Below are 72089 nucleotides of genomic sequence, written 5' to 3' on the forward strand. Positions count from 1 at the left end.
ATTGATAGTTGCTTTGAGAGGTAGAATCAGTTTTCTATATGCATGAGTTTCCTGGCATTTGGACCACACTCTAGTGGGTGACCCTGTATCTATGAGATTCAGACAACACAAATTGGACTAGGTATGTTTTGAAAGAAAGAGAACATGGATTTGGGTGAGTAGTGAAGTGGTAGTGAATCTTGAAAGATTTGGGTAAGAAAAGTGAGTATGATAAAAATACATTGTATGAAGTCATCAAGTATTCAAAATATTATTTACAAAAGAACAATTTAAAAATTCTTGACATATATCAAATGCAACACTGTAGTACAGGATTAGGTATATAGTACAATGGTAGATACATGCTTGTTATTTGTTAAAACTTGGGTTTGAACCCTTCCTTACTCCCACTACAAAAATCAAATAAAAACAAAACAAAAACAACTATCATATCATATGACTTACCATATGCAGAAATACACAGGAAATTTTAGTATTTTTCTATAAAGATAGACATAAATGATATTTTGGATGAAGTGAATTAATATATTTTTTCTCATTCAGTTTTTTCCCTCTTTTGGAAAATATAAGGAATTTTCATTGAAAGTGTTATTTATTTTAAATGTAATGATAACTTTATAAAGTATCCCAGTTTTAGATATTTGGCACATAACAAAAAGCTTTTTGGTGTGTGACATAATTACATAATAATAATAATAATAATGATAATAATAATAATAAGCATACTTTTTTGGATTCTTTGGTAATTTCACATCATGCACCCTAATTCTGCTCATCTCGCAGTACCTCCATATTCACCTGCAGCATCTCCCCTTAAATAACTCCCCCTAAATTAATTAAAAACAAAACAAACAAAAATACTACCTTGCTCCTCCATCTTTTCAGTCTATCCAACACCTCTTCATTTGTGCTAGTGGCATTTGGAGCTATGATGTGTCACACAGTATCTCCTTTTGTCTAATCAGCCCTACCGGTAAATGTTCAGTGTAATGTGTCATTGGTTTGGTTCAAGGCCACTGGTTTGTGCTACACCATCACCACTGAACCCTCACCAAAACTCCTCTTGGATTTCTTGCTGTTTTCCAGAGTCATGGGGATCCTGAAGATCCTTCATGTGCTCCAGCATGTCATAGATTCATAGATAGGGTAGATGTTAAGCAGCCCAGCCTAAAGCCCAAGATGTGGTAGCTGAGATGGTAAGTCTGGGCCACTGAGACCACCTCCCTCAGGTGTGGGGAGGAGCCAGCTCTTTCACACCCCTGGTGAGTGGTGGGGCCATATCTCCCGACTGCAGAGGCTAGCTCTCTCATGAGAGGTAGGGCCAGATTTCCTGATGCAGTGTCCAGAGAGGCACAATGACAGTGAAGGGCTGGGCCAGCTCAGTATGGTCCTCGAATTTCAACATGCATGGTTCCTATATCCCCCTGTGGTAACATGGGTCATGGATATTAACACAGACTCCAGCTGCTTCAAACCTTAGACCCAGACATGGCCTTGGCAGCAGCTGAGGCCCCAGACTTCACCATGTCCCCAGGTAGCAGCACAAGTTACCCAGATCAGTATGGGCCAAGCAGCAGCATGTCTCTTGGATACCAACAGGGTCTCAGATGGCTAATCAGGCCCCAGGCATCTGCACAGCCCTCAGTGATAATAAGAGCCATGGATATCAAATTGGACCCTGGCTGTGGTAGGTCTACAGACTCAGACATAGCCCTTGGCAACTTCCTGGGCACAGACAACATCATGGCCTTGTGTGACAGCACAGGCCACTCAGATTGACATGGACCCAGACACCAAAATGGCCACAGGTTGTGGCCTAGACCCTGGGCATCCATGTGATCTTTGGTGACAACATGGGCCACAGACCATGGTAGAAATACAGACTCAGACATGGTCCTCAGTGATCCAGGCTAGGATTTCACTATTGCCCTAGGTGGCAGCTCAGATTCACATGGTCACAGTGGCAACATAACCTTCAAACACTAAGATGGCTTCAGGTGGTGTCCCAGACCCCTGACATTGTCATGGCCTTTGATGTGACATAATTTTTGAGTGTGAGAACTTTCAGTAAATGAACTTACTTTAGCAATCTAGAACTATTTCATATCATTCTATGCATATAGGAAAGGAGGAACAGATTATCTGAAGGAATGTCTACTTCTCTAAGATAGGGCTCTAACTACAGAACAAAAAGAGCAATTTTAATCATCGGTGAACCAACGAGTTTATTCTCTCTTTTGGAAGCATAAGTGAACCGTTACTTACAAAAATGAGCTTTTCCCATTATAATCTTGAACCTCCCCCCCTTGCTTATGTAATCCCTCTTTCCCTCTCTTCGACTGGAATCCCAACCAAGATCTGTCCCTAGCACATGACCTGCCATTTTGAACCTATTCTCTCTGGTGGAATGCCTCACTTAGCCTTGATTCAGGGGGAGGATCTTGGTCCTACCTCAACTTGATATGCCATGCCCTGTTGACTCTCATGGGTGGCCTTACCCTTTCTGAGAAGTGGATGGGGGTGGGTAGAAAGGAAGTAGGAGGAGGGAACAGGAGGAGAAGAAGGAGGGGAAACTGTGTATATAAAATGAATAAAAAAAGTTAATGATTGAAAAAATGAGGTTACCCTCAAAATATCTGCATCACAAAAACCTTCTCCCAGCATAGACAATAATTTTGCCTCAGCTGCATAGATGAAAATTTCCTTTCTCTTAAACTTCCATTCCCTATATACCACCTGAGTTCATGCACAGCTGTGGTAGGCTTATCCACATCTAATAGGGGCTGTAGAATATAGTACCTACAATGTCAAGTGAGGTCTAATCAATCTTTCCTAACCCTACTTTGATGAAGAAATATCAACAGGCCCCATCTTCTTGAGGATGATCACAAATGTTTTGATGAACATGAAAGTGTCTGTTACTTGTACAGGACAGCTGGTCCCCAAAGTAGCAATATATTTGCATTTAATAATTATTCTTGCAATTTGTTAATTTGTAGTATTTTTTTAAATTGTACTCAGAATGAAGAAAATAGATAAAACATAGCTACTTTTCAAATATGAAAATATTTATTATCATATTTTACAATGACTGATCTAAATAAAAAGAGAATCCTATAACCTCAACCCAGAGTGCCTTGTAGCAGGAAGTTTTCCTTTGTCCTACTTGGTCCCACAGCTGCTTGGTCCCAAGTAAAAACACAGAGGCTTATATTAATTACAAACAGTATGACCTATGACTCCAGCTTCTTGGAAGCTATTTCTTTAATCTCAAATTAACCATTTCCATTATGCTATATGTTGCCAAGTAGCTGTGGCATTATCAGTCTGCTAGCATCTTGCTGTTCCTTGGGCAGAAGGCTGGTGTCTCCTGCTTGTCTCTTTCCTGTATCTCTGCTTGGATTTCCTGCCTGCCTCTAAGCTGCCTTGCCATAGGCCAAAGCAGCTTATTTATTAACTAATGAGGATAACATATATTCATAGTGTATAGAAAGACATTCCATAGCAGAACAGTATTCATGAATTGTCCTTAAAGACATGTTGAAATGTCACATGTGTAATTTTGCTAATATTCACAAGTTTTAGGGAAAACTAATTTATGGTATTTCTTGTTAATAATAATTAACCATCAAGAATATCTAAAATATGTTTTTGATTTATTTATTTTTTATATGTTTCTGCCCAATGCAAAAGGCCAGGCCAGACAACATTAAAAAGCAGTTAAATGCAAGTTTATTGGGTGTGGGTTGCAGGCATGTTCATGGGTCCCAGAGAACCTGCAGAGAAGTTGTGCCACTGGGCAAAGAAGGGAGGTTTTATAGACATTAGGTGAGAGGTGATGAAGTGCCAGTCAGGAACTGGACTGTGCCCCAGTGTTGTCAAAAGCTATGCCCATGGGTGGGCATTTGGGTGAACAGGTCCTGTTGGGCAGGATGCATTGACTGACAAATACAGAAATGGACTTCTGATGCCATTCCTTTGTTCAGAGTTTTCTCAGTGCAAGTAGGTTGGAGAAAGTGGAGTAGACAGGGTTTCCCAGCTTGTTCAGGGGTGAGTAAAGGTTCCAATTGAACACTTTCAACCTTTCAGCCTGTGGTTTATCCTTTTTAAAAATATGTGACCTTCACAGAACTTACATTAAAGTTCAGAAATTATTGAAAGAATGATTTTTTCTTTCATTTTTAAAATTTATTTATTAAATTTAATTTTACACATCAGCCACAGATTCCCTTGTTCTCCCCCCTCCCACCCACCCCCACCTTCCCCCCAGCCCACCCCCCATTCCCATCTCCTCCAGGGCAAAGAATCCCCCAAGGATTGAGTTCAACCTGGTAGATTCAGTCCAGGCAGGTCCAGTCCCCTCCTCCCAGGCTGAGCCAAGTGTCTCTGTATAAGCCCCAGGTTCCAAACTGCCAGTTCATGCACTGAGAACAGGACCTGGTCCCACTGTTTGGATGCCTCCCAAGCAGATCAAGCTAATCAACTGTCTTATTTATCCGGAGGGCCTGATCCAGTTGGGGCCTCCTCAGCTATTGGTTCATAGTTCATGTGTTTCCTTTCATTTGTATATTTGTCCCTGTGCTTTTTCCAACCTTGGTCTCAACAATTCTCACTCATACAAACCCTCCTCTTTCTCACCAATTGGACTCCTGGAGCCCCACCTGAGGCCTGACCATGGATCTCTGCACCCGGTTCCCTCAGTTATTGGATGGGGTTTCTAGCATGATATTGGAGAAATTATTTTGGCCACTCCACGTAGTTAAAAGGATATTTATTTAATGGTGTAACTCACAAATTAAGTAATGGGTAGGTCGCAGGGTCTGGGGAAGGTGTAACGCAGTCCAGCGGTGTTCTCCGGATCTCTACACAGTCAATCTGCACCAGTCAGCGTCCCGGCACCAAGAGAGCGCCCAGAGAGAGCGCTGACCCATCCAGCTCTCCGGTCCCCCGGCGCCTCCCCTCGCCCTGCCTCGTAGGCGTGACAGTTGCCAGAGTCTCAATGGGGGTTGGAACTTCCAGAACCAAGCTGGAATGGCTACCCACTACACATGACAATTAGGATGTTTGGCCAGGTGGCATTAGAATATTTCAGAGATCTATTCAGATGACCTGATCCAGTTGGGGGCCCCTCAGCCTTTGGTTCATAGTTCATGTGTTTCCGTTCATTTGGCTATTTGTCCCTGTGCTTTATCCAACCTTGGTTTCAACAATTCTCACTCATATAAACCCTTCACTTTCTCGCTAATTGGACTCCCAGAGCTCCAACTGGGGCCTAGCCATGGATCTCTGCATCCAGATTTCTCAGTCCTTCTGGCATGACTATTAGGGTGTTTGGCCATCCCATCACCAGAGTAGGTCAGTTCCGGCTGTCTCTTGACCATTGCCAGAAGTCTATTGTGGGGTTATCTTTGTGGATGGATTTCTGTGGGCCTCTCTAGCACTTTGTTTCTTCCTTTTCTCATGTAGTTTTCATTTACCATGGTCTCCTATTCCTTGTTCTCCCTCCCTCTCTGTTCTTGATCCGGCTGGGATCTCCTGCTCCCACAGGCTCTCTTTCCCTGGACCCTTGCCCTTCATTACTCCCACTCATGTCCAGGTTGTTCGTGTAGATCTCAGCCATTTCTCCATCATTTGGCTATCCTCGTGTCTTTCTTGGGGTCCTGTTTTCAAGGTAGCCTCCCTGGTGATGTGAGTAGCAGTCCAGTCATCCTTGTTCCACCTCTAGCATCCCCCTATGAGTGAGTACATACCATATTTGTCTGTCTGAGTTACCTCACTCAGGATGATTTTTTTCTAGATTCATCCATTTGCCTGCAAACCTCATGATGTCATTGTTTTTCTCTGCTGAGTAGTATTCCATTGTGTATATGTGCCATAATTTATTTATCCATTCTTCAGTTGAAGGGCATCAAGGTTGTTTCCAGGTTTTGGCTATTACAAACAATGCTGATATGAACATAGCTGAGCAAGTGCTCTTGTGGTATGATTGAGCATTTCTTTGCTCTCCATCTTTACTTGCTCTCTCCTCCTGGCTCTGATCAACTCTACAAGAGTTCTACCTTACTGTCTACAAAACCTCTGTGTTCTTCCCTTTGCCGTGGTCATGCCTTTTTGTCTGCCTCTACAGAAAATGCCTGTTTCTTCTTCCCCTGGCCACATGGTTCTCTGCCTCCTCAAGAATATTGCTCTACACTACCTTCCACTTTGATATGTAACAACCTCTTTTGTTCTCAGTCAATTGCTCTGGAAAGCAACTAGGCCTCAAGGTAAGGGGATGATCCTCATTTGCACAAGAAACAAAGCTGTGCATCTACTGCCTGCTTGGCTTTGCCTATGTGACCTGATCCAAGTACTGGCCCAAGCAGGAAGTTCACACACACATTCTATGGGAATTGTGAGCACAAGAAATTCATAACAAGGCACAGCTGAATATTAAGTTGTGTAACACCAAAGAGTCCATGCTAGATGGCTTCCCACTTGACTGACCTTTGGCCTGGTCAAGGTGTAGCTTTAATACAAAACTGGACTCCTTATAACATATTCTTGTGGCTCGCCACTATTCTTCTTTCCTTGTATAGTGAAAAAGGATGTTTAATTCTCTCTAGGGCAATGAATGATGTGGATTAATATTGGGGTTGGAGATGACTGGAATAAATGATAAGTAACAGCCAGTAAATATTGATATATGATCAGTACTTGTATCAATAATATATACTTAAAATCTAGAAAATATATTTATAATTAATGATCTATGTAGATGGCAAGCTGAGAATTAATCATCTAATTGGTATATTTGTATATAAGTAGACTATTTTCCAAGAAGGGGAACAGAGGAAAAACAAAAATCTATCATTAGCTAGTATATCTAATATAGTCAAATGTGTCTAAATATTATGATTCTGACTTATCAAAAAGAAATGATTAGTTAGGAACATTGACTCTATTTATTAATCTCTGGTAGTAGTATAGATTTGGCTAAACTGTATTTTAAGGAAGTATAGTTACATAAAATTACCTGAATCATCTGTGGGACCAAGGCTGCAGCTGCAGCTTACCTAATTTAAATTGTAATCAATGCAATATTAAACCATAAGCTATGAGATTACAGTAATAACCTGTGTCAGGGTTTATATTAGCAAGATTTACATATAGAACAATTGTGAAAAGTACACAAGGGAATATCTATAGTATATGCATTTCAGGATCATGGGCAGAATTTATACAATTAATAATAGAACATTTTTTAAGGGCAGTCCAGTCTCTGGGCTGGAGAGCTCAGTCCAGAAAAAGGGGTATGTGACAAAGGGGCTATAGAAATCTCTCATGGTTACTGATAGATTCACAACACGCCCCCATGATTTGGCATGTTTGTGCATACCCGGACACTTCCACCTAGCCAGTTCCAGGTCAAAATAGCCATTTCTGGGTCAAGGTGTCTCATGTGACCAGGACCCTGTGGCTTTGCATGGTTGTGGGAGAGCATACAACACAACCATGTTATCTGTGCATGTGTGGAGTACATGCTACATCTACCTGTGTACATGTGTGCCACCCAGCCTTTATAAGCCTGCACCACAATCTTGGCTTCCTCTTTCCTCTCCTCCTTTTTCTCTACACACATGTCTCTCCGCAGGCCTGAGCACTCGTCTGTCTCTTTCATCTTAATAAAGCTCTTGTTAGTGGATTCTGTAGTGTTTTGTGACATTTCCTCGCAGGGTAAGAGTGCCGCAAAATAACTAACATCTGGTGCCAAGAACAAGCGGGTGCTTCCTGGCACCCTGTGCCTGGAAAGCCGTAAACCAGGGACCGCTGCACACAAACTGGGGATTCTGCTCCGTATGCGACAGACCGCTCTCCATTTCGCCTGGCCACACTAAACTACATCCAACACCACTTCTCTGATTGGTGAGTCCCCCACATTTTGGCCAGCATAAACAGTTTCCTTAATCTGTGAGAAATGTTGAGCATCCGGCGCCTCACTAAGTATTCTTGAAACGAGGGACCCCCCCCCCCGCTATAGTCTTTATCGGCTACAGTAGGCCCCTATGCCAGGCCTAAATTTCTAGCCATCTCCCATGTCTGCAGCCTGAGTTATTCCTCGCAGTGGGACCACCGCCATTGGGTGCATCCTGGGGGCTGTGTGAGGGCAACATGTTCTTCCAGCTTGATGAAACTGTAGATGCTGTCCTGATTCCCAGGGAATCCTTGCCTCACGTGGCAGGGCCCTGTTTCTCAGCTTACAAGCCAATTAGCGGCCTGTACCTGGTATCCATCCTTGGCCTTGGGGATGCCTGGGGCCTTGGCTTGGGATCACATTTGTTTTTTTATTTTTTTTTCTTTTTCTGCCTCTCTGTTGCAGACATGGGAAAGAAGGCTTCCAACCCTATTAGTCCTTCCTCTCCTTTACGCTGTCTTCTTGAAGCTTTAAAACCTCTCAGCTTAATGCCTTACATAAAGATTCCTAAGCTGATACATCTCTGCACTAAAAAAAATGGCCCAGATATGCTTTAGAAAATAACAAAAAAAAAAAAAAAATGGCCACCGAGCGGCTCCTTAGATCCTAATATTTTACAGGAGTTATCTAATTTCTGTCAGCAAGCAGGCAAATGGAAAGAGTTGCCCTATATCATAGCTTTCTTCTTTCTCGGTGCTAAACTGTCTCTTTTGGATTTCTTCTCTCCTGCTCATATGCTCCTAGTTATGCCTAAACCAGAGGATTCTCTGACTCTGGAATTTATGACTCTAAATCCTGCTAATGAACCTCCACCTATTTGACCTCTGGCTCCCACCCCTACTCCTAGGATGACTGTTCCTTCAGCTCCTCTTCCAGATTCTTCTCCCTCTAAAGCTGATCCTCCCTTGGCAGCGGCCATTTCCAAAGGCCTTGCATGGACTCCAACCTTCACCCTCCCTACCACCCATTCTCAAACTGCTAAATTGCCTGATTCCAGCCATCCAAACCCTTCCACTGTTCTCCTTTTGCGAGAGGTGGTTGGTGGGATGGATTGATTAAGGTTCATGTTCTACTCTCTCTCACAGAACTCTCTCAGATAGAAACTAAGCTGGGTTCTTTTTTTTTTTTTTGGTTTTTCGAGACAGGGTTTCTCTGTGTAGCTTTGCACCTTTCCTGGAACTCACTCTGTAGCCCAAGTTGGCCTCGAACTCACAGAGATCCACCTGGCTCTGCCTCCTGAGTGCTGGGATTAAAGGCATGCGCCACCACCGTCTGGCTCTAAGCTGGGTTCTTATACTTCTAATTCTGCTTTCTTTATTAAACAGTTTCAATATATAACTCAATCTTATAGTCTCATCTTTCATGATATATACATGATACATTCTAATAATTCTAATAATTCCTGAGGAGCTCAGATAGGTATGGGAACAGGCTAGGACCCATGCAGATGAAATTCATCAGACTAACCTTTCACACCCCCCACGAGCTGAGTCAGTTCCTGACCAAGAACCACACTGGGACTATAACACCCAGGGTGGCTGTCTAGCCAGAGACAGGTTTATTACCTGTCTCCTGACAAGCCTCCATAAGGCTGCCCTAAAACCAGTAAACTATAAAAAACTAAAAATAGTAATTCAGGATAAGGATGAAAATCTGCCTCTTAGAGTGGCTCACCAAGGCTCTACTTCAATTCACTAGCTTAGACCTGGAGAGCCCTGAGGGCAGGCAGCTCCTAATGACCCACTTTGTCTCACAGAGCTTCCCTGACATTAGGGATAAACTTAAACATTTGAAGAATGGCCCTCTGACTCCACAGGCAGATGTGCTGGTGATAGCATTTAAGGTGTACCATGGGAGAGATGAAAAGGCCCAGAAAAGGAACTGCCAGATGCTGGCAAGCACCATCCAACCCGCTCCCTGAAAGCTGTCTGGTCCCTGTTTCAAGTGCGGGAAAGAAGGCCATTGGGTCCAGGCTTGTACCACTGCCCCACAAAAGGCACCGACAAGGCCTTGCCCAAAATGTTGCCAAAAAGGTCACTGGTCAGCTGACTGTCCTAATGCCCCAAGTGACATAGGACCGCCAGATGAAGACCACCCTCCAGCTGACTTTCTAGGCTTGGCCTACAGGGACGACTGAGTCTGCCCGATTCCTGCCCCGGCCCCTCCCATCTCACACAGGGAACCAAGGGTAATAATAAAAGTAAATGGGCACCCCATCTCGTTCTTTTTGGACACCAGAGCTACCTACTCTGTCCTGAGAGAGTTTTGGGGGCCCACCTCTCCTTCTCGACTCCCTATTGTCGGGGTTGGAGGACAGTCTTACCTGCCTCATCAGACACCACCACTTAATTGCATTTTCAGAGGCATCCCTCTCACACACACATTCTTAGTGGTGCCAAGCTGTCCTGTACCTTTAATGTGGAGGGATCTTCTAGCTAAGGTAGGAGCATCCATTTCTTTTGCTCCACACATTCGCCTCATCCCAGATGCACCAGCAGCTCCCCTCCTCCTTCTCTTAGCCACTCACTCTACTGACTCTAACAATTCTTTTCCCTTGCCAGGCTCTCAGGTAGACACAAAAGTCTGCGATACCCAAAACCCTTCTATTGCTAGACACCATCAGCCTATAATTATCCAGCTACAAAATCCTGCCAGATATATCGCCAAGCTCAGTACCCTCTCTCACTCCAGAGCCTAATAGGACTTAAGCCTATCATTTCTGACCTTGTCAGGAAAAACCTGCTCCACCTAACCTCTTCACCTTTTAACACCCCCATATTTGCAGTTAAAATGTCTAATGGAACCTACCAACTGGTTCAAGACCTCCGGCTCATTAACTCTGAAGTGATTCCCCTTCATCCTCTAGTCTCCTGTCCACTATCCCTTTGGGAGCCTCTCACTTCACTGTTCTAGTACTCAAAGATGCATTCTTTTCTATTCCTCTCAGTCCTCAGTCTCAAAATATATTTGTTTTCACCTGTACTGACCCTGACACTCACTGTTCCACACAGCTGACCTGGACTGCCCTGCTGTAGGGATTCAGAGACAGTCCACACCTATTTGGTCAGGCTCTGGCCTCTGACCTGCTTTCTCTCTCTCTCCCTGGCTCTAAATTAATACTGTATGTAGATGATATTTTACTCTGTAGCCCATCCTTACAGGTTAGCCAAACTAACACCTCTGTATAGATGTAACCAACTGTTTTATTAAATAAGAAACACAGAAACAATGCAAAAGAGAAAGCCGAGAGGTCAGAGCTCAGAGCTGAAATCTCACCCTTCCGCCTGAGGTGTCCCAGCTTCCTGAATCAGGGCTCTATTTCCTGTCTGTTAGTCTATTTAAAGAGACAGAACAAGCCACAGCTATCTCACCTCACCAGTTCCTCAGCTGATCCTGTTTCCTCAGACTGGAAGCTTCTGTGTCCTCATCCCAATAGCTCTCAGCTGAACTGTGTTGCTCCAAAGCCTGAAAGCTTAACCAGCCAAATGCTTCTAGTTTCTGGTCCTCATGCCTTATATATCTTTTTGCTTTCTACCACCACTCCCTGGGATTAAAGGCTGGCTTTCTGGGATTAAAGGCGTGTGCCACCACCGCCACACTCTTGCTATGGCTCTAATAGCTCTGACCCCCGGGCAACTTTATTTATTAATATACAATCAAAATCACATTTCAGTATAATTAGATTACCACCACACCTCTGCTCTCCTAAATTTCTTATCCAGCCAAGGTTACTGGGTATCTCCTAAAGTTGAGCTGACAACTCCCCAGGTCACCTATTTGGGTCTATCCATTACTCCAATTCACAAGGCTATTACTGTAGACAGAAAGTGTCTGATCCAGTCTCTTATAGTCCCTTCTACTAAACAGGATTTTCTGTCTTTCCTAGGAATAGCTGGCTTCCTTCAGTCTTGGGTTCCACATTTTTCTCTCCTTGCTCACCCCTTATACAAGGCAACTCAGAGCTCACCACATGAGCCCCTCCTCCATTCTGTCACTAAACCTTTCCAAAAGCTCCAACAGGCCCTTCTTCAGGCCCCAGCACTTTATCTCACAGACATAACCTGTCCCATCTCCCTCTATGTAGCAGAGAAGGAGGGATTCACCCTGGGAACTCTAGCTCATCAGCTGGGACACTCTTTTGCACCTGTAGCCTATCTGTCAAAGAAGTTAGACCTTATCAGTCTGGGCTGGGCACCTTGCATCTGTGCATTAGCAGCTGCAGAGTTCCTTATTCGGGAATCAAAGAAGCTAAGCTTTGGGTCATCAATTACTATTTTCTCTCATCATAATCTGTCCCATCTTTTAACTTATAAAGGCTTACAAACTTTACCTCCTCCCTGGGTTCTTTCTCTCCAGGTGGCATTACTAGAGGATGCTACACTTACTTTCTGGACTTACCTACCTCTTAATATTTCAAGCCTCCTCCCTCAACCTAATTCTGACTCTTCTCCTTCTCATTCCTGTACTGAAACCTTAGGGGAACTGTTACTTCACCCTTCACACATACAGGAGCACACATTGCCTCAGGCTACTTATACCTGGTATACAGATGGCAGCTCCTTTTTATATGAAGGGACCCATAAAGCAGGTTATGCCATAGTGTCAGATACTGAGATAATAGAGGCACAGACATTACCCACACACACCACTAAGCAACAGGCTGAGCTGATAGCTCTCACACGTGCCTTCCAGTTGGCACAGGGACAATCTCTAAATATTTACACAGACTCCAAATAGGCTTTTCATATCCTCCTGTCTCACACTGCTACTTGGAGGGAGTGTGGCCTTCTCACAGAAAAAAAAGGGGGATCCATATCTAACTCAGGCCAAATAATGGCCATGCTGGAGGCTTCCCACCTCCCCAGGACTATAGGAATTGTCCACTACCAGTCTCATCAGACTGATAGCTCCATCATCTCTAGGGGAAACAACCAGACTGACCAGGCAGCCAAGACAGCAGCCCTCCAGGGCCATGTCTAACCTCACCCACCACAGGGAATCCATACAGTACAGCCTACACCCTCACAGGGAACTCCAGACACTATACAAATTCTTTCCTATCGTCACCAGTTCATTCATCCTAATAATCTTGCTGTCTCAATTCATAAAAGCTCACCTGCAGCCCACCTCTGAGGACTTATAGTTCTTAAGAACTATTACTGCCTCTTGTGTGATCTGCCAAAAAACAGATCCCAATACCAAGTACAGGAGTCAGCCTTTTCCCACACACCAGGCTAGAGATTCCCTTACAGGGACTGATTGGCAATTCAATTTTACCCATATGTCCACTGTCAGGAAAGTTGAATATCTGCTTGTGATGATAGATTCATTTTCAAAATAGGTAGAGGCATATCCGGTTTCTGATAAGCAGGCTCAGACAGTTGCAGACCTCCTTCTCTGAGAAATTATTCCTCAGTTTGGGGTTCCTGTTTCTCTTCAGTCTGACAATGGCCCATAGTTCACCTCTCAGATTTCTCAGACACTAGCTAAGGCTCTTAACATTCCTTGGCATTTTCATATCCCATACCATCCTCAATCCTCAGGAAAGGCGGAGTGTGGTGGTATTCTATTTGTACTGAAATGTGATTTTGATTGTATGTTAATAAATAAAGTTGCCTGGGGGTCAGAGCTATTAGAGCCATAGAAAGAGCGTGGCAGTGGTGGCGCATGCCTTTAATCCCACAGATCTCTGTGTGTTCAGGGATACAGCCAGCATTGGAGACATATGCCTTTAAGACCTGGAGGGCTGTACTTACAGGCAGTGGCAGTGACGAGGCAGTCATGTGCTTAGGTTTACAACCAATGAGAAGGCGGAACAGAAAGACTATATTAAAGACAAACACACAGGAAGTAGCTCACTTTTGGAGAGGTAGGAGCACCGCCAGGAGTAAGGGTAAGGTTTTAGATCTGAGCTCTGACCTCTTGGCTTTCTCTTCTACATTAGTTCTGTGTTTCTTATTTAATAAGATGGTTGGTTACATCTACAAATGGCGCCCAACGTGTTGGCAAGAGTTTCCACATAAAATCTGAGTAAAAAGATTCTAAAATGGAGCTAAAAAACAGTTCCTAGTTGTCTCTTTCAAGTTAGGGGCAGCATGCGTGTTTAAGCTACTAGCTACTATGGCAGGTTCCTGGTGTGTGCGCTCGAGCTGCAGTATGGCGTGAATGAGGCCTCTGCAAGTGACACATTAAGCTGCGAGGTGGATCTAGTCTTTTCTTGTACAAAACAAAAAGAGGTTTCTGGGCTACATGCTGCCTTGATAGAAGCATAGACCCACTATTTCTGAGAGTTAATGGCTCCCAGAGCTGGCGGAAAGCATACCACCGCCATGTTGGGAAGCTGAAGTGGGCAGAGCCAGCAGCCACAGTGCCATTTCAGGCTTAAAAGTCAGCAGTTTAAAGCAATTGGCTCAAGGTAATATAAAAAATAAGCCAAATAAAGATGGCTATCACACAGAGAATCTGGATTGTGTCCTCCTTGATATCCATAACTGAAGAAAAACATTTGATTGCAAAAGCTGTTGAGTTATGCCAAAATGTATCTTTTAAAGGTACCTTGACTTCAAAATTTGGAGGTAAGGATATGTTGCTTTGGAAAAGAGGCTCTGCTTTTGTTTCTACAGAAAGCTAGAGGCTATGGATTTGTTCCAGATTAAGATACACCAGGTTGGACCAGCCAAGACCCCCTGAAAGGTCTCTGATGACACCATGGCCCAGATGATACAACATCCAGAATCATTTTAAGGCAACTGGCTCAGACAATACAGCCTCACAGACTACTCCATGATCTTTAAAATTTCTATGTGTCCTCATAAGATACAGAGCCCCCCTCCAGCAGGAAGTAGAAAGAGAAGCTACACCCAAATTCCCAAATATACCAAGCTGGCTTTGGAGATGTGTAAAAGTTAAAACCTTCCATTTTGAAAAAAAATAGGGGAAGTGCTGTGGAATGGTCTGTATGTCAAATCTGTTGCTCTGGTTGGTCAATAAATAAAACACTGATTGGCCAGTGGCTAGGCAGGAAGTATAGGCAGGACAAACAGAGGAGTAAAGAAAGAACAGGAAGGCAGAAGTGTCACTGCCAGCCGCCACCATGACAAGCACCATGTGAAGATACCGGTAAGCAACAAGCCACGTGGCAAGGTATAGATTTATATAAATTTAAGCTGTAAGAACAGTTAGCAAGAAGCCTGCCGTGGCCATATACTTTGTAAGCAATATAAGTCTCTGTGTATACTTGGTTGGGTCTGAGCGGCTGTTGGATTGGTGGGTGGCAGAGATTTGTCCTGACTGTGAGCAAGGCAGGAAAACTCTAGCTACAGTGGAGCATACCAACTGGTCTTTAAAAACTATTCTTACTAAGATGTCACAGAAACTTCATCTTGACTGGGTAAGATTATTGCCTCTAGCTCTTCTCAGGCTCAGGGCTCTTCCTAAAAAGCCTCTTTCAATTTCTCTATTTGAAGTAATGTATGGAAGGCCAGCTCTAACACCAGGTCTTTTATCCAACACTCCAACTGTTCCAGATAGCCTGTTAACTCCTTTTCTGTCACCTAAGGTCTATTCTATGGAGCTACACAGACTGTTCATTACCTCAGCTGTGTGACAATTGTCCACCACCAATAAACATTGAGGATCAGGTTCTTCTCTTCCCTCCAGGCAAGTGCCCTTCACCCTTTTCCCCAAGTAGCAGGGACTCTTCAAAGTAATTCTTGTGACTCCTACAGCTGCTAAATTGGAGGGCTTTCCTCACTGGGTCCACCTGTCTCATCTAAAACCTTTTATCTCACCTCCATCCCAGAAAAATCTCTTCATATACAGTAAAACAAACAGGGCCTTGTACTCTCAAGCTCCATAGGACATCAGGATCCACTGCCTTGTCACCAATTCCAGAGGAATCATGTATCACCCCTTCCTTTCCCAACTGGGAATCAGGTATCACCCCTTCCTTTCCCAACTAGGGCCACACAGAGCCAGAGGTAAAAACGACCATCAAAAATATCCAGGCAGTAAGGAAAAATATAACACAAGAGTCTATCATTGTTCAATACTCAGTAACTGATCACCTGCATTTCCTAAATGCTAAACTAATAAAGGAAACAGGTACCTTAAACGAACTACCTCTAATAAGGCTTGTCTCAGATAAAAATTAAGCAGAGTACTAAAGCCAGATCTACCTCAGATAAATGCCAACTCCAAAAATTAAATAATAATGATTCTTTTTTCTCTAAGCTTTTTCTATGTCAACAGTATCTTGTCAAACAGAAGGTTCCTAGCCACAGCACAGATGGACAGCTGCAGAACAAGGGGAGAGCAGAACATCATTCCAGGACCCCCACCCACCATCATCCCAGGACTTCACAAGCTTCCCTCCCCATTTCCCCCAAGAGCCAACTGACACCCACTATTTAGCTGGAAGCAGTCTTTGAGAGAAACGTCACCCCATACCCACTCAACCACATTTTTTTTCTTTTTTAAAAAAGAAGAGACAGGGATGATGGATTCACAACATGCCCCCACAGCTGGGCATTTTTGCACATGCCCAGCAGACCTAGACACTTCTGCCTAGCCAGTTCCAGGTCAAAATAGCCATTTCTGGGTCAAGGCGTCTCATGTGACCAGGACTCTGTGGCTTTACATGGTTGTGTAAGAGGGCACAATGCAACCATGTCATCTGCGCATGTGTGGAGTAGCTATGTCGACCTGTGTTTGTGTGCGCCACCCAGTCTTTCTAAGTCTGCACCATATTCCTGGCTTCCTCTTTCTTCTCCTCCTCCTTATTCTCTACACACATGTCTCTCCGCAGGCCTGAGCACTCGTCTGTCTCTTTCATCTTAAAAAAAACTCCTGTCAGTGGATTCTGTCATGTTTCGTGACATTTCCTTGCAGGTAAAGAGTGCCTCAAAATAACTAACAGTTACTTCCTGCTGATATGTGGGCAGTCTTGAAGGATGGAATGCAATGGAAATCCAGGAAGTGCAGGTGTTTTTAGGCGCTGTGAGAGATGTATAGCAGGATTTCTTGTCTCATGTGCAAGAAGGTGGGGTGCACAGTTGAGCTGGACAGCACATCCATGTGGGCTGGAGGGTGGGATGCAGACTTGCAGCTAGACAACATGTCCATGATCCAGATGATAACAATCTGTAACTCTTTAGGTTATTAAACTTTCTTCTGGGGACAAACATATATATTAATGGTAAAACATGAAGTTGAGGAGTTTTAATGATGAGGAGTTTTAAAGATGAAACTTTTTCTCTTAGGTGTACCTATCAAATATTAAAGGTATAGTTAGCAGATGAGAGAAGGGGATTTTAGGCCAGAGAGAGAGAAGGATCCCCACCTCCCCAGAGAAGAAGAAGAAAATCTGTAATTGGGAGATATAAACTGTAGTCAGGTTATGTTCCTTACGGTCCATCTTGGCTTGTAAGTGGTCCTTCTTTTCTTGTGAGTGTTGATAAATTTTGATCTCCTGAAGCTTATAAGAACCTTCCTAAGGACAAAATCTTTAGACATACTAGCAACATAACTGTAGTAAATTATGTCAGAGTAAAATTATGAATCCTTGGGGCCTTAACAATACAGCAGGATAATCAGAGAAGGAAATCTGTAATGTTTCATTTATATATATATCAAATCTTGTTTATTTTTGCATCAGAATTAATAAAATACATTTGGAATGGAATTATTATTTACAATGATATCCCTCTAAGTTTTGATATCATTGATGAACATTTCTTCAGAAAGATCTGGAACTGTATCAATTTATTCATAAAGTCAAAGCTCAGTATTAAGAATCTATGAGTAATTAAAAGCCTGCAATTAAACTGGCAGCTTTAGAGCACCTCTGTCCTGCAGTAGCCCAGTATATGGTATGGCTAAGCAATCCAGGAATAATAAAGGCAGGTCAATGTCCTATGAAAACATGTAAGCACATCCACTATTTGATGTTATAGAACATCAGGACATTTAAAAATATCAGTGAGAAGGTCCTAGAGGCTTAAGTGTGATTTTGTGGCTTGGCCTAGGGGTAATAAGGACTGCCTTTAGCGGGAGATATGAAAAGATAAGCACCAATTCTTAGTAGCTCTTGGAGTACATGTAAGGCCTCTGTCCATACATCAGCTCTAGGCATTCGTAAATTTGAAAAGCAGTGAAATAAGTGGTGTATTATTTTATAACTATAAATCATAAGGATGTAGGCTTATGGGTGAGCTTTCATGGGGAGAGAATTTGTAATTGTTAGTCAGCTGGACTCCTTGCAACATATTCTTGTGGCTCACTACACTTGAGAATGTTACTGGATAATTCACAATTTCTCATGCAATACACAATGACTGTAAAGCTGGGAATGCCATTTTCTTCTGCTGATACTGGTGCTGTGGATGGAACCCTGAGGCAGGCACATTCCAGTGCAACAATCCATCAGTGAGATACATTGTTATTCTGAAATGGGTTTCATCTTTGACAATAGATAATAATTAGGAGGAAAAGCTCTAACTCAGTGTGAGAATCTAATTGTGTATTTCATGTGATTTTTGCATCACTGAGGAGATATACTTCTGGGCATGGTTGTTAAGATGGTGCAGAGATTATTAATTGCGCAAGATGAAGTCCCAAAATGGTCAGATTTAAAAGTAAAAGGAAATATCAACATTTTTTTCTTTACTTCTCAAGTGAATACATCTACTAGTATTGCTGAATCCTCCACAAAGCCCAGCTATTTTGATTTTCTAATGAATGAATACTAGGAAGACTTCAGGAATTTTCTTCATCTTTTGAACTGGAATTGAACTTCTGAGGCTTCTAATTAGTGAGAAAGAGAAGGGTTTATATGAGCAAGAATTGTTGAAACCAAGGTTGGATAAAGCACAGGGACAAATAGCCAAACGAATGGAACTATGAACTATGAACCAATGACTGAGGGGCCCCCAACTGGATCAGGCCCTCTAAATGGGTGAGACAGTTTATTGGCTTGATCTGTTTGGGAGGCATCCAGGCAGTGGGACTGGGTCTTGTGCTCAGTGCATGAGTTAGCTGTTTGAAACCTGGGGCTTATGCAGGGTCGCTAGGCTCAGCCTGGGAGGAGGGGACTGGACCTGCCTGGACTGAGTCTACCAGGTTTATCTCAGTCCTTGGGGGAGGCTTTGCCCTGGAGCAGGTGTGAATGGGGGATGGGCTGTGAGGAAGGGGAAGGGGATAAGAGGGGGGAAAACAAGGGAATCCATGGCTGATATGTAGAACTGAATTGTATTGTAAAATAAAATAAAAATTCTCTAATGAAAAAAATAAAAAATAAATAAAAGTAAAAGGAAATATCAACATTGATTTCCTTACTTCTCAAGTGAATACATCTACTAGTATTGCTGAATCCTCCACAAAGCCCAGCTATTTTGATCTTCTAATGAATGAATACTAGCAAGACTTCAGGAATTTTCTTCATCTTTTGCACTGGAATTGAACTTCTGAACTTCTGAGGCTTCTAGTTTCATAGACCAGTTACCAGGTTCTCTGCCTCCACAGCTTAAAAACAGACAATATTGAACTACCCAGCCATTTAAACTTATTTATTCAATCCAATGAATGTATTACACACACACACACACACACACACACACACACACACACACACACCATGAATCTTAAATGTTTTATAATAAAAAACCCAGAGCCAGATATTGGGGTAAAAACTGAAAGTTCAGAGAAGCAGAACACCCAGCCACTAGCTTATCTCTATAAAATCCTCAGCCTTAAGGGAGCAAGTTCCTGTTTCCTCATGCCTTATATACCTTTCTGTGTGTTGCCATATTAATTCCTGGGATTAAAGGCATGTGTCACCACTGCCTGGTTCTGTTTCTCTCATGTAGCCCAGTGTGACCTTGAACTCACAGAGATCCAGACAGATCTCTGCCTCCCAGGTGATAGGATTAAGGGTGTGTACCACCACTGCCTGACCTCTATATCTAATTTAGTGGCTGGCTCTGTCCTCTGATCCCCTGGTAAGCTTTATTGAGATACACAATATATCATTACATTTCCCTTTTTTTGTCTAAAATAACAAAAGAATGTTATATTTAATATAAGAAAAACTATATACAATAAGTATATATAATATATACAGGCAGTAAGTACATCAACAATGTCTAATCCATTTGAATTTGACACATTCAGAGAAAATACTCCATTATCTATCTTATCTTTGTGAATCCAAAGGATTGTATCTAATTCACCTTTTATGCTAGTTTGCCTTACCAACCCCAAACTTTCTTTTGATGTCTTTCATATTTATTCACTTAACACCTCTTTGGTGAGTTTCTTTTCTGAATTTGTTAACAATGAAAACTATAACTATGAGTATCTAATCTTCAACTCCCTCAGAGACCTGAGAAGGAAATAATATTGACTGAGTAAGCAGTAAGTACAAACAAGCAACTTTCAAAAATTGTGAGAAATGACAAAAACAGTTGGTCACCTGGGCAGCCACCCAAGGTTCCTCTGCAACATTTTGGCATCCATCTTCAGCCTACAGGCCTAGGATACCAGACAGACTCATCTGTGAAGCAGGACTTTCTGTAGGTCTGTCTTACTTTGTCTTTTCAAGGTGCAGCAGTTCTTTCTTTTATGTCCTGCTTGTCCAGTTTAGACAGCATACTGTCATCAGTCAAGGCAAGGACACTTTCTTGCCCAGTGGTTAACTATTGTCACAAAGAAAATAAACTCCATATGGAGTTTTTTCAATGCCCATCATCTTCTCTGAAGTAGATTGGTGCTGCCAGGAGTCATAAAAAAAGAACAAAAATCTATGTTGTTATAGCATATTATATGCCACATTCTACAGATCTCTGAGGTGTCTGAAGATGCCTCAATTGTACAGTGTTCTTCAGATTCCTTAGTCTTCATTCTCCAGAAAGTATAGTTCTGTTTAACCTTGAAAACATATCTAATGGGACTACAAATTTGTTTGTAATGACTATTAACTTGCATTTCTTATATCCTAACTAGTTGGTAATTATAACTTTCAAGGACTCGAAGTTTGCATTACGTTCTTAAATGAACTGTGTAGACTAATTGCTAAAGGTCTTATTAATAAAAAAAACACAGAGCCAGATATCAGGGTTGAAACCTGAGAAATAGGAGAAGCCACAGCTAACCTTACCTTACTACCTCTGCAGCTTCCAAAGAGAGCTACTTAACTGTATACACACACATATATTTCTTCTTATTATGCTCACTCATTTGCTCTCTCAGCTATGCTACATTGCTTCCTCTTCTTGCCCTGCTCTGTCACTTCCTGTCTGTCTGTACAGACTTCCAGACCTCTATAGTAGGTGCTGGATTAAAGTGTGTGTCACCATGCCTGACTCTGTTCTCCAGTGTGGCCTTGAACTCACAAAGATCCAGGCAGAAACCTGCCTCCCAAGTGATAGGATTAAAGGTGTGTGCTACCATTGCCTGACTTCTATGTTTACTATAGTGGCTGGCGTTTTCCTCTGATCCTCAGATAAGTTTTATTGGGGAGCATAATTCATCACCACAAAACTGTATAGGTACAATATATTGAATATTAGAAATATATGTACAGTATTTTTTACAAAATCAAGCTCAAATTTGTATCATTACACATAATTTGTATACAATATGCAAAAATCCAATCCAATGTAAAATATTTAAAACTAGTAATTACTTTTTAAAAGTAGATTCAATATTCTACCTTTTATCTTATATCTATATTCTCCCCTTTTTCTTTTCAGGGTAGACTCAATAATCTACCATTTTATCCTATAATTTCTATATCTCTTTTTATTAAGAGTAGCTTCAATGAATCTACCTCTTATCTATATCCTCCTCCTTCTTCTTCTTTTTTAAAAACAAGAATCCAGATTCTGATCACCTTGTTTAATTTATTTTCCTGATCATTATCAATTAACAACTTGTAATCAACCATCCTAAACAAAGATCATTATGTACAACCCATTGAATGACCAAAAACCACCAATCACACCTGCTGGGAATGTAGATGTTATTTTCTTAAAATTACTTTCTGCTGTCTGGGAGTGATGGCATCTTTAGGGGATACTGAAAAAAAAATTTTTGGGTTAATTGTCAAGTCATCAGAGAGTTAGCTGTATCATTTGTCCAGTCTCTGCATAATAGGAAAATGCAGGGCTTGTCTCAAGTCCTTGCTCAAGTAGTTTGTGATGCTGGATCATCTCTGGTAGCCATCTTGATATTGTCCTCAGCAGTTTGTAGTCTAAAACTGACCTTTGGGTGGTGTTTGTCATCTTAGTGTTAATATCCTAATGGAATCATCATTGTGGGTCCCCATCATCTTTTTCGATATTTCAAAGTCAGTTAGGTGTGGTCATGGTTCATTGTGGAAAATCTTTTTCATGGGACATTTTTTTTTTCTGAATGATTTGTCCTTTTTCTACAGATGTCTCAATTGTACAGTGTTCTTCAGATTCCTTAGTTTTCATTCTCCTGAAAGACAAAAATAAAATCCTTCCATAATCCTAACTTTGGGGATGTTCTAGATCTAATCATTATCAATTTTGATTTATGGTTTCTCCTGAATTTTTTGTTTTCTCTTCTATAGCTGAAGAGTAGAACCATCCAGAGCATTACTTTTTTTACAATAGGCATTAGGTTCTTTAACTGCTATGGGAAGACATTTCTTCCATGATGACAGGGAAGGACTGAACAAAAATTTGACATGGCGGTACCTCGCAAAAGATTACCTTGTTTGTCCTTTGTTGATCTACATTTGTAGCACAAGTCTTAAAAGATCTTATTAATAAAGTCAAACCCAGAGCTGGGTATTGGGGTGAATGCTGGAAGATCAGAGAAGCAGAACAAGCCATAGCTTCCTCACCTCACCAGTTCCACAGCTGATCTTGTTTCCTTAAACTGGAAGCCTGTGTCCTTATGCAAATAGATCTCAGCTGAACTGCTTCTTGAAAGCCTGAAAGCTTAACCAGTCTAGTTCCTGGTCATCACACCTTAAATACCTTTCTGCTTTCTGCCATCACTTCCTGGGATTAAAGGCATGCGTCACCATACCTGGCTGTTTCCAATGTGGCCTTGAACTCACAGAGATCCAGTAGGATTTCTGCCTCTGGAATGCTAGGATTAAAGGTGCAAGTGCAACCATTTTCTAGCCTCTGTATCTAGTGGTTGTTCTGTTCTCTGACCCCAGATAAGTTTATTAGGTTACACAATATTTTGGGGAACACAATACCACCGTATACATTCATTAGTCTAGAGTCTGCCTTTGCTACACCTTCTGCATAATCCAGAAGGGAAGGGCATTCTGTTGGAATTATTCCTTGAGAAAACATTATTTATAGGAATACCATGTTTTTTTTTTCTTTCCTCAAGATTTATTTATTTATTACATATACAGTGTTCTGCCTGCATGTATGTCTGCAGGCCAGAAGAGGGCAACAGATCTCATTATAGATGGTTGTGAGCCACCATGTGGTTGCTGGGAATTGAACTCAGGACCTTTGGAAGAGCAGCCAGTGCTCTTAACCGCTGAGCCATCTCTCCAGCCCCAGGAATACCATGTTTACAGTCCCTTTTAGCTGATCTTGTTTAAAATATTTGAAATATTTAACATTATTATTTTTCCTCAAATGTCTGGAAATCACCTGTCCTATCCAAGCACCATCATGATTATGAGATTCAATATTTATTGTGTTTTGGATCCATTCTACAAAGATGCTGATCTTGCCTTTAACAGCCTAATTATCCTTCTGCATTGTGCATTAGCATTTTCAAAATCCAGAGATTCAATTATTATTTGTCTACCTTCCAAATTTGATATCATTCTATTTACTGGTAAAGACAGCCTTCGTAAGAAATCCATGAAGATTTCTTTTGGGCCCTGTATAACTTTTGTAAATATCTCAATTTTCTTTCCTACTTCTTTAATTTGGTCCCAAGTATTCAAGGCTGTCATTTGGCATAAAATTAGAATGTAACCATTATATACAGATTGTCTTTTTGTATCAGCATAGTTGCCTTCTCCAAGAACTTGATCTTGAGAAATTTCCATACCTCTAACCCTATTTTGTTGTTCAGTGGTCTTAACCTCATTTTTCTACCAGGTCCTTCATTGTAACTGAAATCAGCCTCTAAGACCACTGTAACCAAATCTTTCCAGTCTTGATGGATAATTCTATTACAAATTGACCATAAGTTTAAAATTTGCTTCATGAGTAGAGAATGTATACCATATGAAACTATAGCTTCTTTGAATTTCATCAAGTCTAATATATGCACAGGCTTCCAATCAGCTCATACACATCCTTTAGCATTTGGCAGTTCCTGCATGGTTACTGGATCGATTAAAGTTAGCTGTTTGAAAGCCTTAGACTGCTTCTCTGTAACCATATAATTCAATGCTAAGATTGGCTTATATTTAAATTCCTCTGTCTGCGTCTGAATGTCTTCATGATCTGTTTTAAGAAGTTTTTCTAAAATTTTTATCTTAGCACTCATATTAACCTACTTATTCATGATAAAGCAGAAATGGTCAAAAATAATATTTATAATTGACATTACATCTATCCCATTAACATTAATTGTTAATTAGTTGTTTCATTTTCAGATTGCATAATGAGTTATAAAACAGAGACCAAACACCTTCCATTGTAAAAATGTTTCCTATTTTTTATTTGGGAAAAAAATTATCTTTTAACTACTTTCTCCCTTAAAGAAATCTTAATCTACTCATCAACTTTACTCATCAACTTTTCCAACTGTGTAGAATAGTAGAAGCCTAAGCAGGTTTCAAGGCAGCTACCTAGTATGGTAGCAGCCTGAGTTAGGAGTCTAGGGAGAGCCCACAACCAACCAAGAGAGAAGAAATGAAAGATCCTACCATCTGGATACAGCTGGTTAGGGACTCTTGGCCCAGGAGGGGTGGAGACTCTGGCCACATGCAGCTCAGGACTTGTAGTCCTACAAGGCCACATGCAAGTGGCTTTTCTTGAATTTGTACCGCAAACATTGGGGGCCAGATGTAACACCAATCTTAAAAAGATCTTATAATAAAAACCCTGAACCAGATATTAGGGTGAAAGATGAAAGATCAGAAAAGCAGAACAGGCAGCCACTAGCTTACCTCTATGTAATCCTCAGCTTCAAGGGAGTGAGTTCCTGTTTCTTCATGTCTTATATACCTTTTTGTGTCCTGCCATATTACCTCCTGGGATTAAAGGCATGTGCTACCACTGCCTGGTTCTGTTTTTCTCATGTAGCTCAGTGTAGCCTTGAACTCACAGAGATCCAGACAGATCTCTAACTCTCCAGTGATAGAATGATAGGATTAAAGGTGAGTGACACTACTGCCTGACTTCTATGTCTAAATTAGTGGCTGTCTCTGTCCTCTGATTCCCAGGTAATCTTTACTGGGATACACAATATATTACCACACACACACAACCTTTTGGTACTTTACATCTGTGAAGCCCATGCTTAGATTACTTAGTACCTTATTATAGTAACATGTCTTTGAACTGGTTGGGAATAATTCCAAGCAATAAATCACTTTATCTCTCACCAAACAAAATGAAGGTACTAATCAGTGAAGGAATAATATAATATTAATGGCAATAATTGATAGAAGTTTACCTTTCAAACAAAACATATCTAGGTATTTTACTGTTTATTCATAGACTATAACAGACCTCAGACCTTTCCAAATGTACTGTTTTCAAAGTACCTTGCTTTGTTCATTTGCAAAGCTATGCAAAGTTTTCAGGGTCAGAATTATCATACAAACTTTATGTAACTTGCTTCCATTTTTACCAAAAAGAGAAGAGAAAAATTGTCTATAAACTTCAGCTCTGGGATTTAAATTTCTCATAATTGAAATTTCACTGAGCATGAAAATCTATGGGGCAGTTTAGCATGGGTACTGACCACATACATCTGGCCAAAGCCTTTCAGATCTTCCTTCTTCCAGACTCAGTTCAAATATCATGGCTCAACACAAGGATTTCAAAGGCCCAAGAACTATGAAGATATCATACTTGCTAATATTAAAGGATTCTCCCACAAATCAGTGTTATAGATTTGTTGAAGCCATTGTTTCAGTGACAAACTTCTAGAAAGTTTGCTTTTTCTTTCTTATTTTATATAATCAAAAATTCTTATGCTACCCATTGATGATTTTGATATATTAATTGAATTTTGATGCCATTAACTCTGAAACTCTGTTGTCTTAAATGAGTGGATCTTAGACTTTACACACATAAAATTCTTTTTTAATATATATTAACATTATCATATTTTTCAGTTTTATTAGTTATCTTTGAATTTCATACAACACGGTTTGATTTATCTCTGTTCTTCAATCTCTTCCACCCACTACCCATTTCATGTAAAACTTTGTGTGTTCTTTTCATTTTTTCACCTATGAACTCCATTTGTGCTACCCAAAGATTCTTGGATATGTGGCATTCCACTCACCAATTTCTAGGGGTATCACTCTTAACTTAAACTGGCCATTTCTCTCCTAATAGTTATCAATTGCCTATAGAACCAAGAACATGTGTGAGAGTTTTTCTCTGCATCACCTCATTATGCTAGCATTTAGTGTTGCTTGAGTTTATGTGAAACTTGTGCATGCTCTCATAATTGATGTGAGTTCATATGTACACCTTATTGTTTCTCTCCAGAGGACACTGTTTCCTTGTATTCACCTAATGCTTCTGGCGATTACAATCTTTCCATTTTCTCTTCCACAGGATCTTAGAAGCTTTCGATGAGTGAATATAATATAGATATTCATTCAGAGCTGAACATTCCAATAATTCTTATTCTCTGCCCCATGACTATTTATGTGTCTCTGTGTTAATTATTATCCACTGCAAATAAAAGCTACTCTGATGAGTATTGAGAAATGAAATACCTGTTCATCAATGTTCTTTGCTTCTGTAATTATAATAGGTGGGAAGTGGAAACAATGTAGACTGCCATTTTTAATAAATGGACACGGATAATGTGTTATAGTTTCACAATGGAATATTATGCAACTACTAAGAAAATCAAAATCATGAAATTCACAGGTATATGGATAGAGCTAAAAACAGTAATTCCAAATGAGGCAACCCAGACCTAGAAATGTGCATGTTCCATGTTTTCTCTGATTTCTGGGTGTAAGATTTGATTCTTCAGATACACGTTTAATTTGGGATATTCATAAAGGTAAGGAAATTAATAAGGTGCTTTGTAGCACCAACTGTCTTTTTAAATAATAAACACAGAACAAATGCAAAGAAGAAAACCAAGAGATCAGAGCTAAGAGCCTTACCCTTCCTGCTGCAGCTAGCTCTTCCGCCAAGAGACCTCTTCTTTAGAGACCTACTTCCTGTCTGTTTGACTTTATATAGACTTTCTGTTCTGCCTTCTCATTGCCTATAAACCCAAACACATGACTGCCTCGTCAATGCCTGTTTGTAGAGACTTCCAGGTCTTCTATGGTATTGAGATTAAAAGCGTGGGTCACCACCACTACGCTCTTGCTATGACTCTAATAGCTCTGACCCCCGGGCAACTTTATTTATTAACATACAATTAACATTTTAATACAAAATAAAATATCACCATATTTCCCCTTTTCTATTTTAATAAAAAGAAAAAAAGCAAAAGGTTATAACTAATAAAAGAAAAACTATATACAAAAGTACAATAACTATATACAATATATACAAGTAATAAATACCTAAACAATGTCTAGTCCATTTGTATTTGACAAATTCAGAGAAAATAATTCCATTAGCTATCCTATTTTTGTAAGTCCAAAATGTATCTAATTCACTTTCTATCCTAATTAATCTTCAACTATAACTAACTTGTCTTCAACTCCCTCAGAGCCCCAAGAAGGAAATAATATTAGCTAACAAAAATAAAAACAGGAAGTGCATGCAAGCAACTTCCAAAAAATTTGTGAGTTGACAGAAACAGCCAGCTGCCTGGACAGTCACCTGAGGTTCCTCTGAAGTGCTGGGGCATCATCTTCAACCTATAGTCTTAGCATATCTGACAGACTCATTTGTAAAGTAGGATGTAAACAAAGTCAACAGTTCAACCTCACATTGGGTGAGAGCAGTCCACGAACCAGAAACACCTGAATTCCACTAGTGACATGTCATGATTCAGGATTTTAAATTCGTGAAATTGTTGACGGTTTTTGAATTCAGTTGTCCATTCTTCTTGGCTGCGTATATATGGCTTCTTCTCAGCATCCTGTTCTTCCCCACATCCCTCTATTAAATGCCAGTCTACTATTGAGAGGCGTGAGCATAGTTGTTAATCTTCAAGAATAACTGTTTCAGCTGCTGTTCCATTGCACATCAGAAGCCATTGGCACACTGCCTGTTCAGCTGCCTTTGAAGAAAAGGGCAATGTACCTTTTCCTGATTGTGAAGGTCACTTTGGGGATGGTGCCATATTGTCCTGGCCTCAGAAGATGCCTTTTGATAAAGCCATAACCACACTTGTTGTGGCAAGAATCAGTAGTTCTTTGTTTTGTGTCCTGTCTGTCCTGTTTGTCAGCAGTTGATTTGAGGATACTTTGTTGTCCAGTGGCTAACTTTTGCCACAATGAAAATGAACTCAATATGTAGTTTCTTCAATGCTCATTTTTTTCTCTGAAGTAGATTGGTACTGCCAGGAGCCGACATGTCTCAAAAAAGAAAAATTTCTAAGTTATTAAAACATTTTAAATGCCATATTCTGTAGATCTCTGAAGGGTTTGAAGATGACCTGTCTATCTAAAATATATCTGCTCAATATTTAAATCATATCTAATATGACTACAAGTTCTATTGTAATGTCTAACGACTAACATTCATTTCTTTATAGCCTAATAGTTGGTAATAGTAACATTTCTTTATAGCCTAAGAGTTGGTAATAGTAACAACAGTAAGATCAGAAAATTGCATTACATTGTTCAATGAACGGTATAAGTACAATTAGAAATATACAAATAGCATTTTCTAACAATATCAATTTTTTTTTCAGGAATTAGAAGCTTTAATTAGGTTCAAAATTACCCTAGTTTATCTCAGGGCTGGATGCTACAACATCTGAATTTGGTATATTTAACTGTTTAATTTTTTTCCCCAATCACAGGCAATTTATTTTGTTCTATTCATTCACAGTTAATACAGAAAATACTTGGAAACATTTCCATATAATGTTTGACACAGAAATCATCAAATAGAAGTATACAATGTTGACAGGAGGCAGTACATTTATAATTTATAACCCCAAATGTATTTATAAATTAGAAATGGAAAGATCTACAAATGAAATTATGAAGGTTCACCAAAGTCATTTAATCTGTCAGTTTCTCATTCATTTTTATGTCTTAATAATATTCTATTGTATGAATAAGCCACATTTTATTTCTCTCCAGTATTTGATAGCTATTTGAGTTGTTTTAACTTTTTTACTATTGGCAACACACTGCTGTAAACTTTCATGTACATGTTTCATAGGTGCACATTTTCAGTAGTTTGAGGATATATTCCTAAGGGTAGAATTGTTGAGTAACAGAGTAACAGTGTTTTGCATTTTGACCAACCACCAAACTGTTTTGCCAAAGTGGCACACAATTTTACAATCTCACCAAATCCTTGTTTTTAAGGCTCTGATTTTTGTACAAAAGCATTCAATCATTCTGTCAGACCAAACCAGGAAAAGTAAGCTATAGTTCAGAGCTGTTCTATTCCATTTACTATGCAAAGCCATTCTTGGCATTTGCAACTCTCAGCCCTTTTGAGTATTCTTGCAGTGTTCACCTTTTCCTCCACCACTTTTTTTTTCGTCTTTCTTTCTGGTTTATTTCTATTTATTACAAATGTATAAAAAATCCTCCATCAACGCTGCTGTTAGCAGCAGAACCTTGAGAAATATACCTTTGGTTTGCCTCAGAAAAGGAACACATATTGCACTGTAAAGTTTATAAAATTGGCGCAAAACATTGTGATAATGTTACAATACCAGTTTTAAGAGTTCAGTGACTAATGGGGAGCCAATGGGATACATGCAGAACTGTGAAAGCGATCTCACTTAGCCAGCTGTACACGTAGACTGTAAATCTACATTCAGATCATTTCTGAACTAAGACTATCATCTCAGTTTATCTGTTGAGGTCAACCAGGAAACCCTAGAATATACCTTGATTTTTGCAAAAAGCAAAATAGGGGGAGGGGTTTCTTCAGCATTTCAGTCCACAAGTAACAGTATCCTAATAGGCAAAGTGTTCTCTCACTGTCAACATAGAATGAACTGCTGCTGGAGGTCAACTTGGGTTTTAATTTGCATTAGCACTTACGTGCATAGTAGTCCAAGTTGTTGACCTCATGACTTTAAAAAGTAACTCTAAAAAAGTAAAATGGCACTTCTTGGAAGACTAAAGAAAGACATCCAGCCACAGTTGTAAAAAGTCTCATCAAAACAATATACCCTTTTATGAATTACGCCTCAATTAAAAAAAAAAAGTAGCCCCAAATAAGAAGCAGCTCTGAAAAAGAAAATATAACTTAAAATATTTGAAAAAATACTTGCAGCTTGATCTGCACTGACAATGATTGTCGAAGCCTAGAATTCAACATTTACAAATTCTCATTCACACACACAAAACACTCTATTATCACACAACTTGTATCTTGAGAGAATCTTCTGCTTTTTAAATCTTTGGCCTCCCAGTCAATCTCAAGTTCAACCAACTCTAACTAAAACTTCACTCAGAATTTCACCAAGCTTTTCACCCACACATTAATGCTTGTCATATCTTTCATCAACTGTCAAAATCTGAAGCCTGCTCAGAGATCGCCAGGCAAAAGAAAACAAATGAAATACACAGAGGTTATTTCAAAACAGAACATAACCATCATCCAAAAAAAAAAAAAATGTCATGATTCCCAATTGGGATATCCCTTGTTTCCCACGTTGGACTATTTCACACTCTGGCACCGGCCAAAGAACACGAGAGCTGGCTCTGGAGCATACAGTCTCTCACACAGATGTCCCCAGAGGAACACCAGAGACAAAGTCACACGAGGCCTCTCCCACACAGAGACTGTCCCACAGGGGCAGTGAGGGAGGACACCCACTAGTCTGTGGAGATCCCTGAAGAGAGTATGATTCTTAAAATCTGGACTTTACATAATTCACATCAGCCCTGTTCAGGTACTCACTGGAAGAAAGATGCAGCTGCTTGCCAGAACTCAGCACTCCACTCCAGATCTCTGCTGCCTTAGTCTCCGTCGTGGATTTCCGAGTTCTGGTAGTTACCTGGACCACTGAGGCATTGCCACAAGACTTCTTCTCTTTTGAAACATCCTTTTTCTCTAGATATTAGGATAGCTATACCAGCTTGTTTCTTAGGTCCATTTGCTTGGAAAGCCTTTTCCCAGCCCTTTAGTGTCTATCTTTGAAGTTAAGGTATGTTTCTTGTATGCAGCAGATGGATGGGTTCTGTTTTCTTATCCATTCTGTTAGCCTATGTCTTTTTATAGGTGAGTTGAGACTATTGATATTGATGGATATTAATGACCAGTGATTGTTAATTCCTGTTATTTTTTGTGGTTGTGTTGTGTTGTCCTTCTGTGGTGTATGTTGGTGTGGGATTATCTATTGCTTGATTTTTCATGGATGTGTTTAGCTTCTTTGGGTTGAATTTTCCTTTCTAGTGCTTTCTGTAGGGCTGGGTTTGTAGACAGGTATTGATTAAATCTGGTTTTATTCTGGAATATTTTGTTTACTCCGCCTATGGTGATTAAGAGTTTTGCTGGGTATAATAGTCTGGGTTGGCATCCGTGGTCTCTTAGTGTCTGCATGAGATTTGTCCATGATCTTCTAGCTTTCATAGTCTCTATTGAGTAGTCTGGTGTTATTCTGATGAGTTTACCTTTATATGTTACTTGGTCTTTTTCCTTTGCGGCTCTTAATATTTTTTCTTTGTTCTGTGTGTTTAGTGTTTTAATTATTATGTGGCGAGGGGACTTTTTTTTTGGATCCAGCCTATTCGGTGTTCTGTAAGCTTCTTGTATCTTCATAGGTATTTCTTTCTTTAGGTTAGGAAAGTTTTCTTCTATGATTTTGTTGAATATATTTTCTGTGCCTTTGAGTTGGTATTCTTCTCCTTCTTCTATCCCTATTATTCTTAGGTTTGGTCTTTTCATGGTGTCCCAAATTTCCTGGACGTTTTGTGTTATGACTTTTTTGTCTTTAGTGTTTTCTTTGACTGACGAATCTATTTTCTCTATCGTGTCTTCAGTATCAGAGATTCTCTGTTCCATCTCTTGCAATCGGTTGGTTATGCTTTTTTCTGTAGTTCCTGTTCGTTTAGTCAGAATTCCTATTTCCAGCATTCCCTCAGCATGTGTTTTCTTTATTGTCTCAAATTCATTTTTCAGATCTTGGAATGTTTCTTTCATCTGTTTAATTGCTTTTTCTTGGCTTGATTTGATTTCTTCCCATTTTTTATTCGTTTTTTCTTCCATTTCTTTAAGGGAGTTTTTTATTTCCTCTTTAATGGAGTTTTTCATTTCCTCTTTAAGGAAAGTTTTTATTTCCTCTTTAAGGTAGTTTTTCATTTCCTCTTTAAGGAAAGTTTTTATTTCCTCATTGAGGGAATGTTTTATTTCTTCTTTAAGGGCCTCTATCATCTTCTTAAAGTCATTTTTAGGGTTGATTTCTTCTGTTTCCTCTGTCATGGTATGTTTAGGTCTTGCAGGTGTAGAATCACTAGGTTCTGATGTTGCCATATAGGTCTTTATGTTATTGCCTGTATTTTTGTGCTGGCGTCTACTCATCTTTTCCTCTGTGCGGTGCAGGTGGTGTCTGTGTCTGAGAGTGCCTCTCTTGTTCTAATTTTTAGTCTTGGTTTAGTAGGGGTTCTTGGTTAAATTGGTGCTATTGGGCTGTTTCTTCAGGGACAGCTGATTTCAGTCGGTGAATTATATACTTATGATTCTGGTGATCTGGTTTAGTGGCTGGGTAGCACCTTCTTCTGTGTTCCCAGGTCACATTTTGTTCATTTGTCAACTCCTCAGCTGATTTTGTTTCTTCAGACTTCCAACTGTAGGCATCTGAATCCTCTCCCAAATGGGTTTCAGCTGAGCAGGGTAGTCTCACCAACACCTCCAAGTTGTTGGGTTTCACAGGATCAGCAGTTGGGCCCTGGGTTGTCCCCAGACAGAGTGCCCAGACTCGCCCTGGTTCCGACCCACGGAGATAGCCTCTTCCCCAGGTGTTGGGGTCAGGGGCATCCCCGCTCCAAGCTGCATCTGCCCCTCTCTGTCCCCCGGCCTGTCCACTCCTGCGGCCTGCTGCCACAGGCCACCTGTGTCCACTTGTCTCAACCGCCGGGCCTGTATGTCCCTGTCAGCTGCCGCTCTGTCTGTCTGCCTCTGCGGGCCGCCAATGGGCCTGTATGTCTCTGCCGGCTGCCACCGCGGGCCTACCTACCTCTGCTTGTCACTGCTGCCGGGCCCATCCACCTCTGCGGGCCGCCACTGGGCCTGTATGTCCCTGTCGGCTGCTGCCACTGGGCCTGTCTACCTCTGCAGGTCGCCGACCTGCGTCCGCCTGTCTCCACCGTGTGGCCCGTCCACCTCTGTGGGCTGCCGCCGGGCCTGAATGTCTCTGTCGGCTGCCACTGCCGGGCCTGTCCACCTCCGTCTGCTTATCTCTGCCACAGGGCCTGTCCACCTCTGTGGGCCGCCGCTGGGCCTGAATGTCTCCGTCAGCTGCCTCCGGGCCTGAATGTCCCCTTCAGTTGCCGCCGGGCCTGTCAGCCTCCACGGGCCGCCACCACAGGCCTACCTGCGTCTGCTTGTCTCCGCCATCTTGAATCTCTCAACAATATCAATTTTAATATATATATAATTTGTATACAATATAAAACAATCCAATCCAATGTAAAGTATTTAAAACTAGTAATTGTCTTTTTCTTCTTTTCTTTCTTTCTTTCTTTAAAAAAAAAACAAAAAAAAACAAGAACCTTAAATCTAATCTTTCCTTAGTCTTCTTCCTAACCATTGACAACAACTTGTAACCAAGCCCTGTAAATAATGAAAATTATCCCAGACCCAAAACCCATTAAAAAAGTAAAAAAAAAAAAAATACACCTGCCCCACACCACCTCTTTGGGAATGTGGGCGTCATATTTGTAAAATTGCTTCCTGCTGGGTATGGGCGAAGTTATCTTTATCCTGAAAGAAAAATTTTATGTTAATTGTGAAATTCTAGGAAAGGTAACTATATCTTTCATTATCCAGTCTGTGTATAATGCCAAAGTTCAGTGTTTATCTCAAGTCCTAATTCAAGTGGTCTTTGAGACTGGATCATCTCAGCTAGTTATCTCAAAATTGTTCTGAGCACTTTGTAGTTCAAAGTTGATCTGTAGATGATGTTTGTCAGCTTAGTGATATTATTATTGTCCACGTGGAATTGTTGTTGTTGTTGTTGTGGGGCCCCATCTTCTTCCTGGTGACTTCAGTTGATATTAGGCCTGGCCATGATTTCCTGAAGAAAACTGATAAGAGACTACAACACAAAGACATATATATGCAGCTAATTGAAGCCTTTTTTTTCTAGAATTAGTTTGTACTCTATATGACCATTCATATCTTAACAAGTTTAAATGTGTATATATATATATATTAATTTTGTAAATTTTGATATAAAATTTATACTTTAAGAAAAGTTTAAAGAATCAGAATAGAATCAAAGAGTTGGGATTAGTAATAGAATAGTCCCTTAATTAATTTGGCTTTTGTCCTGTCCCAAAGCAGAAGATGGCTCTTTATTCTGGCATGATACAGGGAGTTTGCATTTTCCTTTTAAGAACATACTTGAGTTTAAAGAAGGAGAGAGCCATGCTCCAACTCGAAAGTCAGCTTTAAATTTTAATTTAACTGGGTCTATTACAAGACCAATAGTGTTAAATTTCTTTAAAGAAGAGCAGAAACAAACATTTAGGAAGGCTTAAAAAAATTTTTTAGACGATGTACCCATATGCCATTTCACTCTGTTTCCTGGGATAGATGATTTGTCCTTTTTCTTCAGTTGTCTCATTTGTCCTGTGTTCTTCGGATTCTTTACCCTTCATTCTCCTAAAAGAGAAAAACAAAAACCATTCCCCAAGACTAATTTTGGGAATGTTCCTTTTTGGCAAGTTATTATCTGATTAAATGAAAAGGCATGTGTTACTGGTACAAGTTAGTTTAAATTGGATGTTCATGCTGGTTGATGAACTATCACTTCCTCTAACTAAGAGGTTTCTCTTGTTCAAATTGAACTTTTATCAATTTTGATAGTACCTGTAGAAACAAAAGCAAAACATCATCCCCAATGTAATACATACCGTGGTTTCCATTCTGAGTTCAACATATCCTTAAAGTATATAGGCTGATTTAATTCTGTAGGGTTTTTTATTATCCATTGTCTCTCTGGAGCTGTTGTTCCCTTATCATTGGCATTAAGAAAATTTAAAGTTAATAGAGCATTATGCAGTCTATTTCTGGGGGTTTTTGTTACCCCTTTCTGTTTATGTAGCATATCCTTTAGAGTTCTGTTTGATCTTTTTATAACTGCTTGACCTGTAGGGTTATGTGGTATACCTGTAATATGCTTTATATTGTAATAAGGAAAAAACTGTTTCATTTTACCAGAGACATACGATGGAGAATTGTCAGTTTTGATTTGTGCACGTATACCCATGATGGCCATAACTTCTAGCAAATGAGTGATTACAGAATCAGCTTTTTCAGAACTCAAAGCAGTTGCCCACTGAAATCCTGAATAAGTATCGATGGTATGATGTACATATTTCAATTTTCCAAATTCTGCAAAGTGAAACACGTCCATCTGCCAGATTTCATTCCTCTGAGTACCATTTGGGTTACATCCTTCTGGTAACAGTGTTTGATTGTAGAAGGAACAAGTAGGACATTTCTTTACTATTTCTTTGGCTTGTTGCCAGGTTATGGAAAATTCCTTTTTTAAACCTTTACTATTGACATAATGTTTTTTTATGAAATTCTGAGGCCTTCAGCACATTTACTATCAATAATTTATCAATTTCATCATTGCCTTATGCTACAGTGCCTGGCAGACCAGTATGGGATCAGATGTGAGTTATATATAAAGGATGACTCCTTTTCCTAACTGTATGTTGTAATTGAATAAATAGTGGGGTCAATTCTGAAGCATCAGGGATAAATTTTGCAGTCTCAGTATGTAATACCACTATTTCAGCATACTGAGTGTCAGTTACTAGGTTGAGAGGTTCTGAAAAATTGATTAATACCAACAAAATAGCATACAATTCTGATTTTTGAACTGAATTATAAAGACTTTGAACCATTTTACTTAAATTTTCTGATTTGTAACCTGCCTTTCCTTGTTTGTTGGCATCTGTATGAAATGTACGAACTCCAGATATGTTTTTTTCCCATATAGTTTGAGGCAAGATCCAATAAGCTCCCTTTATAAGATCAATTCTATTGCTTTTGGGATATTTGCTGTTAATTTCTCCCAAAAAATTACTACAACTCTTTGCCAAGGTTCACTTTCTGTCCGTAATTTTTCAATGTCCTCCTTAGTTAAAGGTACGACAGTTTCTGCTGGGGTCTATTCCTACTAATTGACAAAGTTTCAATTTTCCTTTCCAAATCAAGTCAGAGATTTTTTCCACATAAGTTTTTAATTTTTTATTTGGATTATTTGGTAAAAATATCCATTACAATATAATATCTTCCCTCTGCCTTAATATTCCTATAGGAGAATACCTAGAATGTAAAATAATCAAAATGCAATCCAGCCTTAGATCAATACGATCAACATTCCCTTCATGTACTTTCTTTTCTACCAAGGCCAATTCTTTCTCAGCTTCAGGTGGTAATTCTCTTGGACTATTTAAGTCCTTGTCACCTTCTAAGGTTTTAAACACATTATTCAGTTCATCATTTTTTACCCCAACAATAGTTCATAGGTGAGAAATGTCTCGAAATAATCTTTGAAAGGCATTAAGAGTCTATAGTCTATCTCTCCTAATTTGCACCTTTTGGGGTCTAATTTTTTTGTATCTCTAGTTTATATCCTGAATAATTAATAGAATCTCCTCTTTGTATCTTTTCAGGAGCAATTTGTAATCACCAGCAAGGCAAAATTTTCTTTACTTCTTCAAACATTTTTTCTAAAGTATCTACAGTTGAGTCAGCTAGTAAAATATCATCCATATAGTGATAAATTATAAATTTAGGACTTTTTTACATATCACTTCCAATGGCTGTTGTACAAAATATTGGGACAGAGTTGGGCTATTCTAGATTCTCTGAGGGAGGACCCTCCATTGAAATCTTTTAGCCGGTTGAGGATTATTATAAGTAGGCATTGTGAAAGAAAATCTTTCTCTGTCTTTTTTTTTGTAAGGGTATTGAATAGAAACATTCTTTTAAATCAATAACTATGAGAGGCCGTCCTTTTGTTAACAGAGTAGGCAAAGGAATCCCAGAATGTAGAGAGCCCATTGGCTGAATTACTTTGTTAATTGCTCTAAGGTCTGTTACCATTCTCCATTTACCAGATTTCTTTTTACTAACAAATACAGGAGAATTCCAAGGGCTGGTTGATTCTTCAATATGCTGAGCATTTAACTGTTCTTCTACCAGCTCTTCTAAAGCCTGGAGTTTCTCTGTTGTTAAGGGCCATTGCTGAGCCCATACAGGCTTGTCTGTTAACCATTTTAAAGGTAGAGCTGTTGGTGTCTTTGGGAGATCATCAGTTGTTGTGCCCTGTTCTTGTATAATATGGATGACTGGTGACCACTCAGAATAATGTCTTCTAATATTTCTCTCAGAAACATGTGCTAGTTTATGATTTGTTTCTGAGATTGGAGGGATGTTAACCTGAGTATTTCATTGTTGCAACAAGTCTCGACCCCACAGGTTCATAGCTATGTTAGCCATATATGGTTTTAAATTTCCTCTCTGTCCTTCTGGATGTGGACATTTGAGCCACCTTGCACTCTGTTTCACCTGAGATAATGTCACAATTCCTAACAGTTGAACGTTTACCTCCTGAAGAGGCCAAGTTGGATGACAAAATTCTGGTGCAATTATGGTAACGTCCGCACCTGTGTCTACCAGACCAGACAACAAAACACCATTTATTTTTATTGTTAATTTTGGTCTTTATTCATTAATAGAAGTTTACCAAAAACTTTTCTTTATGTTTTCTCCAGAATTTTCTATTCTCTCTATTTCATCATCCTGACCAGCATGATTTATTCCAATAGGAATTTGGTTATTTAATTGCTCTGAGTAGGGGTTTCCTCTATGAGTGCAGGAAAGGTTTTGAACCGGATTTGTTATGGGGGCCTGCCTGAAGCCCCTCTGGGAGTTTCCCGAAACCCAAGGCAAAGGATTACCCTGTCTGTCCCTTGTTGATCTACATTCGTTGGTCTAGTGTTTTCCCTTAAAACACCTTCTACATACTCCAGAAGGAAGGGGCATTCTGTTGCCATTGTTCCTTGAAGAAACATTGTTTCTTGGAATGACCTGTCTACAGTCCCTTTTCAAATGTCCTTGCTTCGCACATCCAAAACATCTAACATTCCTCAAAACTTTTGAAATTGCTTCTCCTACCCACATATCATCATGGTCATGAGCCTCATCATTAACTGTCTCTCTAATCCAATTTTCCAAAGGTACAGATCTTGCTTTTAACAGCCTGATTATTCTTTTGCATGCTGCATTTGCATCTCAAAAGCCAAAGATTCAATTATTATCTTACTAGCTTCTGAATCTGAGACCATTCTCTTTCCTGCTGAAGCCAGTCTTTGTAAAAAATCTGTGATAGATTCTTTTGGGCCTTGCATAACCTTTGTAAATGACTCAGGTTTTTTTTTCTGGTTCCTCAACTCTGTCCCATGCATTCAAGGCTGCCATTTGACATAAAATTAGGGTTTGGGCATCATAAATAAAGTAAAAGACATAAATAACAGACACAGTTATTGAAAGCTGACATTAAATGATTTATATTCACAAAATATGAAATTATTTGTAATGAAAATTCAAAAGAATCTTAAAAGCCATCAGTTAGTAAATGGATTTTCAAATACTATATATATATATATATATATATATATATATATATATATGTATATATATATATTCAATATCATAAATTTTCTTTCTATTATTAGTGACATGTAATTTTCAAATGTTTTGTTCTTCTCTCACACATTTCATCCTTACCATAATTTTCCCTCCCTCCACTCCTCTCTGCCCCTCCCTGCATCTCCTTGTCCTCCAAATCCACTTCTCCTCTTTCCCCCAAAAAATGAGCAGGGCTCTCAGTGATATGACTTGGCACAGCCCCTCATATAAAGGGTTGGACAAGGCTACCCAGTAGGAGAAAAAGGGTCCCAAGAGACCCACCAAGCTACTCAGCCATAATATATGTGCAGAGAATGTAAGTCAGACCCCTACTAGCTCTGTGATTGTCACTTTCATCTCTGTGAGCCTATATTAGGCCTGCTTAGTTAATTATTTTTATGGTGTCCTTGACCCCTCTGGGTCTTATAATTCTTCCTCCCCCTGTCTGCAGTATTCTGTTTGCATCTGCTCTTGTCAGTTGCTGTATGATGACCATTTGATGACAATTGGGCTAGGCATCAGTCTGAGTATAGTGAAATATCATTAGGAATCATTTCTTTGACTTTTTGCCTATAGTGTTTGGTTTTATCCTGGGTAACTAGGCTGTCCTGCCTTTGTTTCCTGGCAATCCAGTTAGTATCAGGCATGGGCTCCCTCTTGTGGCATGAGCATCAAGTCAGACAAGTCATTGGTTGGCCATTCCCACAAGCACCCCCATTACCACAGCACATCTTGCAGGAAGAACAGATTGTGGGGTAAAGTATTAATGGCTTAGTTCTCGCCCCAGTCCCACAGCTAGGAGGCTTGAATGGTTGTTGAAGACAGCTAGTTCAGGCTCCATTTCCACCATTCCTAGGAGACTTCGCTAGGGTCACTCTCATAGATACCAAGAAGTTTCAAATGCATTTAGGTTTCTATGTTGCGGGAGTTATCTCCAGTCGCTCCCAGGCCTGCAGCCACTCAGACCCCAATAAACACAGAGATGCTTATATGATTTATACTTTTAGTCTAATGGCTCAGGCTTCTTGCTACCTAGTTCTTATATCTTAAATTAACCCATTTCTATTAAATCTATAAGTTACCATGTGGCTTGTGGCTTACTGGTACTTTTATATCTCTCTTCTCATGGCTGCAGAGAGACATTGGATAATAGAAAAAACTACAGAATTAAATCAGCCCATATACTTTAAGGATGTGCTGACCTCAGAATGGAAACCAGGGTATGTATTACATTGGGGACAAGGTTTTGCTTTTGTTTCTACAGGAGAAGATAAGCTGTGGGTACCATCAAAATTGATAAAGGTTCTATTTGAACAAGAGAAACCTCTTAATTAGAGGAGGTGATAGTTCATCAACCAGCATGAACATCCAATTTAAACTAACTTGTACCAGTAACACATGCCTTTTCATTTAATCAGATAATAACTTGCCAAAAAGGAACATCCCCAAAATTAGTCTTGGGGAAAGGTTTTTGTTGTTGTTAGGAGAATGAAGGTTAAGGAATTTGAAGAACACTGGACAAATGAGACAACTGAAGAAAAGGGACAAATCCTCTATCCCAGGAAACAGAGTGAAATGGCATATGGGTATATATTATCTAAAAAAATTTTATGTCTTCCTAATTGTTCGTTTCTGCTTTTCTTTTTTTAACACTATTGGTGTTCTAATAGTCCCAGTTCAATTAAAATTTAAAGCTGACTTTGGAGTTGGAGAATGGCTCTCTCCTTTAAAGCCAAGCATGTTGTTAAAAGGAAAATGCAAACTCCCTGTATCATGCCAGAATAAAGAGCCATCTTCTGCTATGAAACAGGACAAAAGTCAAAGTAAATAAGGGACTATTCTATTACTAATCTCAACTCTTTGATTCTATCCTCATTCTTTAAACTTTTCTTAAAGTATAAATTTTATATCAAAATTTACATGATTAATATATATATATATATATATATATATATATATATATATATATATACATTTTAAGCTTTGTTAAGATATGAATGGTCACATAGAGTACAAACTAATTCTAGAAAAAAAGCTTCAATTAACTGCATATATATTTCTTTGTATTCGAGTCTCTTATCAGTTTTCTGCAGGAAATCATGGCCAGGCCTAACATCAACTGAAGTCTCCAGGAAGAAGATGGGGCCCCACAACAACAACAACAATTCCACGTGGACAATAATAATATCACTAAGCTGACAAACATTTTCTACAGATCAACTTTGAACTACAAGGTGCTCAGAGCAATTTTGAGATGACTAGCTGAGATGATCCCAGTCTCAAAGACTACTTGAATAAGGACTTTAGATAAACCATGAACTTTGGCATTATACACAGTCTGGATAATAATTAAGGATATAGTTACCTTTCCTAGAATTTGACAATTAACCTAAAATTTTTCTTTCAGGATAGAGATAACTTAGCCCATACCCAGCAGGAAGCAATTTTAAGAATATGATGCCCACATTCCCAAAGAGGTGCTGTGGGGAGGGTGGTTTTTTGGTCTTTTAATGGTTTTGGGGTCTGGGATAATTTTCATTATATAGTGGGGTTGGTTACAAGTTGCTGTCAAGGGTTAGGAAAAAGGCTAAGCAAAGGAGATTATATTTAAGGTTCTTGCTTTTAAAAACAGAAAGAAAGAAAGAAAGAGAGAAAGAAGGAAAAGAAAGAAAGAAAAGAAAAGAAGAAAAGACAATTACTAGTTTTAAATACTTTACATTGGATTGGATTGTTTTATATTATATACAAATTTTAAATTATATTGTTAGAAAATGCTATATGTATATTTCTAATTGTATTTATACCATTCATTTAACAATGTAATGCAATTTTCTGATCCTTGAATATTATTATTATGAACTATTAGGATATAAAGAAATGAAAGTTAGTAGTTAGACATTACAATAGAACTTGTGGTCATATTTGATATGTTTTAAAAATTGAGCAGATATATTTTAGATAAACAGGTCATCTTCAAACCCTTCAGAGATCTACAGAATATGGCATTTAAAATGTTTTAATAACTTAGAAAATTTTTCTTTTTTGAGACATGTTGGCCCCTATCAGTACCAATCTACTTCAGAGAAAAAATGGGCATTGAAGAAACTGCATATGGAGTTAACTTTCATTGTGGCAAAAGTTAGTCACTGGACAACAAAGTATCCTTGAATCAAAAGGACAAAATGGACAGACAGAACACAAAAACAGGACTACTGATTCTTACCAAAACAAGTGTGGTTATGGCTTTATCAAAAGGCATCTTCTGAGGCCAGGACAATATGGCCTCATCCCTGAAGTGGCCTTTGCAATCGGAAAATAGTACAGTGCCCTTTTCTTCGAAGGCAGCTGAACAGGCAGTGTGCCGATGGCTTCTGTTGTGCAATGGAACAGCAGCTAAAAGCTCACGCTTCTCAATAGTAGACTGGCATTTATTTATTTATTTATTTATTTATTTATTTATTTATTTATTTATTTATTTATTTTTGAGACAGGGTTTCTCTGTGTAGTCTTGCACCTTTTCTGGAACTCACTTTGGAGACCAGGCTGGCCTCGAACTCAGAGAGATCTGCCTGCCTCTGCCTCCCAAGTGCAGGGACTAAAGGCCTGTGCCACCACCGCTATATTGGCATTTAATAGAGGGATGTGGAGAAGAATGGGGTGCTGAGATGAAGCCATATATACACAGCCAAGAAGAATGGACAACTGAATTAAAAAACAATCAACAATTTCCATAATTTAAAATCCTGAATCATAACATGACACTAGTGGAATTCATATGTTTCTGGTACATGGACTTCTCTCACCCAATGTGAGGATGAACTGTTTACCTTGTGTACATCCTACTTCACAAATGAGTCTGTCAGATATGCTAAGACTATAGGCTGAAGATGATGCCCCAACACTGTGGAGAAACCTCAGGTGACTGTCCAGGCAGCCGGCTGTTTCTGTCAACTCACAAATTTTTTGGAAGTTGCTTGCATGTACTTCCTGTTTTTACTTTTGTTAACTAATATAATTTCCTTCTTAGGTCTCTGAGGGAGTTGAAGATTAGTTAGTTATAGTTGAAGATTTGTTACTTATAGTTGAAGGTTAGTTAGTTATAGTTGAAGATTAATTAGGATAAAAAGTGAATCAGATACATTTTGGACTTACCAAAATAGGATAGATAATGGAATTATTTTCTCTGATTTGTCAAATGCAAATGGACTAGACATTGTTTAGGTATTAATTACTTGTATATATTGTATATAGTTATTGCACTTTTGTATATAGTTTTTCTTTTATTAGTTATAACCTTTTGCTTTTTTTCTGTTTATTAAAATAGAAAAGGCGAAATATGGTGGTATTTCATTTGTACTGAAATGTGATTTTAATTGTATGTTAATAAATAAAGTTGCCCGGGGGTCAGAGCTATTAGAGCTATAGCAAGAGCATGGTGGTGGTGGTGCACGCCTTTAATCCCAGCACTTGGTAGACAGAGCTAGGTAGATCTCTGTGTGTTCAGGGATACAGCCAGCATTGGAGACATACGCCTTTAAGACCTGGAGGGCTGTACTTACAGGCAGTGATGAGGCAGTGATGTGTTTGGGTTTACAACCAATGAGAAGGCAGAAAAGAAAGACTATAATAAAGACAAATACACAGGAAGTAGCTCTTTTTCGGAGAGGTAGGACTACTGCAGGAGGAAGGGTAAGGTTTTAGCACTGAGCTCTGACCTCTTGGCTTTCTGTTTTACATTGGTTCTGTGTTTCTTATTTAATCAGATGGTTGGGTACATCTACACAGAGATGCTTATATTATTTAAACTTTTAGTCTTATGGCTCAGGCTTCTTGCTACCTAGTTCTTATATCTTAAATTAACTCTTTTCTATTAAATCTATAAGTTACCATGTGGGTTGTGGCTTACTGGTACTTTTACATCTCGCTTCTCATGGCAGCAGCTGGCAACATCTCCTTACTCAGCCTTTCTGTTCCCAGAATTCTCCTTTCTGATTGTCCTGCCTGTACTATACTCTCCTCCTGGCTACTGGACAATCAGTGTTTTATTTATCAATCATTCATAGCAACACATTTTCACAGCATACAGAAAGACATCTACAGCATTTCTACATCAATCTCCAAATATCCCCTAATTCCAATAACCTCTCCCAGTACTCTCTTCCTCCTTTCCTTCCACAGCCTACATCCATTTTGTTCTCATGCCCACACACCCCTAGTCTACCAGCAAAATCTATTTTAGTTCCCATTTTCAGAGATATTCGTGTGTGCCTACCCCCCCCCACACCTTGAGCCCTACTTGCTATTTAGCCTCTCTGGGTCTGTGGATTGCAGCATGATTGTCCTTTATTTAACAGCTAATGTCCAATTATAAATGAGTACCCACCGTGATTGTCTTTCTGGGACTGGGTTACATGACTCAAGATGATCTTTTTTAGCTCCATCCACTCCTACCACAAAGACACTTGCTCAACTAGGTTCACTGAAGCTTTATTCATAATAGTCAGAAACTGGAAACAACCTAGATGTCCTTCAACAGAAGAATGGATAAAGAAAATGTGGTTCATTTACACAATGAAGCATGTAATTTCTTTAAGTTCACATATGTTTATTCAGTAAATGATGCTGTAACACTAGTCTATGTGCATTCTTGAAAAGCATCTGAGTTTTAAATCACACATAGACTTACAGGTATAAAAAAGTTAATTCTATAAACAAGACATCAATTTCAAGTGTCATGAGGTATTGATAGAGAAAATAAAAAAATGTCTAATAAAATTGAAATATATGAAAATATTAAATAGGAAATAGTAGCTTGATTTTCAAAAGGAGAACTTGATTATCAGAGTATTAGCAAAAATATAGTATACATATACCAATAGTACTATTTATGGAGGAAGAGGCTATCAATTTGAGAGTGAGGGGGCCATGGGAAGAGTCGAAATGAGGGAAGAAAGGAGGTGGGAAACGGATGCAACTGATTTCAATTAAAAATATATTTTAAACATTTAAAAAGTATTGAAATAATTGATTATATTAAAAAAGAATCATGGTAAAAAGTATGCCATAAATATGAAGAATATATTATTTATAATCTACAAATCATAAATTATTCTTATAAAAATATGTGAAAATCATATAAATAAAAAAAAATACAGTCTTCCTATGAAAGAAGTTGATTTTCTGGTTAATGTGGCTAGGAATTCCACAGAAGAGATATTCAAATACTCAATCATAGTATAAAATAGTGTTATGATCTTTAGTATGGTAGGATATATATTAAATCCAAGAAATAAAAATTTCACAAAATTGAATAGCTAAACTTTTAATTAATTAAAAACTGACAATAATTAGGATTGGGATAAAGCACAGTTGAAACTCCTGCATTTTGGAAAGTCTTAACAAAAGTTCACTATATCCATCTTGAAAAATTTTTAGCAGTTTTCTATAGTAGATCTAAACATGAATAAGATGTTGGGATTTTTTTAAACATATCTTTGCCTCTTAGATATAAACACACATTTTAGATATTATGTCAAATTTTATTTTGGATGTAACAATGAGGAGTTTTCTGGATGATGCTAAGCTTTGAATAAATTAAATGAAAAATGTTTGAGTGTCTTCCTAATGTGGATGTGCCTTTTTCAGTAAGTTGAAGTTACAAATAAGACAAAAAGTCTGAATAATTGGAATTTCTTCTGCCTGACTTCTTCAAATTGGTTTTTGTATCTTAAGCAAGACAATTTCCCTTCTTGTGTTTCCCGTCTACAAACTTGCATGAAATATTCATGGTTAGCTCTCCTGGTGTTTAGGCTTTTGTCTCGTATCTGTACATAAAATAGGTTTGTGTGTATTTCTAGCTTGTGAATTGCAAATTTTGTGATGAGGCCTCCATAATTAACTCCTTTTAACCATTTCCTCTTTCTCTTTTTCTTTCTCTTCCCCCTATAAATCATATATTGATGTTGTTTTTCTGGAGATATACATATATGTAGATTTTGATGTTGAGATGTGGAGTTTGTAACAAAAACATGAAGAAGTGAAAGTGGAGTTTAAATAACCAGTTATTTCTCTGCTTCATTTCAGATGTACAATCATTAAGAGTGGATTTATTGAGATGTCTGACAGAAATGACTCATAAGTTATAAGAAACTGGAGAAAACTTGATAACATGTTCTAATATTTTATGGAATGAAGAACTGATAAACAATGGAATTAGATGTTAGCTGTTCAGCTGAGAACATTTTCCAGCAGATATTGGGAGAAGCAATTTATTTCTCCCTGACTGCTTATAATTAGGTGTGAAAAGAAAGAGGTTGAACTGAAGAGATGTGCATAAAAGGAGCCATACAAAGTACGCAAAATTCTGAGTCCGCAAATATTTTTTGACTATTCCATTAAAAGTAATCCTAAAATTCACTTTTTTTCCTTTTTTTAATCTAAAATTCACTTTTAAGACTAGTAACAACCAGAGATCTAACTGATCTTCTGAACAAAACTAAAAATACATGTAAAATTATATTGTAGATGGTCCCATGTGAGCATAAAGGAAAATAAAAGCAGGAAGAAATGAGAAGGATGTTAAAACATTTTGTCATTCAAGAAGTGGGATAAATGAATGAAAAGCAATGCAGAGGTGATTGGAGCTGAGTCTAACACTGTCATCTGCATGGGTAAAGCTGCTTCCTACTTTATTTTAGAAGCTAAAATCTTTAAAAAGAGAATTGCAATGGTAGAGTCCACATAATGTGGAAAGCAAAGTAGGTAGGGAAATGCAACAGACCCATGCACACAATGCTGCCATTCCAGTAGATCTGAAAAGAAGCATATCAATCTGAGGAGAGTTATTCACCAGTATTCCTACATAATGGACAATACATTGCTTATAAACAACCACTAAATCTTAGCAGCTAATCTCTTTGTTTTTGAATGAAATATCTATGTTCTTTCCCAAAAGGATATATTTGAAAGCACACACACACACACACACACACACACACACACACACACACACACACAAACACTCACACAAACGTGCACATGTGTGTGTATTTATATACATATATAGATAGATACATAGATATAGATATTTAGATAGATAGATAGATAGATAGATAGATAGATAGATAGATAGATAAAAGTTATACATTTGCAAGCATGTCTATCTATGTGCTATATCATATAAATATAGACTATATCTAGTATTTATCAATTTTAATCAGTTCAGAGCTAGAGACATTCTTTCACACAGTTGCTGTACTGAGAGAATGATTCTTGGATATGACATCACGATATACATTACACTTGATTTTGAAATATATAAAATTTTTGAGGGCTATTGGTATGGATATGTACATGTGATAAGAACATGAATTATTTGGGTAGTACAGAGTAGAATTTCACAGACAGAATTTTATAACTATAAAGTTTTTATATGGAATCCCAAATTATAAAACTAGTAATATACTATTATTTCAAATTATGAGTTTGGGGAGATAATTAATTAGAGGTAAGATTGTGAAGATTGGGCACTGACTACAGAACTAGTATCTTTCCAAGATGAAGAGACCAGTTTTTTCTTTCTTTTGTAAGTGTCATGTAAAAATCTAGCATGACAAATACTACATATAAGCAAGGAAATGGGCTCCTAACAGATACTAACCATATTACTGTCTGTTTGTTTTTTTTTTAAACTTTCCCCTCCAATTTTATGAGAAAAAACATTTGGTCATTTAAAGTACTTAGTTAAGAATATTTTGTTGCACTCATTTAGCTGATGGAATTGCAATGTGGTTCAATATTTTTACTAAACTTGTAAACCAAGAAATGTATGTGGATCATAAAAACATATGTATGAAGCAAAGTGTTTATTTAGAATTTATGTATAATAGTCAGACACTAAATGGAAACATGGGTATAATGATTTATGAATGAATAATTCCAGCTTTATTTGTGTGGTAAAATACTACTGAGCAAAGAATAACAGTAAATGTTGCATAACACAATTCAGAATGTTCTCTCAAATTTAAATATTGAGAGAAAAATTCCTGATTCCAAAGTAGGAAAAGATTCTAGTTCCATAAATATAAAACAGAAGAGCAACTAAAATATCATATAATGACACAGTTAAGCATACTGATTGATATGGGGAGGTATAAACAGAGATAACATTAAGAAACATTTGGTGCACAGTTCATATGATTCCATAGTTTGGCTGGTTATCTCTGTACATTTTCCCATCGTGATTTTGCTGTTCTTTGTTCATAGAATCCCTTCTCTCTCTCATCAATTGGACTCCTGGAGCAGAGCCCCCATGATACTGGACTAGGCCCTCTGGATAGGCAAGACAGTTGTTTAGCTTGAACTGTTTGGGGGGGGTGGGCAGGCAGTGGGATTGGGACCTGTACCTGGTGCATGAGCCTGCTTTTTGGAGCCTCATGCTATGGTGGAACACTTTGCATAGCCTTGGTGCAGGGTGGGGGACTTGGTCTTGCCTCAACTGAATGTACAGGGCTCTGCTGCCTCCCCATGGGAGACCTTGTCTTGGATGGGATGGGAATGGGGGGTGGGTTGGGGGAAAGCCTGGGGGGCAGGGGGAGGGAATCTGTGGTTAGTATGTAAAATGAATAGAAATCTCTTAATAAAAATTAAAAATGTAACAAAAAATGAAACACTTAGGTGGTGCTAAGAAATAGTCTATGTTTTGATGCTCCTGGTATCTACAAACAGATTGAATGCTTCTATGAATTACTATGTGTATAATAAAGCATAAAAACAATATGAAAGTTAAAGCAGGCCTTTCATGTTCAAACACTATCAAAATAATAAACTAATTTCCTATTAAAATTCTATTTTCCAGAAAGGACTATTGCAGGAGGCTGTGGGAGTATACACCATGTGATAACTAATATTTAACAGGTTGATCCACCAGACCCACCTGACAGGGAGTCCCACATTGCAAGCTGTGAAGTTACTGTTAATGGCCAGTCTGTAATTTGTGTGTGTGTATGTGTGTGTGTGTGTGTGCCACTTGATTTCTTACCTAATAACAGCTATGGGTATTTTCTCCACAACTTGTGTGTTTACCTTGTAAAAATATTTCACCTTTGGGCACACATACTGCTGTGGATGGTCAGGAAGATGATTTCTGCTTAAGCTGTATAATTCTAATAATACTAGAAGATTTTTTATAACTGGTGCAGAAAAGTAATAGTATTTTCAGTCACGAAGACAGCTAACTTTAGACTTTGATATAAATATATAAGAAGATATAAAGATGATAAGATAAAAGGGTAGATTAATGAACCTACATTTAAAGAACAACAACTTGTTTAAAATGTTTTATATTGGTATAGATTTTAGTTTATGTTTAAAATGTTTTACATTGGTATAAATTTTAGTTTATTGATACAAACTTAAAGTTAATTTTGTTATCCTGCATATATATTTTTATTTTGTTTGAGATATTATATTTATGTAACTCAATTAAAATTGTAATAGATAATTAAAATAGATTAATAATTAGTCATCTATGATAATCATATTTACAGCCATGTTAGATAAGTTTTTTAGGTATACATAGATATATTTTAGATAAATAGATAATCTTTAAACACTTTAAAGACCTAGAGAATATGACATTTAAATAACTTAAAATTCTGTTGACGTGAGACACAATTGCTCATGGCTACACTAATTTGATCCTAAGAAAATGTTAAACTTTTAAGACATTTTTATTTAGAAGTTTGTCTTTTTGGCATAAAATGGCCTACTGGGCAAAGAACTGCCCTTGCCTTGATGGCTGACAGTACAAATGTAATGCTGTCCTCTCTGGACAAGCGGGACACAAGAAAAGCGATCACTGTACTCTGCCAAGACAGGGTAAGATGGTATTTAAGAATTTTTGCTTCTAAAAATGGTCTGTCAGATATTTTTGGCCTGTAGCCAATTTAAATGCACCAACAATGTTGACAAACATTAGGTGACTGTCCAGGCTGCCAGCTGTCTTGGTCTACTCTTACAAGATTTTCGAAAGTTGCTTGTATCCATCTACCATTTCTAAGGTACCATTATGTTCCTTCTCAGGTCTTTGATGTGGTTAAAGACTAGATAGTTGTAATTTCCTCAGTTATGATAAAATATAAGTTACATATAAAATTTTAAACTCACAAATTTGAGATAGATAAGACATCTTTTTTAATATTGTAACTGTAATTTTTCTTTGATAATTGTTTTGTTATATGTAATTTTACATGTTAAACTTCTGCCTATGATGGAAGTTTGTTATCATTTAGGAGAATATATAAATATAGGATAAAAGACAACTATTGACGTCAGATATTTTTCATTGGCATATATTTTAGTATATTAACACAAATTTAAAGTTATTTTTGCTATACTGTGTAAATATGTCTACCTTGGTTTGGGTATTGTGTCTATGTAGGTCATTTAAAAATGCAATGCATAATTAAGAATTGAGGTTAGTAGTTAATCTATATTAATCAAACTTGTAGTCACATTAGGTATGTTTTCAAAGTTAAATAGGTATATTTTAGACAGGTGGTTTCAAACACTTCAAGGACCTATGGAATATGGCATTTAAGATGTTTAATAACTCAAGTTTTTTTCATGACAATGAGACACATCTGCTCCCGTAAGCACCAATTTCATCAAAGTATGATGGGCATCAAAAAACTCTATATAGAGTTTGCTTTCAAAGTGGCAAGACTAGCCATTTGGACAAGAATCTGCTCTTGTCTTGACTCCTAACAGTATGCTGTACAGACTGGACAAGCAGGACATAGAAAAAAGACTGTTGAACTTTGTCAAGACAGTCCTTCGAGATTCCTGCTTCACAGAGTCTGCCAGAAATTCTGCAGGACACAGAGGAAAGCAACTGACAAATTTACCCAATACAAGGTGGGAAGTGTTAAAATATCCTGCTTCACTGAAAAGTCTGCCAGGTATTCTAGGCCTGTAAGCTGTACATGGAGGTCCTATCATTGCAGAGGAACTTTGGGTGACTGTCCACACAGCCAGATATCTCTGTTGTTAGGTATATTACATCCTTCTGGGTTCTTTGATGGAGCTAACGACTAAATAGATAGATTTATAGTTTTCCTTAGTTATGATACAAAGTATATTGGGTAAAAAATTTAGAGTCACTAAGATAAGATAGATAATGGAATATTTTCTCTATATTTGCTAAATACAAAAGTACTGAAAATTGTAAATGTTTGGTAACTATTTTGTTGTATGTATTTTTACTATATTAAATTTAAAACCTTTCATTTTTATTTAGACAAAAGGAAAATGCTGTGGAATATTAGTTAAAGATGTGTTATATTCATTTACACTATTGAATATTTGTTTAATTATGCAAAGACGTGTTGCATTCTTTTATGTTGCATTTGTTTAACTTTGTAAAGCTGTGTTATTTTGACTGTCTAAACACCTGGTCTAATAAAAAGTTGAACATCCAATAACTAGGTAGGAGAGAAGGGTTTGGGGGGCTGCCAGTCAGATAGAATAAATAGGAGGAGAAATCTACATTTGAAAAAGAAGAGTAAGGAGTGAGAAAAGGAGAAGGAGAGGAGGATGCCAGAGGCCAGCTACCCAGCCACACAGCTAACTATAGAGTAAGATGGAAAAGAAGATTTATAGAATAAAGAAAGGTGAAAAGCCCAGAGGCAAAAATAGTTAAAAAGAAATGGGATAATTTAAGTTAGAAAACCTGGCTAGAAACAAGCCTAAATTAGGCCAAACATTTATAAATAAGAATAAGCATCTATGTATTTATTTAGGAGCTGGTTGGCAGGCCACCAAAAAGAAAAATAAAACTACAGATATATGTTCTCTGTGACCTGAAATTTAGAGTTTTGTCCTAAAGGAGGACAACAAGAGGTTCAAGCTTGATTGCTCTACTCATGAGTAAGAGCAGTAGAGCACAAATCCTAATTGGTCTTAATAATAAAAACTGTAAGCCAAATATTAGAGTAAATGTGAAAGATCAGTAAAGGAGACATTCACTGGAGAGACTCCTTAGCTCTACTGAATCCTCAACCTATAAGGGGCTGAGCTCCTTTCTTCACCATATCTTATCACTTCCTCACTCTACCCAGCCATATCACTTCTTGTTTCCTCCTCCTAAGAGCTGAGATTAAAGGTGTGTGCCACTACTGCCTGGCCTCTATTGGCCAGTTCCACACTCTGATCTCCAGGCAAGCTTTATTTGTGAAAGCACAAACAAAATATCACCACCTTTCTCTATTTTGTCTAAAATAAAAAATGGTTATAATTAATATAAGAAAAACTATATACAATAAGTACAATAACTTTTTAAAGTATATACAGGCAATAAATACATCATCAATGTCTAGTCCATTAATTAACAAATTCAGAGAAAAAATTCCATATCTATCTTATCTTGGTGAGTCCAAAAGGTTGTACCTAATTCACTTTCTATCCTAACTTCCATTACCAAAATTATCTTTTAATGTCTCTCAACCTTATATACTCTAAACCTCTTTAGTAAATTTCTTTTCTAAATCTCATAACAAGGAAAACTATAACTATGACTATAAAGTTTTCAACTCCATCATAGACCTGAGAAGAAAATCATATTACCTGAGTAAGGGGTAAGTGCAAACAAGCAACTTCCAAAAAAATGTGAAAAAGGACAGAAACAGCTGACTGCTGGGACAGTCACCCAAGGGTCCTCTGTAAAATTGGCATATCCATCTTTAGTGTACAGGCCTAGCATATCTGACAGACTTATCTGTGAAGCAGGATATTCTGATTGGCTGTCCCAATTTGTCTTGGCAAAGTTTTAAAATCCAATTACTTTCTTTTGTGTCCTGCTTGTCCAATTTGGACAGCATACTGTCAAAAGTCAAAGCAAGATCACTTTCTTTACCAGTGGCTAACTTTTGCCACAAAGAAAATAAACTCCATATGAAGTTTTTTTGATGCCCATCTTCTGTGTTGCCAGGAGCAGATATGTCTCATTTTCAAAAAAAAAAAAAAGAATCTATGTTATTAAAACACCTTAAATACCATATTCTATTAATCTCTGAAGTGTTTGAAAATGACATGTCTTTCTAAAATATATCTCTGACCTTGAAAACATACCTGATATGACTACAATTTTGATAGTTTGATTGTAATAGGTGACTGACTACTAACTTGCATTTTTTATTATCCTAAATAGTTTGTAATAATAACTTTCAAGGACTAGCAATTTGCATTACATAATATATGTACAACATTTTGAACAAGATTAGAAATGTATGTACAGATGAGATCGGGCATATGGGGATTTAGCTCAGTGGTAGAGTGCTTGCCTGGCAAGCACAGGGCCCTGGGTTGGGTCCTTAGCTCCGGGGGGAAAAAAAGAAAAAACAAGAAATGTATGTACAATATGTTCCAACAAAAATAATCTCAACTTTGTGTAATACAGACAAAGATCCATATCAATGTAAAATATTTAAAACTAGTAGTTGATTTTTAAAAGTAGATTCAGTAATCTATAATTTTACCCTATCATATCCATATCTCCTTTTTTTATTTTCAGAGCAGATTCAATAATCTACCTTTTAATTCTATCATTTCTGTAACCCCAACTTTTCTTCAAAGCTAGAACCCTGAATGCAATCTCCTTTGTTCAGCTTTTGTCCTGACCATTACCAATAACACCTTGTAACCACACACCCTAAACAATGACAAATATTCATAACCTGTGAAAGTCCAAAACCACCCACATTCTTGGGAATGTGGGCATCATGTTCTTAAAATTACTTCCTGCTGTTTCAGGGCAACAGCATCTTTAAGGGAACCTGAAAAGAAATTTTTGTGTTACTTTTCCAGTCATGGGAGATGTAGCTGTATCATTTGTTGTCCAGTCTCTGCATAATGCAAAATTGCATGGCCTGTCTAAAATTCTGGCTAGAGTAATCTGTGAGGCTGGATCATCTTAGCCAGCTGCCTCAAAATTGTCCTAAGTAGTTTGCACTCCAAAACTAATCTTTGGGTGGCGTTTGTCAAATTTGTGGTATTGTCATAATCCATTTGGAGTCATTGTTGTGGGATTCCATCATCTTTTTAGAGACTTCAGAGATCACATTAGGTCAGATTATTACTTTTCTTTGTATTTTTTTCAAGGTAGTTCTCCCCCTTTTTTTGATGCTTTTTTGTCCCAAAGGTCTTTAAATTCCTCAAAATGGTTGTTTTTATTTTCCTAGAAAGACGAAAACAAAACCCTTCTCCAATCCTAACTTTGGGGAGTTTCCTTTTTGGAAAGTTCTATCTGATCAAATGAAAAGCATTTGTTAGTCTTATCACCTCTTCTAATCAAGACAAATCTTTTGTGCAAATCTAAACTTGTAGTTGCTCTGAGGAGGAGTTTCTCCCATGGTGACAGGAATGACTGAACTGAATTTGACATGGGAGCCTATGAGGGGCCCTCCAATGTGTTTCCCAATGTCAAAGGGTTACCTTGACTGTGCCTTGTTGATCTCCATTTATTGGTCCAATGTTGGCCTTTGCTACACCTTCTGCATATTCTAGAAGGGAGGGGTCTTCTGATCAGATTATTCCTAGAGAAAACATTATTTCTAGGAACTCCTTTTACAATCTCTTTTAAGGTGACCTTCCTGGTTTACCACAATTGAAACACCTAACATTTTGTTTTTTCTTCAAACATCTGGAAATCACTTCTCCTATCCAAGCATCATCATAGTTATGAGATTCAATATTGATTGTTTCTCAGATCCATTCCTCTATGGGTACTGATCTTGCCTTTAATGGCTTAATTACCCTTTTGTATTATACATTCGGATTTTCAAAAGCCAGTTATTCAATTATTATTTGTTTAGCTTCTGAATTTGATATCATTCTATTTACTGCTTAAGTCAATCTTTGTAAGAAATCAGTGAAGAATTATTTTTGGCCCTGCATAACTGTAGCTGGAAGTTTTCCTGTGTCCTGCCCAGTCTTGCAGGCACTCACAACCAAGGAAACACACAGAGGCTTATTAATTATGAACTGTATGGCCATGGCCTATGGCTCAAGCTTCTTGCTAGCTAGCTCTTATATCTTAAATCAACCAATTTCTGTTAATATATGTTTTGCCATCCGTCCTGTGGCTTAACTGTTCTGCTGGCATCTTGCTCCTTTGGTGGCTGGCTGGAATCTCCCTGCCTCTCCTTTCTCTTACTTTCTATCTACTTGGATTTATGCCTGCCTCTAAGCTGTATTGCCATCGGCCCATGTAGCTTTATTTATCAACCAATAAGAGCAACACATATTCACATCATACAGAAAGACATCCCTGCTGTGGTATTTTCTCTATTCTGTGAATGTATTGCTCTGATTGATTGATAAATAAAATGCTGATTGGCCAATATCCAGGCAGGAAGTATAGGATAGGCAGGACAGAGAGAGATGAGAATTCTGGGGAGTGGAAGGCTGAGGCAGAGAGACACTGCCAGCCACTGAGATGAGAAACAACATGTTAAGATACTGGTTAACCACAAGCCATATGGCAATGGGTTAATTTAAGATATAATAACAGCTAGCAAGAAGCCTGAGCCATTAGGCCATACAATTTATAAATAATGTAAGTCTCTGTGTATTTGATTTGGTCTGATTAGGCCATACAGTTTATAAATAATGTAAGTCTCTCTGTATTTGATCGGGTCTGAGAGGCTGCGGGACTGGTGGGTGAGAGAGATTTGTTCTGACTGTGGGCCAGGCAGGACCAGGAAAACATCAGCTACACATCCAACAACACACAACTTTAGTAAATTACTCAATTTTCTTTCCTACTTCTTCAATTCTGTTCCAAGCAGTCAAGACTGTCGTGTGGCAAAAAGCCAGGGTGTAGTCATCATATAGAGATTGCCTTTCTTCATTAGAATAATCTCCCTCTCCAAGAAGTTGATTTTGGGATATTTCTATACCTCTAGTTCTACTTCAATGTTCAATGGTCTTAACCTCATCTTTCCATGAGGTCCTCCATGGTAAGTGTGGACCAACCTTCAAGATTGCTGTAATCCAATCTCTCCAGTTTTGAAGGGTAATTCTGTTACAAGTTGACTATGAGTTTAACATCTGTTTCACAAAAGTGAATGCATGGTATATGAGACTATCGCTTCCTTGAATGTCCTCAAATCTAATATTTGCAGAGGAGTCCATTCAGCTCTTACACAGCCTTGAGGTTATCTATCATTTGGCAGTTCCTGTAAGATTACTAGAGAAATTAAGTTTGACTGAAAATATTAGGCTGTTCCTCTGTAGCCTTATAATACAATGCTGAGATTTGTTCTCCTTTAAATTCCTCTGTCTGGGTATGAATATCTCTATGATCTGATTTAGTAAGTTTTTCTAAAACTTATAGCATGGCACTCACATTAGCCAAATTTTTAAATGATAAAACAAAAGTTATCAAAGAGATAATATTTATAATTGACATATAAATACCATCTAAATTAATTATCCTCTCATTTAGTTGCTCCATTTTCACACCATCCAGCATATTATCATACAGAGTCCTAACTCTCTCCATTGTAATAGTGTTTCCCTTTTTTTTTAATGTGGGAAAAACTCTCTCATATAACTAATTTCTCCCTTTAAGAATTCCCATTTATCTCACCAAATCTGTTGCTGATGAGGATTCAGATGTGAGACTGACTGCTTCTGCATAGGACAGTAGAAGCCCTAGCAGGTTTCAAGGCAGCTACCTAGTGTGATAGCAGCACAATGAGGGGTTCCAGGAGAACCCACCACTCATCAGGAAAGAAGAAGCCAAAGAGCCAGCCAGCCGCACACAGGAACATATGAAAGTGGCTAACTCCTGTGGTTTTTAGAGTTCAAAAGCCTATGGAGTTTGCTATAGATTAGCTGCAAGATGAATTTTACCTTCAGGGTAGTGACTCCAGCTGTATTCAGCTCTGGCCTATGCCAGTGGCTGCAAAGCCACAGGCAAGTGACTTTATTTTTTGTATATTCATGCCCTAAAGTTGGACACCAGATGTAGCATGAATCCTAATTGGTCTTAATAATAAAAACACAGAGCCAGATATCAGGGTAAATGCTAAAGGATCAGTAAAGCATCCAGCCAATAGAGAGACTTCTTACCTCGACCAAATCCTCATCCTGAAAGGCCTGGAGCTCCTGTCTCCACCCTGCTCATCACTTCCTCTCTCTGTCCAACCATATAACTTCCTGTTTTCCACTCCCAAGTGCTGAGATTAAAGGTGTGTGCCACCACTGCCTGGCCTTTATTGGCTATCTCTGCACTCTGATACCCAGGCAAGATTTTTTGTGAAATCCCAAACAAAATATCACCAGAGAGCAACTCTCTTGTAATCTCTATTAAGAAAAGAATAAAATTCATTGACTTACTTAAGTCATTTTAAACTTCAAATTTCCCAACTGACAAAAGTCTGTCTGTCTGCTGCTGCAGGATGTTTTTATGATGCTCAGAAACTCTTATAGGTAAGCCATGATATCTCTCAGTAACCATGCAGGTAATCAGGTATAATTAAACGTTGGTTTTCATAACTGAGAAAGATTTTTTTCAGAGTGCTTGAGATGAATCTGTGGCAATGTCATTGAATTTGGAAAATTTCTGAAGGGATTTTTCTGGTTCAGTGTTTAGGGTACCCAATAGCATGAGGGTGGCATGAACATTGCTCTCAAAGTGGATAAAGCACAATTAATTTTCAACGTTTGAAAACATAAGCTGGGTGGGACATATAAAAATGTCTAACCCAGTCTGCATGTTTCATAGTCTTATAAAATACCCTAGACACATTATATTTTGGACTATTATTAATGTCTTAGTTTATCTACCATTAGTAATATGTTGCACAAAATCCTAACTGGTCTTGCAATAAAAACCCAGAGCCTGATATTGGGGTAAATGCTGAAAGATGAGCAATAACAAGCTACAGCCACTTCTCACTTCTACAACTCCTCAGTGAAAAAGAGAAGATCCTGTCTCCACAAATCCTCGACTGATTTCCCCTGACTCCTCAGCTGAAAGGCCTCTATTTGCTGTCTCCTCACACCTTATATGTCTTTCTCTGCCCAGATATTTTACTTCCTATCTCAACCTTCCTAGTGCTGGGATTAATGGTGTGTGTGCTTTCCAAATACTGGAGTTAAAGGTGTGTGCCACCATTGCCTGGCTCTGTTTCTCTCCTAGACTGTATCAATCTCTTGTAGCCTAGTGTGGCCTTGAGCTCACAGAGATCCAGACAGATCTCTGCTTCCCAAGTGCTAGGATTAAAGGTGTGAACCACCACCCTGAATCTAATCACCTTTGTTTAGCTTTTTTCCTCACCATTACTAATAACAAATTGTAACCAACCATCCTAAACAAACAATTATCCATAACCCACTGAATGACCAAACCCATTGAACACTACCTCTTGGAAATGTGGGCATTGTGTTCTTAAATTTATTTCCTGTTGTCTGAGGGCAAAGACATCTTTAGGGGATCCTGAAAAGAAAAAAAAATGGGGTTAATTGTCAAGTCCTGGGAGAGGTAGCTGTATCATTTGTTGTCTGGTCTCTGTATAATGGCAAAGTGTAGGACTTGTCTCAAGTTCTGGCTAGAGTTGTCTGTGAGACTGGATCATCTCATCTAGCCATTTCAAAACTGTCCTGAGCAGTTTGTAGTCCAAAGCCAATCTTTAGGTAGTGTTTGCCAGCTAAGTTGTGTTATCATAGTCAATATGGAATCATCATTGTGATCCCATCATACTTTTGGAGACTTCAGATATTGCATTAGTTCAGGTTATTTATTTTCTTGGTAAGTATTTCCAGGTAGTTCTCCCTTCTTCTTTGGATGTTTATTTGTCCAAAGTTCTTTAATTTCCTCAAGATGTTGGTTTTTATCTTCCTGGAAAGACAAAAACAAAACACTTCTCCAACCCTAACTTTGGAGAGTTTTCAAATCTAATCTCCATCAATTTTGATTTATGGTCTCTCCTTAAAATTTTGTTTTATTTTCTAATGGTGATATGACATCCAGAGCAGAATGGTTTCTTACATTAGTCATTAGGTTCTTTAATTGCTCTGGGAAGGAGTTTCTTCCATGATGACAGGAAAGGACTTAACAGAATTTGACATGGGGGCTGGTGAGAGACCCTCAGGTGTTTCCCAATGGCAAAGGCAAGAAATTACCTTATCTGTTCCTTGTTGATCTACATTTGTTAGTTCAATATCTGCCTTTGCTACAACCTCTATATAATCCAGAAGGGAGGGGCATTCTGTTGGGATTATTTCTTGAAAATAATACTGTTTCTAGGAATGCCCTGTTTACAGTCTCTTTTTAGGTGACCTTGTTTATCACAATTGAAACATTTGGCATTTTGTTTTTTCTTTAAACCTTTGGATATCACCTCTCCTATCCAAGCAGCATCACAGTCATGAGATTCAATATTGATTGTATCTCGGATCCATTCCTCCACTGGTGTTGATCTTGCCTTTAATGGCTTAATTACCCTTTGCATTATGCATGAGAATTTTCAAAATCCAGAGATTCAATTATTATTTGTCTACTTTCTGAATTTGTTGTAATTCTATTTACTGCTGAAATCAGTGAATGTTTCTTTGGGGCCCTGTATTGTTGCTGGAAGTTTCTCCACTCCCATGTTGCCCAGAGGTCCAGATGAATTTCTCCCACGCATGGTCTGATAGTTGTTTATAAAAAAATATTCAGAGCCTTTTATAATTATAAACTGTATGGACTAATGGCTCATGTTTCTTGCTAGCTAGCTCTTTCATCTAAATTAACCCATTTCTATTAATCGATGTATCACCACAAGTTCTGTGGCTATACCTGTGTCCCATTACATGTTGCTCCTAGGATGGTAGATTGGAATCTCCACCATATTCCTTTCTTCTCTGTTTATCTGTCTTGGATTTTCCCACCTAGCTCCATCATGCCCTGCCATGGGCCAATGTGTAGCTGAATTTCAAAGTGGTCTTATTAAAATAACAAAAAAAAAAACATAAAGCCAGAAATTTGGGTTAAAGCCTTAGAGAGATCAGGGAAAGCCACCAGCCAATGATACCTCACCAACTACACAGCTTGCAAGGACATAGTTACTACCTGCCCACCCACACCTTTATCACATTGCTGTTCTGCCCTCTCATTTGTTCTCTTAGCCCAGCTACCTCACTTCCTTTTCCTACACAGCTCTGTCATTTTCTATCTGTCTGTACAGACCTCCAGGTCTCTATGGTTGGTACTGGGATTAAAGGGATGTGTCACCATGGTTGGCACTGTTCCCTAGGGTAGCCTTGAACACACAAAGATCCTGCCTGCTAAGTGATAGGATTAAGGGTATGTGCTACCCCTGCCTGACTCCTTTGTTTACTAATAATGGCTTTCGTTTTCCTCTGACTCTCCAGGCATGCTTCATTTATCAAATCACAAATAAAATATCACCACATTTCAGCACAAATAAAATACTACCATATTTCCCCTTTTTGTCTAATAAAAATAAAAAAGAATGAATTTATAGCTAATATAAGAAAAACTATATACCCCCGACTTCCCTTCTGGTCCAGAGGTGAGTACCCGGGTCCAACCGGGACCCCATCCATGGGCACCAGCCACTCCGGGAAGACCTGCCCAACTCGGCACCAGGTTCTGGCCACTGGGCAGCTCCCCTTCTAGCCCCACCAGGAGGGATCCCCTTTTCCAAGCCCCCCGGCAGCCCCTGCAATCTCCGTGCCCTGCCCCCACACCCATCTGCCCGAAACCCCAGCCACTTCCTGAGACTTAGAGACCGTCCCCCAGCTCCCAGCCTGCCCCCGACTTCCCTTCTGGTCTAGAGGTGAGTACCCGAGTCCAACCTGGACCCCATCCCTGGGCACCAACCACTCCGGGAAGGCCTGCCCAACTTGGCACCAGGTTCTGGCCACCGGGCAGCTCCCCTTCTAGCTCCACCAGGAGCGATCCCCTTTTTCAAGCCCCCCCCGGCAGCCCCTGCAATCTCCACGCCCTGCCCCCACGCCCATCTGCCCGAGACCCCAGCCACTTCCTGAGACTTAGAGACTGGCCACCAGCTCCCAGCCTGCCCCCGACTTCCCTTCTGGACCAGAGGTGAGTACCTGGGTCCAACCCGGACCCCATACCTGGGCACCAACCACTCTGGGAAGACCTGCCCTACTTGGCACCAGGTTCTGGCCACCAGGCCGCTCCCCTTCTAGCCCCACCGGGAGGGATCCCCCTTTCCAAGCCCCCCGGCAGCCCCTACAATCTCCACGCCCTGCCCCCACGCCCATCTGCCCGAGATCCCAGCCACTTCCTGAGACTTAGAGACCGGCGCCCAGCTCCCAGCCTGTCCCCGACTGCCATTCTGGATCAGAGCCTGCCCCCGACTTCCCTTCTGGACCAGAGAGTTGGACAAGATAACTCCCTTTTGGACAAGAGAGAGAGTCTTCCTGAATCTGTCAGCTCTTTCTGAAACAAGTACACTGATAAGACCAAGAAGGAACCACAAGGAGATGGGCAGACGTCAAGGCAGAAGTACATACAACAAAATGAAGAGCAATACAGCATCACCAGAACCTAGCCCGCCTCCAACATCTAGACCTGAACACCAAAAATTGGAAGAAGCAGAAGAAAGTAGCCTTATGAGTAACTTCATGAAGAAGGTAGAAGCTTGTGTAGAGGAAAAGACAAGAAAATTGGAAGAACGCTGTAAACAACTAGAGGAAAGGGCAAACAAATTAGAAGAAAACAATAAAGTCCTGGAAGAAAACAATAAAGCACTGAAAGAAAATCATGAAAAAGTAATGAAACAAACAAAGGAAACAGTCCAAGAACTGAAAAGGGAAATTGAAAAAATAAAGAAGACACAAACAGAGGGAATGCTGGAAATAGAAAACCTGAGTAAAAGATCAGGAACTTCGGATGCAAGTATAACCAACAGAATGCAAGAGGTGGAAGAGAGGATCTCTGGCATTGAAGATACAGGAGAAGAAATAGTTTCATCAGTCGAAGGAAACACTAAAGCCAACAAAGTCATGAACCAAAATGTCCAAGAAATCTGGGACAACATGAAAAGAACAAACCTACAAATTATAGGGATAGAAGAAGGTGAAGAATACCAACTCAAAGGCACAGAAAATATATTCAACAAAATTATAGAAGAAAACTTTCCCAACTTAAAGAAGGAAATGCCTATGAAGATACAAGAAGCCTATAGAACACCAAACAGACTAGACCCCCCAAAAAAGTCCCCTCGACACATAATAAGTAAACAACTAAATGTACAGAATAAAGAAAGAATATTAAGAGCAGCCAAGGAAAAAGGCCAAGTGACCTATAAAGGTAAGCCCATCAGAATAACACCTGATTTCTCAATGGAGACTTTGAAAGCCAGAAGGACCTGGTCAGATGTAATGCAGACACTAAGAGACCATGGATGTCAGCCCAGACTAATATACCCAGCAAAACTTTCAATCATCATAGACGGAAGGAACAAGACATTCGAAGACAAAGCCAGATTTAAATAATACCTATCCACAAACCCAGCCCTACAGAAAGCACTAGAAGGAAAATTCCAACCTAAAGAACTCAGATACACACTTGAAAACACAGGCAATAGATAAAGCCACAACAGTAAACACCAAAGAAGGGAAGTACACACACACAACCACCAAAAATAACAGGGATGAACAATCACTGGTCATTAATATCCCTTAATATCAACGGACTTAATTCACCTAAAAAAAGACATAGACTTACAGAATGGATACGAAAGCAGAACCCAACTTTCTGCTGCATACAAGAAACACATCTCGCCGGGCGTTGGTGGCTCACGCCTTTAATCCCAGCACTCGGGAGGCAGAGGCAGGCGGATCTCTGTGAGTTCGAGGCCAGCCTGGGCTACCAAGTGAGCTCCAGGAAAGGCGCAAAGCTACACAGAGAAACCCTGTCTCGAAAAACCAAAAAAAAAAAAAAAAAAAAAAAAAAGAAACACATCTCAAATTCAAAGACAGACACTACCTAAGAATAAAAGGCTGGGAAAAGACTTTCCAATCAAATGCTCTTAAGAAACAAGCAGGGGTAGCCATCCTGATATCCACCAAAATAGACTTCAAACTAAAATCAATCAAAAGAGATAAAGAAGGACATTACATACACATCACAGAAAAGATCCACCAAGATGAAGTTTCAATTCTGAACATTTATGCCCCAAACACAAGGGCACCCACATATGTAAAAGAAACATTACTAAAGCTTAAACCACTTATAAAACCCCACACATTAATAGTGGGAGATCTCAACACCCCACTTTCACCACTGGACAGATCTCCCAAATCAAAACTTAACAGAGAAATAAAGGACTTAACTGATGTCATGACCCAATTGGACTTAATAGATATCTACAGAACATTCCATCCTAACAAGAAAGAATATACCTTCTTCTCAGCACCCCATGGAACTTTCTCTAAAATCGACCACATACTTGGACACAAAGCAAATCTCAACAGATACAAAACAATTAGAATAACCTCCTGTGTTCTATCAGACCACCATGGTTTAAAGTTAGATTTCAACAACAACAAAAACTACAGAAAACCTACAATCTCATGGAAACTGAATAATGCTCAACTGAATCACCAATGGGTTAAGGAAGAAATAAAGAAAGAAATTAAAGACTTCCTAGAGATCAATGAAAATGAAGACACCACATACCCAAACTTATGGGACACTATGAAAGCAGTGCTAAGAGGGAAATTCATAGCACTAAATGCCCACATAAAGAAGTTGGAGAAATCTCACACTAGTGAATTAACAGCACACCTGAAAGCTCTAGAAGAAGAAGCAAAGTCTCCCAGGAAGAATAGACGCCAGGAAATTATCAAAGTGAGAGGTGAAATTAATAAATTAGAAACTAAGCGAATAATACAAAAAATTAATGAAACAAAGAGTTGGTTCTTTGAGAAAATCATCAAGATAGACAAGCCCTTATCCAAACTAACCAAAAGACAGAGAGAGAGAAGCCAAATCAACAAAATCAGAAATGAAAAGGGGGACATAACATCAGACATTGAGGAAATCCAGAGAATTATCAGGTCATATTTCGAAAACCTCTACTCCACAAAACTGGAAAACCTAAAAGAAATGGACATTTTTCTGGATAAGTACCACATACCTAAGTTAAATCAATACCAGATAAACCATTTAAATAGCTCAATAAACCCTAAGGAAATAGAAACAGTCATTAAAAGTCTCCCAACCAAAAAAAGCCCAGGACCAGATGGTTTCAGCACAGAATTCTACCAGATCTTCAAAGAAGAGTTAATTCCAATACTCTCTAAATTGTTCCACATAATAGAAACAGAAGGAACATTACCAAACTCCTTCTATGAGGCTACAATTACCCTGATTCCTAAACCAAACAAGGATACAACAAAGAAATAGAACTACAGACCGATCTCCCTCATGAACATTGATGCAAAAATACTCAATAAAATATTGGCAAACAGACTCCAAGAACACATCAGAACAATTACCACCATGATCAAGTAGGCTTCATCCCAGGAATGTAAGGGTGGCTCAACATACGAAAGTCCATCAACGTAATACACCATATAAACAAACTCAAAGAAAAAAACCACATGATCATCTCACTAGATGCAGAAAAGGCATTTGACAAAATCCAACACCCCTTCATGATAAAAGTCTTGGAGCGATCAGGAATACGGGGAACATACCTAAACATAATAAAGGCAATATATAGCAAACCAACAGCCAACATCAAATTAAATGGAGAGAAACTCAAAGCAATTCCACTAAAATCAGGAATGAGGCAAGGCTGTCCACTCTCTCCATACTTATTCAATATAGTACTTGAAGTTCTAGCCAGAGCAATAAGACAACATAAGGAGATTAAGGGGATACAAATTGGAAAGGAAGAAGTCAAGCTTTCCCTATTTGCAAATGACATGATAGTATACTTGAGTGACCCCAAAGATTCCACCCAGGAATTGATAAAGCTTATAAACACCTTCAGCAACATAGCAGGATACAAGATCAACTCAAAAAAATCAGTAGCCCTCCTATATACAATGGACAAAGAAGCTAAGAAGACAATTATAGATACATCACCCTTTACAATAGCCAAAAATGACATAAAATACCTTGGAGTAACACTAACCAAGCAAGTGAAGGACTTATATGACAAGAACTTTAAGTCCCTGAAAAAAGAAATTGAAGAAGATGTCAGAAAATGGAAAGATCTCCCATGCTCATGGATAGGCAGGGTTAACATAGTAAAAATGGCAATCTTACCAAAAGCAATCTACAGATTCAATGCAATCCTCATCAAAATACTAACACAATTCTTCACAGACCTGGAAAGAATAATACTCAACTTCATATGGAAAAACAAAAAAACCAGGATAGCTAAAAGAAACCTGTACAATAAAACAACTTCTGGAGACATCACAATCCCTGAATTCAAGCTCTACTATAGAGCTACAGTAATAAAAAAACAGCTTGGTATTGGCATAAAAACCGACATGTGGACCAATGGAATCGAATTGAAGACCCTGACATTAACCCATACACCTATGGACATATAATTTTTGACAAAGAAGCCAAAAGTGTACAATGGAAAAAAGAAAGCATCTACAACAAATGGTGCTGGCATAACTGGATATCAACGTGTAGAAGGCTGCAAATAGATCCATATCTGTCACCGTGCACAAAACTTAAGTCCAAGTGGATCAAAGACCTCAACATAAATCCACCTACTGTGAACCTGCTAGAAGAGAAAGTAGGAAGTAGTCTTGAATGCATTGGCATAGGAGATCACTTCCTAAATATAACATCAGTAGCGCAGACACTGAGACAAACAATCAATCAATGGGACCTCTTGAAACTGAGAAGCTTTTGTAGAGCAAAGGATACGGTCAACAAGGCAAATCGACAGCCTACAGAATGGGAAAAGATCTTCACCACAGGTGATAGAGGACTGATATCTAGAATATATAAGGAAATCAAGAAAATAGACATCAAAACGACCAACAGTCCAATTGAGAAATGGACTTTAGAACTAAACAGAGAATTCTCAACAGAGGAAACCCAAATGGCTGAAAGACATTTAAGGAATTGCTCAACATCCCTAATCATCAGGGAAATGCAAATCAAAACAACTCTGAGATACCACCTTACGCCTGTCAGAGTGGCTAAAATCAAAAACACTGAAGACACTTTATGCTGGAGAGCTTGTGGAACTAGGGGAACTCTCCTCCACTGCTGGTGAGAATGCAAGCTTGTACAACCATTTTGGAAATCAATATGGTGCTTTCTTAAAAAATTGGGAATCAATCTCCCCCAAGATCCAGCTATACCACTTTTGGGCATATACCCAAGAAATGCTCAATCATACCACAAGAGCACTTGCTCAGCTATGTTCATATCAGCATTGTTTATAATAGCCAAAACCTGGAAACAACCTAGATGCCCTTCAACTGAAGAATGGATAAATAAATTGTGGCACATATACACAATGGAATACTACTCAGCAGAGAAAAACAATGACATCATACGGTTTGCAGACAAATGGATCGATCTAGAAAAAATCATCCTGAGTGAGGTGACCCAGACTCAGAAAGACAAATATGGTATGTACTCACTCATATGAAGATACTAGATGTGGAACAAGGATGACTAGACTGCTACTCACATCACCAGTGAGGCTACCTGGAAAACGAGACCCCCCAAAAGACACGGAGAGATGGATGAGATCTACATGAACAGCCTGGTCATGAGTGAGAACAATGAAGGGCAACGGTCGAGGGAAAGAGAGTGGGAGATCCTAGCTGGATCAAGAAAAGAGAGGGAGAACAACGAATAGGAGACCATGATAAATGAAGTCCACATGAGAAGGGGAGGAAGCAGAGAGCTAGGGATGCCCACGGAGATCCACAAAGATACCCCCACAAAAGACTGCTGGCAATGGTCGAGAGAAGGCAGGAACTGACCTACTCTGGTGATGGGATGGCCAGACACCCTGTTAGTTGTGCCATAAACCCCATCCAAGGAAGGTCTGAGGAATCTGGATGCAGACATCCATGGCTGGGCTCCTGGTGGAGCACTGGGAGTCTAATTAGTGAGAAAGAAGAGGGTTTATATGAGCGAGAATTGTTGAAGCCAAGGTTGGATAAAGCACAGGGACAAATAACCAAATGAATGGAAGCACAGGATCTATGAACCAAAGGCTGAGGGGCCCCCAACTGGATCAGGCCCCCTGAATGGGTGAGACATTCATTTGGCTTGATCTGTTTGGGAGGCAGCTGTGTGTTGTTGCTGGGTCCTGGGCTCGTTGCATGAGTTGGCTGTTTGAATCCTGGGACCTATGCAGGGACACTTGGCTCGGTCTGGGAAGGGGGGACTGGACCTGGCTGGACTGAGTCTACCAGGTCGATCCCAGTCCTTGGGGGAGACCTTGATCTGGAGGAGTTGGGAATGGGGGGTGGGGTGGGGGGGAGGGGGAGGGGGGCGAGAGTGGGAGAACAAGGGAATCTGTGGCTATTATGTTGAACTAAATTATGTTGTAAAATAAATTTACTTATAAAAAACAGAAAAAAAAGAAAAACTATATACAATAAGTACAATAACTATATATAATAATACAAGCAATAAATACATCAACAATGTCTTGTTCATTTGCATTTGACAAATTCATAGAAAATATTCCATTACCTATCCTATTTTGGTAAATCCAAAATGTAACTGATTCACTTTCTATCCTAACTTAAATTACCAACAGAAAATGATCTTATGATGTCTTTCAAACTTACACATTTAGCCGGGCGGTGGTGGCGCACGCCTTTAATCCCAGCACTTGGGAGGCAGAGGCAGGCGGATCTCTGTGAGTTCGAGGCCAACCTGGGCTACCAAGTGAGTTCCAGGAAAAGGCGCAAAGCTACACAGAGAAACCCTGTCTCGAAAAACCAAAAAAAAAAAAAAAAAAAAAACTTACACATTTAACACATCTTAGTGAGTTTCTTCTCTGAATTTCTTAAAAAGGAAAATTGTTACTACAACTATGTAATCTTCAACACCTTCAGAGACCCAAGAAGGAAATAATATTACATAGTAAAACAGGAAGTATGAACAAACGACTTCCAATAAAATGTGAGAAGACAGAAACAGCCAGCTTTCTGGACAATCATGAGGTTTCTCTGCAATGTTAAGGCATTGTCTTCAGCCTACAGGCTTAGCATATCTGACAGACTCATTTGTGAAGTAGGATATACACGAGGCCCACAGCTTGACCTCACATTTGGTATGAGTATTCCATGTACCAGATAAACTTGAATTCCACAAGTGTCCTTTCATGATTCAAGATTTTAAATTCTGGCCGGGCGGTGGTGGTGCATGCCTTTAATCCCAGCACTCGGGAGGCAGAGCCAGGCAGATCTCTGTGAGTTTGAGGCCAGCCTGGGCTACCAAGTGAGTTCCAGGAAAGGCGCAAAGCTACACAGAGAAACCCTGTCTCGAAAAACCAAAAAAAAAAAAAAAGATTTTAAATTCTGGAAATTGCTGGTGTTTTTGGAATTCAGCTGTGCATTCTTCTTGGCTTGTGGGTAGCCTCATCTCTTTTATTAAATGCCAGTCAAACACTCAGAGGTTGGACACTATCAGCATAGTTACTCCTTCAAGAATAAGTATATCAGCTACTATTCCACTGCACACCAGAAGCCATCAGTCCATTGCCTGCTCAGCTGCCTTTGAAGAAAGGGGCACTGTACCTTCTCTGGATTTCAAATTCACTTCAGCAATGTTTCCATACTGTTCTGGCCTCAGAGGATGCCTGTTGTCAAAGCTGCAGCCACATTTGTCTTGACAAGGATCAATAGTCCTTTGTTTTGTATCCTGTTTGTCCATTTTAGATAGCATATTGTCAGTAGTCAATGCAAGAGCACTTTGTTGCCTAGTGGTTAACTTTTGCCAGAATGAAAGTTAACTCAATATTCAGTCTCCTCAAAGGCCATATCTTCTATGAAGTAGATTGGTGCTACCAGAAGCAGACATGTATCATAGATATAATAAAAGAAAAAAATCTATGTGGTGATATTTTAATTATGCTGAAATGTGATTTTATTTGCATACTAATAAATAATTTTGCCTAGAGAACAGAGGTCATTAGTGAGCCAGGAATAGAAGTCAGGTGGTGCTAGCCCGTGCCTTTAATCCAATCAAATGGCAGGCAGAGTTGTAGCTTGAGTTTTTCTGCCTTGCCCACAGTCAGGACAAATCTTTGTCACCCGCCAGTCCCACAGCCGCTCAGACCCAACCAAGTAAACACAGAGACTTATATTGCTTACAAACTGTATGGCCGTGGCAGGCTTCTTGCTAACTGTTCTTTTATCTTAAATTAATCCATTTCCATAAATCTATACCTTGCCACGTGGCTGGTGGCCCACCGGCATCTTCACATGCTGCTGGTCATGGCAGCATCTGGCAGTCAGTCCTTCTGCCTTCCTGTCCTTTTATTTCTCCTCTCTGTTAGTCCCGCCTATCCTTCCTGCCTAGCCACAGCCGATCAGGTTTTATTTATTGATCAATCAGAACAACTTGACATACAGACCATCCCCCAGCACAGCCAAGTGCAGACCATCTCAGACACCTGCACTCAGGCTCATGGTCCTAATCATCCTCTATGCGGACCTGCTGGGTAACGCCACAAAGAACCCAAGAAGGGCTCCCACAGGACATACAGAACATCCCACAGCAGGGGTGGTACGTTTACCGCCAGCTCTGGGAGCTATCATGAGTCTATGCTTTTATCCAAGCAGCGTGTAGCCCAGAAACCCTCTCTGTTTTGTAACTAGCAAAGGCTAAATCCACCACGCAGCTTAATGTGCCACTTGCAGAGGCCTCATTTCCGCCTTACTGCAGGTTAAGTGCACATGCCAGGAACCCGCCAGTAACTCAAACCGGCAGCTGCCGCTCATTTGAGAGAGACTGTTTTTAGCTCCGTTTTAGAATCTTTCTTCTCAGGTTTTAGGTGGAAACTCTTGCCCCACGTTGGGCGCCAGATATAGATGTAACCAACCGTCTTATTAAATAAGAAACACAGAAACAATGCAAAAGAGAAAGCCGAGAGGTCAGAGCTCAGAGCTGAAATCTCACCCTTCCGCCTGCGGTGTCCCAGCTTCCCGAATCAGGGCTCTATTTCCTGTCTGTTAGTCTATTTAAAGAGACAGAACAAGCCACAGCTATCTCACCTCACCAGTTCCTCAGCTGGTCCTGTTTCCTCAGACTGGAAGCTTCTGTGTCCTCATCCCAATAGCTCTCAGCTGAACTGTGTTGCTCCAAAGCCTGAAAGCTTAACCAGCCAAATACCTCTAGTTTCTGGTCCTCACGCCTTATATATCTTTTTGCTTTCTACCACCACTCCCTGGGATTAAAGGCTGGCTTTCTGGGATTAAAGGCGTGTGCCACCACCGCCACACTCTTGCTATGGCTCTAATAGCTCTGACCCCTCAGGCAACTTTATTTATTAACATACAATCAAAATCACATGTCAGTATAATTAGATTACCACCACACAGAGTCTCTGTGTGGTCAAGGACACAGACAAGTGTGGTGACTCTTGAGTCTTTAATCCCAGCACCAACCATAGAGACCAGGAGGTCTGTATAGTCAGGCAGTGATGAGGAAGTCATGTGGCTGGGCTTAGAGCCAATGAGAAGGCAGAACAGGAAAGCAATAAAACACAAGAGTCATGGGCAGAAGGACTCTCTCTTTCCCTCTGAGGGGAAGGATAGCAGCAAGTGGTAAGAAAAGGTGGTTTTGGCTCTTCGCCATTGTGGGATCTCTTGGGCTTTTAACTCTCTATTTGGCTCTGTGTTTCTTACTTAATAAGACCATTTCGAATTTCTTCTGCAATTGGCTCCCAACTTGGCAAGAATTTATTAAAAACCATTGGTAGTTACAGGCCCTGGCTCAGCCAGAGTTTACAGGCCTCAGGCCTAGCCGGAGCTGTAATTGGTCTGATGCTGCTGCACACAGTCAGAGCTGCACTTGACCATAGCTATTAGTGACTACACACAGGTGGAGCTGCTTGTGGCCAGATCTCATTCTCACCTGGTCGGAGTTTAAGGAAGCCCGAGCTCAGGTCGGAATCGGCTCAAGCAGGAGCAAGAGGCTGAATTTCAGCTTTTAGCCAAAACATGTGGCTATGCTTTCTTTTCTTTCTTTCTTTCTTTCTTTCTTTCTTTCTTTCTTTCTTTCTTTCTTTCTTTCTTTCTTTCTTTCTTTCTTTCCTTCCTTCCTTCCTTCCTTCCTTTCTTTCTTTCTTTCTTTCTTTCTTTCTTTCTTTCTTTCTTTCTTTCTTTCTTTCTCTTTGTCTCTGTCTTGGTATCTCTCTCTCTCTCTGGATTGCCATCTCAGATTCTAGGTAGCTGTTTCAAAATTCTTTTGGAATTCTACTATACTATGCAGACTTGGTAAGTCAATTAAGATATCAGATATTTTAAAGAGAGAAACTACTTAAAAGAGAAATTTTTTCCACATTAAAAAAATTGGTAATATCTTTACAATAGAAGGAAATTGGTCTTTGTTTGATAAAACATTAGGCAGTCTGAAAAATGGAACAATTACATGGGAGGATTAATGTTGATGGGATGTACATAACATCAATTATGCATATTATTAGTTTACTTATCCTTATTTTAAATTTAAAAAAGATAGTCAATTTAAGTGCCAGGATAAAAGCTTTAGAAAAATCTGTTAAAATGAATTATAAATGAAATTCAGACTCATACAGAAGAATTTAAGGGTGAAATTATTTCAGGATTGGATTATAAGGTTACAGAAAGAAAGCCTGTTTTCAATCAAACTTAATTTATCCTCATTTCTTGGGAATATGGGAATTGTGTCCTTAAAATTACTTCTTGGTGATTGT

The sequence above is a fragment of the Peromyscus maniculatus genome, chromosome X (genome assembly GCF_049852395.1).
Source record: "Peromyscus maniculatus bairdii isolate BWxNUB_F1_BW_parent chromosome X, HU_Pman_BW_mat_3.1, whole genome shotgun sequence".
Classification (NCBI taxonomy): domain Eukaryota; kingdom Metazoa; phylum Chordata; class Mammalia; order Rodentia; family Cricetidae; genus Peromyscus; species Peromyscus maniculatus.